General features: G+C 45.7%; 2 protein-coding genes and 2 non-coding genes across 6 annotated transcripts; all 4 read left to right on the forward strand.

The window, feature by feature from the left end:
• The first annotated feature begins 536 nt into the window (after window positions 1-536).
• Window positions 537-20,247, forward strand: LOC124526265 (caspase-14-like). 3 transcript variants are annotated; one of them, XR_006965639.1, is made up of 7 exons: window positions 537-1,326; window positions 2,869-2,921; window positions 4,125-4,274; window positions 7,058-7,283; window positions 7,758-7,874; window positions 16,444-16,626; window positions 18,202-18,291. XR_006965639.1 is itself a non-coding variant. In XM_047099135.1 (7 exons), the coding sequence occupies exons 1-7, from the start codon at window positions 972-974 to the stop codon at window positions 18,301-18,303; spliced, it is 1,113 nt and encodes a 370-aa protein (XP_046955091.1). In that variant the 5' UTR covers window positions 762-971; the 3' UTR covers window positions 18,304-20,247. The 3 variants fall into 3 exon arrangements, 2 of the variants coding, with proteins under 2 accessions (XP_046955092.1, XP_046955091.1); XM_047099135.1 differs by having other exon boundaries at window positions 762-1,326; window positions 16,517-16,626; window positions 18,202-20,247; XM_047099136.1 differs by lacking the exons at window positions 16,444-16,626; window positions 18,202-18,291 and adding an exon at window positions 11,729-13,571 and having other exon boundaries at window positions 538-1,326.
• Window positions 20,248-23,225: 2,978 nt separating this feature from the next.
• Window positions 23,226-29,201, forward strand: RPSA (ribosomal protein SA). Its single transcript, XM_047099668.1, has 7 exons — window positions 23,226-23,282; window positions 24,096-24,261; window positions 25,314-25,432; window positions 27,214-27,459; window positions 28,222-28,350; window positions 28,457-28,622; window positions 28,911-29,201. Exons 2-7 carry the CDS (start codon window positions 24,129-24,131, stop codon window positions 29,003-29,005), a joined length of 888 nt encoding a protein of 295 aa, XP_046955624.1. The 5' UTR covers window positions 23,226-23,282; window positions 24,096-24,128; the 3' UTR covers window positions 29,006-29,201.
• Window positions 25,096-25,246, forward strand: LOC124527412 (small nucleolar RNA SNORA62/SNORA6 family). Its single transcript, XR_006965863.1, has one exon. It is a non-coding gene; the product is annotated as a small nucleolar RNA SNORA62/SNORA6 family (small nucleolar RNA).
• LOC124527411 (small nucleolar RNA SNORA62/SNORA6 family) lies at window positions 27,522-27,670 on the forward strand. Its single transcript, XR_006965862.1, has one exon. It is a non-coding gene; the product is annotated as a small nucleolar RNA SNORA62/SNORA6 family (small nucleolar RNA).
• Window positions 29,202-70,443: the final 41,242 nt, after the last annotated feature.

Consider the following 70,443-nt stretch of genomic DNA (forward strand, 5'->3'; position numbering starts at 1 on the left):
GCAAATCACAATTAGAGTGAGCTCCTGAGGTCCCCAGCAAGTCAGGGAACTGAGCAGCAGTGACAGTAACGGGCCGTTGCCAAGCTGAGATCTGCTCCCCAAGGCAATGTCCCTTCCACGGCTCCCAGGCTGAGCAGTGTGCATTTCCAACTTCTTGCCGACTTCAAATTCTCAAGCCTCAACCTTTTTCACCTCTCCCTCTCCAATGAAAGCTGGCTCCAGGCAAATAGCCTCTAGGTGTTATTTCAGCGTCCAAGTGCAGCCAGTGGGTTCGGTAGCTGATAAACACTCCGGATCTAACTAGGCTGCACATTGGAATCACCGGAAGAGCTTTTAAATGTTTTTTAAATGTTTATTCATTTTTGAAAGACGGAGAGAGGCAGAGCATGAGCAGGGGAGGGGCAGAGAGAGAGGGAGACACAGGATCAGAAGCAGGCTCCAGGCTCCGAGTTGCCAGCACAGAGCCCGACGCGGGGCTGGAACTCACGGACCCCGAGATCAAGACCTGAGCCGAAGTCGGACGCTCAACCGACGGAGCCACCCAGGCGCCCCTCACCTGAAGAGCTTTCAGAACGGCTGATGCCTGGGTCTGCCACCCAGAAATTCGAATGTAATCAGCCGGGACTGTGGCCTGAGCTCGAGGAGTTAGTTAGCCAGGTGACCCTAACGCGCAGCCACGGCGGAGAACCACGGAGGGGCCCCCGCCACCAAGCTCTCCCTACCCGGGCTCCGAGGGTTAAGCGGGAACGGGCGGGTGGGGGCGGGGCTTCGAGGCAGGGGCGGGGCCGCAGAGGAAGCCCGGCGGGATCTCCAGGTCGCCGCCGCCAGCCCGCCCGGCCGTAGCTAAGACGAGCGGAAACGCCTCCGTTTTACAAAACAAAGGGAGAAGCGGGAGGCGTGCGCGGCCCGCGGGGCTGAGACCTCGGCGGGTGGCCCCTCCGGCCCGGGCGCTGCAGCATCTTTGGGTGGCCATGGCGACGAGCCTTGGGAGCGGCTGGCGCTGGGGGTCCGACGGCCGCCAGGCGCCTCCGAAGATCACGCCGACCGTGGAGGAGCTGCAGAGCCGCGTGCAAGAGACGCTGGACCTGCTGTCCCCGCGGGAGCTGAGCCACTTCCGCGTCCTCCTCAAGACCGTGGACGAGGGGCCGCGCGTGAGCCCCCTGCGGCTGGAGCTGGAGGGCGGCAGCAAGGCGGGGCTGGCCCGTCTCCTGGCCCAGCACTACTACCTGCCCGCCGTGTCGCGCGTTCTCATCAAGGTGCTGCAGCAGCTGCGCCGCGCCGACCTGCTGCCGCGCTGGCAGAGCGCGGAAGACGACGACCGCCGGGGTGAGCGGGGGCGCTGCCGCGAGCCGGGGCTGGGGGCTGGGCCCGGATCGGAGGCCGGGATGGGGGGCGGGGTGGTGGCGGCCGGGTTAGGGGGCGGGGCCCGGGTGCGCGGCTGGCGGCCCGGCGGAGGGGCGGAGCCTGGGTGAGAGTGGGGACAGCCGGGCTGGGGGGAGAGGTCCGGGGGATCTGGGGGCTGCCGGGGCTGGGGGCGGGTTCCCGGGCAGCCCGCGGGGCGGAGGCTAGCGGAGCCAGGGGCTGGCGGGTGCCCTAGGACCCAGGTGACGCGCGGTGGGAGGTGGGAACCTTGGGTGAAGCAGCCCGTAGAATCGCCATCCCCAGGCGCGGAATGCGAGTGATCCGTCGAAGAGCGGCCATCAGGGTTTACGAGCACATTTTGGGGGTCGGCTCAAAGAGCAGATCGACTCAGCAGCAGGCCTGAGATGCTTCGTTAACGACTACCTTCAAGAGATTATGATGTGGGAGGTTTCCAAATGATGCAGTGAGAAGCCCAGTGTTGGAAACCCCACTGTCACACCTCCAGGGGGTGTATTTACGGAAGGGGTGGCTCTTCTTGCACATCATGAGACCATTTGCCGTCAATCTGGGAAGATGTGGCTTATGATCAAGAAATGTAGTATGGAGCAGGTTGAGGGAGGTGGGGCTCCCCCCACCCCGGCCCGATTTGATAAACGGATGTGTACATAATACGTATGTGAGAGAGAGGAGAGAGAGGAAGCAGCACTTACATGGGAGCCACTTACATGGGAGCGACAGTAAAATGTACCGTCGGTGACCTCTGCCATCGGCATGCCTATGATCTGATTGAGCTTCTAGGTGTGTTACTGTTGCTGATTTTGTTTAGATTTGTAATGCATCACAACTGTAATGACCCACCACACATGGCCTACAGGCAGAATACTGGCCCTGTGGAGCCTTGACTCTCCCTGCTTTCACTGCACCTACAAAGCACTTGTGTCGTCCCTCCCAGGTTCGTTGGTCATGTATCACTTTTGCTATCACCTCTTTAGACTGTTGGCAAAGTGGGCTTTTTTTTCCAGACTCGTCCAACCTACACAATATTATGGCTCTACACTGTAGGCACCCACTAAATGTTGGAATTAAATGCTAAGAGATTATGCTATTTTTTTTTTTAATGCCTAGTTCCTTTACTTCAATTTTCCCTTTATCGATGTCTTAATCTCCTCTCCAGGAAGTACATGTGCAGTAATATGTCAGTTAGCCCTTGTCCCTTTTTATCTCTGGCCTGGCTCTTCCTGCCCTTGTATCCATCTGCGGCCTACGGGAAGCCTGTTTTAAGTTTCCAGCCTCATGAGTTTGCAGGAAGGTGTTCATAATCCAGGGAACCTGTTCTAAAGCGAGGTTGAAGCCTGCTGGACCCCCAAAACGTAAGAGGCAACAGAATTCCTTGGGAGGAGCTTCCTGTTAGTAGGGATGACAGTGGATCTTGATTAAAACTTAAAAAATGGGAAAATAATAATGTGTTTTTCCTGTTTTCTTCTCTTTTCATGAAAATTCATGCAGAGATTCCAAGAAAGATTCTAAAGAGAAGCTATGACTGTGTGGATGGCGAACTGGTAAATATTTTTGCTCTCACTCCAGCACCGCACACTGGTTAGGAAGGATGGTATTTATTTAGCCGCTTGAACTGCCATTTTAACATTTTTTTGTGTGCTGTTCTTGTTGGTTAAAGACAATCTGTATGGTTTTCTCAAGTGGTCATATCTCACTGCTTTTTGTTATGAGAGTGGAAGATAAACTTTAGCCAGTTACAACCACTGTGCGTGCATTAACCAAACAAGGTAGGAACTGCTGTTATTTCTGTTTGACAAGTCAAGAAAAGTGAGGCAACTTCAATGGAAGTTCAATGCCTGGCTGTATGGCCTTGGACGACTATGTACATTGCTGGTTCTAGCGTTTGGTTTTTTTAAGTTTTACTACGGAAATTTTGAACAAATAGTAAAGTGGGATAGAAAAACGAATCTCCCCAACTCCAGCCCAACGTACTTATGACCCTGCTTCGGCAAATTAGAAACATAGAGCCAATCTTGTTTTGTGTGCTCCTGCTCCCATTATTTTGAAGCAAATCCAGATAATCATGTCCCTTTCATCTACGGACCCTTTCGTGTGGATCTCTGAATCTTTAGCAGGAGAAAGAGGTTTTGCAAAACATAACCACAATACCATTATTCTACCTAAAAACAACTTTCTTAATGTTTGCGAAGAGGTGGTTAGCATTCAGATATCCTTGACTCGTTCCTATGTCTTTTGCAGGTGGGCGGTTTGAATCAGGATACAGATTCACACAGGGCCTACACAATTACAGTTGTTTGCTTTGTGCCTTCAGACTCTTAACTTAGGATGCTTCTTCTTTCTTTAGCCTTTTTTCTTGTTATTTATCTATTAAAGAAACCAAGTTGTCTGTAGAATGTCCCACATTCTGGATTTTGATGATTGCAGCCTTGTGTGGTCATTTACCGTTTCCTCTGTCCGCCATATTTCCTTAAACTGATACTCTAGCTATATGTAGGAATTTAAAACTGAGATTGGCCTATTAGTCCTAGTCTGAGGAAGATATTTGAAAGGATTATAAATCAAGTCATGACTCCCCCCACCCCCGTTCCATAACTAATAAGAGAGACAATCAGTGTTGCATCCCTGATCCAAACTGGGAAACCTCACCATCGATCCCTAGAGAAACTCATTATTTTGTATCTATGACACATTTAGATTTCTGAGTTTGGTTTGGTTTAATTATTGTTGGCTTTCCTGGAAAATAGGACTGTTATGACCTGAGTGGCAAGCGGAAGGCTTTCCTCATGTGTGTGGAGAAGAACAGACCCGGGGCTCACCGGGACGTCATGCTAATGACCGAATGGCTTGGCCAATGCCAGTTTGAGCATACTTCGTGCATCGATCCAAACAAAATGGTAAAAATAAAAAACAATGAGGAACCTAACTTGGATCTTCCAATTTTCCTTTCTTTTTTAAAAAATTGGGTTTTAACACCTGGTAAGAATCAGGACCTACCTGCTGCTCAATGACATGTGTGTCCTGATAAAACTCTTGATGCTTTTGTAATTTTACGTGTGCGATACCCTACCTCCCCTTCCAGTCAGGCAGGGACCTCTTGGGCTCCAGTCTTGGCTAGGGCCCTGCAGTTGAAGAGGGAAGGGAACCCCAGAAGGCATCCTTGGCAAGATGGGCAAGGGGGCCAAGGACAAGATGGAGTCTGGAGTAGGCAAGTTCCAGAGCATTTAGGAGCAGGAAAGACGAAGGAAACCCCTTTGAGAGGTCATCAGGAGGCAGGCCAGAGGGATTCCAGCAGCATGAGTCTTTGTGGGACTCACTTAGAACCCTGGGAGAAGCTTGGGGAGGGAGCCGACAGCACTGGGCAGAATTGCGTTGTGACTTAACTTGATTGTACTGAAAAAAATAAGGTGGAAGAGGATGGTGGGAACTCCATTTGATCTCTTTGACCTTAGCTGAGACATGACTCAGACCTGCCCTTATTTAGGGACAGTAACATAGGAAAGCCCTTCTTAGATCCCAGGAGTCACTGCTAATGAATGTCAAGGAACAGCATGGCATGGGGTTGTGGATGCCACACAGGCTGCCTCGGCTGGAATCCTGTCCCTTGCTAGTTGTTACCTTAAATCTGGTTCTCATCTGAGGGTGACTTGTCCCCCTCATTTGGCCATATCTGGAGCCATCTCTGGCTGTCACAACTGGAGGGTGCTACAATGCCCAGAACAGCCCCCACAGCAAAGAATTTTCTGGCCCCAAATGTCCTTTCCCCAAGGCTTGGACCAGAATCTCTTCATTTTGCATGGTTTTTAATCCTGTCCTTTTCATTCAAATGGCAGAAACTGCCAATGTTCTTTTAGTTTATGCTCCTCAGGGTCTTGAGTGGCTACTTTTCCTGCATCCTGGCAACGTTTATAAATATTTAGCAATGTCACTGGCAAAAGTATTTCATTGTTCGGAGTTTCGTTTTTCCGATTCTTAGTTTGGTTAAACATCCTTTGGCCATTTTTTTTCCTTCTGTAAATTATCTGTTCTGTCTTCCTTCGCCCTTTCTCCTACTGGGTGGTCTTTTTCTTGTTCTTATAGTTATTTTCCTGGATATTATTCATTTACAAAACATACTGCAAATATGTTTCTCTTACCCTGTGACTTGATTTTTTGTTGTCCTAAGTCATATGGAAGTCTTTTAATTTTTTTGTGAGTAAACTTGTCAGTCTTTCTTGTCAGCTTCTTGTTGTTTGTGTCTTGATTAAACCCCATGCCTTCCCAACTTAGAAAATGCTTAAATTATTTTTCTCTATAGCTTAAGGTTTTCCTTTCTACTCTGGAATCTTATTTTTGGAACAGTGTGAAGTAGGAAGCCTCACCTTATGTCCACATGGATAGTCTGTTGTCTCAACATTTATTGAATAATGTGTCCTTCCCCCACATACTTAAAACTCTGCCTTTATTGTGACATAAATTCCCATATATAATTCAATTGGTTTCTAGAATCTAAAATATTCCATTCATATATTTGTTTATACCTAAGCCAGTATCTCCCTGTTTCATTCACCATGATTTTTAAGGACATTTTGATGCCTGATAGGGCTATCCCTCCTCTCTCTCTGTCTCTCTCTCTCTCTCTCTCTCTGTCTTTTTTTTTTCTTATGAATATGCTTGGCTCTTCTTGAGAATTGTCTGTCCTCTGTGACCTGGAGAATAATCTGGTTAATTTCCACTGAAACCCGTTGGGATTTTGATTGCCATGACATTGAATTGAGATTCATTTGGAGTGAATCAGCAAATCAGTAGTATTAAGAGAAGCGTGGGCATGTCATGGTTTATTGTCGCCTCTTCCCTAAAGCTTTATCCTTTCTTCATTTAGGTTTATTCCTAGGTATTGTCCTAGTTTGGGTGTGACCGTGAATGGGACCCCCTTTTCTGTTATGGGGTTTAAAAGATTGTTGCCAGGTAACCGGAGTGGGGGGTGGGGGGAGAGGATCTTTGATCTTTGTGAGTTAATCTTGTATCCAGTCAGCTCACTGGCCTCTGGTTCCAGTAGTTACTTGGTTGATTATTTCGTATTTCTAGAAAGTCATGATATGTGTAAAAAATGAGTTTTGGCTCTTTGTTTACCGTATTTAGACTTCATTTCACTTTTACATGCTTTATTGAAGGGACTGGAATTTTGGCTACAAGGTTGACGGGAGCAGTGATGGCCGCCATTCCCGTCTTGCGTTTCTCTCTAGGGGACTGGATTCTGATGACGCCTCTCCATAGGTTCTGGCAGGTGTATATTATTGGCAGATCCCTCCATCCCCTTCCATTTCTAGCTTATTGAGGGCATTAATTTTAGAAAACAATAACTTTATATGTTAAAATAAGTTAATAATATAAAATTTACATACACTAACCCTTTGGGGAGCTATCATTATGTTGTTTTTTTTGCAGTAGAGAATCAGAAATGCCCTAATTCTGTTAAACAAGAACCAATGGCACAAACAGAAATTACGGGAATTCTGAGAGCAACCAAAAGGGAAGGGACAAGTTCAGGAACTGATATTTACCTCATACGAACCCTGCCTGAGATGTAGTTATTTTCGTACTTGTCATACCCTCGGATTGCCTACTGAAAAGAACCATCTCCGGCATTTCTGATTTTACTTCCCTCCAGTTATTTTGAATATGTGATCCTATCTTACAGGAGTTACTTGGGAAAATATCATCATTTCGGGATGGACTCAATGAAATTAAGGATGATGTTGGCTGTTGCCTTGTTACTCTTATGTCCCATGGGGAGAAAGGCTTTATTAAGATGAAAGATGGTGAGAGAGTCAGCCTGGAGGACATTTTTGAAATGTTTAATAATAAAAATTGTCCGGCGCTTCAAGAGAAACCAAAGATCTTTATAATCCAGGCCTGCAGAGGAGGTGAGTGGAGACTTCTTGGTCCAGTCCTGTGTCTAGGGCATTCTCATATGGATGACTGAGAAAAGAAAAAGAAGTTACAAATATTTATTTGTTCGTTTGTTTACGATCAGAGGCCCCTCGGCTGATGTGACTTTAGTTGTGTGGGGTACTAGAGACTTTGGGCTGGGAGGAAGGGACAGAAGGGACACTTACCTGGGATGGAATCATTAACTCTGGCTGAGGAATGGTCCCAGTCACTCACATCACGGGGTAGGCCAGGGAGCCTCAGATCTGAGAGAGATGTGTGCAGTTCCCAAGGGCCATCCCGCCGTCCATGTGATGCCAGGCGACCTGCGGGGCCGATATCCGACTTCCGTAGCTTCTGTGGCTATTCCTCCCTCTTCTGGAGGTGCAAGCTTGTTGGGACGTTGATTAAGGGTTCCTGGTGTCAATGGCGCATTACTGTAGTGTGTATTTTTGTTCTCCAAAAAATAGAGAAAAGAGATAATGGTGTTGAGACAGACGATGAACCCATGGAGTCTGATGACGTATCTGAGAAGAGGAGGCTGCCCACGTTCAGTGATTACTTCATCATCTATCCTACCCAGGCAGGTGAGACAGTGAGGGTAGATGCCAGTGACACACACTTTCTTCCAGAAGGTTTAAGTTATTCGTGATGATTCTCAGAATCTTTTTTTTTTTAATTAATTTTTTTTTTTTTTTTTTTTTTTTTAAGAGAGAGAGAGAGAGTGTGTGTGTGAGTTGGGGAGGGGCAGAGAGAGGAGACACAGAATCTGAAGCGGGCTCCAGGCTCCCAGCTGTCCGCACAGGGCCCGACGTGAGGCTCGAATTCACAGACCGTGAGATCATGACCTGAGCCGAAGTCGGGCGCTCAACCGACTGAGCCACCCAGGCCTCCCTTAAATTGTTTGTGCCTTACTAATTGACATCTAGAAGGAGAATCTTTTGTTAACCTCTCCAGCTCCGTTTGCAAATGTTCCCACTTTTAGAGATGGCAGGTTGGCATCTCTAAACAAAAGAAGCAGATCATTCTTCCAGGAACGCACAGGCCCCCGAGCAAAGTATTGCATGGTGAATGAGATGGTTGGCTCTTCTGTGAAAAAGATCTTGGCCCAAAAGCTAGTTCTGCTTTAGTATATTTGAGACCTTCAGTATTTTTTAATTGCTAGCTATGTTGGTTTCTTCATGTAAAACGGGAATGATAGAATTCACTTATGTCTTTGGGATGTTCTATAAATTGAATTCTATAAAGCAGGTGTGCTTATCATAATTAATGGCATAGTGAATACAAAAAAAAAGAAATTAGATACTATTATTACTAATATATTCTGCTAATAATATTATCATCATTGTTACTAATACTATTACTGATAATAAGTTAAAGTCCAAAAGAATCTGTGTATGCGAGGTTGGACTTGATTCACTTGTGAGGGGAAACAAAAATGTTGGAGAGATAGAATTAAGGGGTCCAGGACATTTCTTTAGGTTTTTTTTTTTTTTTTAGGCTCATTTTTATTTAAAAACAAAATGTTTGTTGGTTTATTTAGAGAGAGCGAGAGCACATGCGAGTAGGAGAGGGGCAGAGAGAGAGGGCGATGCAGAATCTGAAGCAGGCTCCAGGCCCTGAGCTGTCAGCACAGAGCCCGATAATGGGGCTCGAACTCATGAACTGCGAGATCATGACCCAAGCTGAAGTTGGACGCTTAACTGACTGAGCCACCCAGGCACTGCTTTATCTTGACTTGAAAAGAGGATTAAAGTAGCTTGCAAATATATATATATATATATATATATATATATATATATCCCATCTCTATGTGGAATTTGATATAAAATGTGAGTAAAGAAATGCAAGCAAAGGAAACTAAGGGCCACCACTTAAAATGAAACCATCCTTAGTGGTAAGATGCGAAAAACTTCCCCACTAGGGTTAGACGAAAGATCTCACTCCTTGGTTGTTTCTCCAAGAGAGATGAAAGCATGTGGCCTCACAGAGACTGGCACACAGAAGTTCATAGCAGCTTGATTTGAAATAGCCAAAGACTGAAAACAACCCAAGTGACCATCAACAGGTGAGCGAATAAACAAATCCCGGTGTGCCCCACGTGGACTACCGGTCAGCGATAAAAGGAGATGAGCTCCTGATATAAACTAACTGCAGAATTATTATGGAACAGTTCAGGGTCAAGGCGAGAAACCTCAAGCTCCAGTTTTATGGGACGAATGAGTTTTATGACTGCTGGACTGTATATACATTTAAGGGCTAGAGACTCAGTATTGAACAGAAGAACTAAAACTCTCTGCCTCCACGGAACTTCTGCACTAGTGGGGGAGACAGACGAGAAACACAGAAACTATATGTTGTGCTACTTTACGATCCCATTTATATAAAGCTCTGAAACAGGCAAAACTAATCTGTGGTGTTAGAAGTCAGGATACTATTTGCCCTCGGGGCTGCAGAGTGTTGGGGGTGGTAATGACCAGAGGGGGCAAGGAGGGGACTTCTGGAATGCCGGCATCATCTTGTTTCTAGATGTTTCTAGTTATGGGGTGTGTTCACTTTATGAAAGTTTATGGAGCTCTTCTGTACCCCTAAGGCTTTGCACACTTTGCTATGGGATGGTTCCCTTTCAGTGAAATGGTTACCAAAAATAAATAAAATAAAATAAAATAAAATAAAATAAAATAAAATAAAATAAAATATGTTAAATGCTGATAAGTGCTATGGAGAAAAATAATACAGGGATGAGGGTTATAGGGAGTATCGAGGGAGAGGAGTGGAGATGGCCGTTTTAAAAAAGAGATGTGTAGAGGTGTCCCCATGGAGCAGCTGATTGTTGTGTGGACATTTGAGGGACATGAGAGAGGGACCTATGCAGATGTTTGAGAGAACTTGTGACATAAGAATACTTAGGATATAGGGACGCCTGGGTGGCTCAGTCTGTTGAGCATCCGACTTCGGCTCAGGTCATGATCTCACAGTTTGTGAGTTCGAGCCCCGCATCGGGCTCTGTGCTGACAGCTCAGAGCCTGGAGCCTGCTTTGGATTCTGTGTCTCCCTCTCTGTCCCTTCCTGCTTGTTGTCTCTACGTCTCTGTCAAAAATAAATCAACAGTAAAAAAAAGAATACTTAGTATATAACAATAATAAAAATTCTATGTATACACAGACCACTAGAATAGAATAGAGAATGTACACGCAGAACCAGATATGCAGGACAACTAGGTATGTGACAAGCCATCACCAATTAGTGTTGAAAAAATGGGCTGTTCAATATGTACTGCTAGGAAAACTGGCTTCTCCGTGGGAGAAAAACAAAAAATTATTTCTTGGCATAGAGTTCGTTGTATCTTTAATCACGTGAAATGTCCAGTAAGTCTATAGGAATGCTCCTTTTATCTCTAATATTTGTGGCTTCCTTCTTTTGATCTTGATCAGTCTTGCCAGTGGTTTCATTAAGAACCTATTTTTAGGGGTGCCGGGCTTAGCATCTGGTTAAGCATCCGACTTCGGCTCAGGTCATGATCTCACGGTTTGTGAGTTCGACCCTGAGTTGGGCTCTGTGCTGACAGCTCGGAGCCTGGGTGGAATTCTCTCTTTCTCTCTCTCTCTCTGTCTCTCTCTTCTTCTCTCTCTGCCCCTCGTGGGATTTTCTCAATCTCACTCTCTCTCTGCCCCTTGCTCACTTGTGCCCTCTCTCTCTTTCTCTCAAAAAAAAAAAAAAAAAAAAAAAAAGAACCTATTTCTGGTTTTGTTCATTCTCTCTAGTATAGGTTTTTTATTTCGTTAATTTTGATTTCATAAATTTTCATTAAAATTTCCATTTTTCTTCATTTGGGGGTTTATTCTACTCTTCTTTTCCCGACTATTTTGGTTAGACACTTGGCTCATTATTTTCTCTCTTTTCAAAAAATAAGCATTAAAAAAAATTTTTTTTTAACATGTATTCATTTTTGAGAGACAGAGCACAAGTAGGGGAGGGGCAGAGAGAGAGGGAGACACAGATCTGAAGCAGGCTCCAGGCTCTGAGCAGTCAGCACAGAGGCCTACGCAGGGCTCGAACTCACAAACTGTGAGATCATGACCTGAGCCAAAGTCAGACACTTAACCTACTGAGCCACCCAGGCATCCCCAAAATATAAGCATTTTCAAATAATCTCCTCTGAGTACTGCTTTTACTGTATCCCTCACATTATAACATGTAACTTTTTAAAAAGTGTTTATTTATTTTGAGAGAGAGAGAGAAAGAAAGAGAGAGAGAGAGGGAGAGAGAGACCCTCCCTGATCTCAAGCACCAAACTGTGAGACCATGACCTGAGCCGAAATCAAAGGCGGTCACGTAACTGACCGAGCCACCCAGGTGCCCCAGCTATTAAGATATTAATACTGAGCTTGGAACTAACTACTTTAGTAAATGGATCTCTTAGGTATTTCTTTTGGCCTAGGAGTGCTGTGAAAAAATTACTGAGACTCTAAGGGCACCATGAACTGAGAAAGTTTGGGAGCTTCTGCACAGAGGAATCTTCTGCACATGTATATACATGGAAAGGCCGACCAACTGTCCCGGTTTGCCCGAGATGGAGGGGTCTCCTGGGATACTGGACTTTTCAGTGCTAATACCAGGAAAGTGGTGAATGGGGCTGAGTCGAGCACTCTACTCTGGGCACTCCTTTGAAGTTGCTTAGTGGGGCAAATGAAGGGGCAGGAATCTAAAAGCCACTGGGAGTGGTATATTCATACTGTCGGATACTGTGCCGCAGTTGAAAAGAATCATCATGGTGAAGTTTCAAATGCAACAGTTACTGAAAATAAGACAGCTGTGGGGCATCTGGGTGGCTCAGGTTGTGATCTCACAGATCGTGAGTTTGATTTCTTGGGCGTGGGATGAGGCGGGAGGGAGACTTTGATGGATTCCTCTTATAATTTGAATTGTGAACCATTTGTGTTTGAGTCCATTTTTTGTTGCTTTTTGGATTCCCCATACAAATGAAATTATATGGCAGGTCTTCCCTGTCTGGCTTATTTTACTTAGCAGCATACCCTCTAGTCCATCCATGTTGGCAAGATTTCTTTCTTTTTTATGGCTGAGTAATATTCTCTTGTGCCTATGGGTGTGTGTGCGCATGGGTGTCCATGTAAGATAAATATACATCTATATTTTTATCTACTCATCTACTGATAGATGAATTGTGAACCATTTGAATGTATTATCTATTCAAACAATGGATTGAATCACGGCTTGACTTTTGGCTAAGATCAAGGGCAAAAAAGGTGGATTTAAAACATTTTAAAGTTATCCTCTTTTAGAAAGTAGATTTCAACAAAATTCGGGCTTCCGACATCTAGTTCACCGTTGAAGTTTATAGCGGCTACCTGACCCCTGTGAGTTCTAGAGCCTGTCCCTCCTGGCCTGTGACCAAGCCATCTCACCTATGTATAAGAGAAGCTATAAAGTGTTCATGTGTTCATTGGCTACTTGTTTTCAGTCTTGTGAGTGATTGGAACTCTTGTTCTCTGGCCAGAGTCATCATCTAATGCAATGTTGGGGGAATCCCGGTCCTGATGACTTTTTAATTTGACCCTGTTTGGTAAATCTGTGGAAATTCACTAGCTTTCAGCCCGAGTCTAAAGTTCTCCATTTTTACTCATCGGACTCATTTTTTTGTGGCCTAGAGTCTGTCCTGAGGACTGAACCCGTGGCCATGGACGACAATAGCTGATTATTTTCAAAGTGACAAGAAATGTATAATCTTTCATTTAATAAGATGCTTGGCAGCTACACTGATTTTCGCTCTGCTGACTGGCACATCCTCCACGGGGTTGCAGACCATGTTAGGTTAGAGGCTTTCAAATGTTATTTGCCACAACCTACAGGAAGAAAGAGCTATTGTGTTGCATCAAATCTAATGCCTTGATTGTAAGGCATACCATTATTTTGTGTCCTCAGGGAGCTACCAATTAATTACTCTGTGACACGGAAGAGATTATATAACACATCCAGATTTCAGAGATGCCTAAGTGGGGGGGGGGGCAGAAAATTTCAATATTAGAATTGATAAAATCTACACTTCATTATAGTCTATCACATATATTTATGTAAAAGTATAAATACACATGTAACACACTAGTTTTATAAATTATAGCTACCCTTGCTGCATTGGTGTACTTTAATATTTTCTACTATATCCCATTTTATCCCATTTTCAAAAAAGGCAGTTTCATTTTTTTTAATTAATTAATTAATTAATTTTGAGAAAGAGAGAGAGAGAGAAAGTACAAGCGGGGAAGGGGCAGAGAGATGGAGAGACAGAATCCCAAGCATGGGATGAGCCATGGGGCTTGAACTCCCAACCATGAGATCATGACCTGAGCGGAGATCAAGGGTTGGATGCTTAACTGACTGAGCTGCCCAGGCGCCCCTAAAAAATACAGTTTCAGTGTGCTAAATTGATTTGTTGGCTGATAATTGGGCCGCAACCTGCAGTTTGAAGAACACTGGATGGATTGTCAAACATCGTGATGTGGTGTTTCTGACTCAGATTTACTCCAAGAGGGACAATACTGAAATTGCTGTATGGTTCCTATACTAAACAGATACGTTTTGTGGATTTGTTTACAACTTTATGGAGATATAGTTGAAGTATGAGCTGTACATATTCCACGTGTACCATTCGAACAGATGGAAGTATGTGTTCATGACACCATCACCATGATCAAGATAAGCAAATATTGCTGTCACCGCAAAAAGTTTTCTTCATGTTTGAATCTGTCCCTACCTCCATCCCCATCCCTGAGTCACCACGATTGTGTTTTCTGTTACCACTGATTAGATTATATTTTCTGGAATTTTATAGGACTAGAATTATATAGCATGTAGGTTTCCTCCCTCCCTCCCTCCCTTCTTGTCTTCCTCCACTCAGCATAATGGTTTCGGGTTGTACCCATGTCGTTTTGTATATCAGTGGTTCATTCCTTTTTATTTCTGAGTGGTATTTAGTTGTGTGAATATAACACAATGTTAACACAATGCGCTCAGCCATTCACTTGTTACTGAACATTTAAGTTGTTTCTAGGTTTTGCTTATTACAGATGAAGCCGCTGTGAACACACGTGTGTACATCTTTGGGCGTATGTTTTTGTTCTCCTTGGGTAAATACGAAGAAGTGGAATGGTTGGTTCACATAGTAGGTGTGTTTGACTTTTAAAGAAACTGCCAAGTTGAAAATTCTTTTTCAATGTGGTTGTATTGTTTACATTTCCGCCAGCAGCGTATGAGAGTTCCAGTTGCTTCACATCCTCATTATCAGTTGGTTTGATCTGTTTTTAAATTTTAGACAGTCTGATGGGTATAGAATAGTATCACCTTGTAGTTTTAATTTGCATTTCTTGGAGGCCTAGTGATTATCTTTTCCCGTACGTGTTGTCCTCTCACATATCTTCTTTGCTTAATGTCTGTTCGTGTGTGTTGTCCAATTTTTTGTTGGGTTGTTGGTTTTCTTATGAAGTTGTAAGAATTATTTTCTTTTTAATTTTTTTTAAGTTTATTGATTTTGAGAGACAGAGGAGGGGCAGAGAGAGAGGGAGAGAGAGAATCCCAGGCAGGCTCTGTGCTGTCAGCACAGAGCCCAAAGTGGGGCTCGAGCTCACAAACTGGGAGATCATGACCTGAGCCGAAACCAAGAGTTGGACGCTTAACCAACTGAGCCGCCCAGGCACCCCTGAGAATTATTTATATATTCTGGACACAAGTTCTTTGCCTGGTATGTATTGCAAATATTTCTCCCAAACTGTGGCTTGCTTTTCATTTTCTTAATAACGTGTTTCAAAAAACAAGTTTTTAATTTCGATGAAGTCCAAATTAGCATCTTTTTCTTTTGTGGCTTATGCTTTTTGTGTTCTAAGAAACCTTTGCCTATATTGAGATTGCAAAGGTGTATCCATGTTTTTTTTCTGTTCCAACCTAGATTTATTATCAGAGGGTACGATTTTGATATTCCCATCAAATTTCCACACTAAAAAAAGACAACGTTTCATGTTTTTTACTAACTACTAATAAAAACAATTCCACTAAATTTTTTTGAGGACCCCAAAATAAATTCTATACTGATGTATTTGGGGGGTACTTAGCTTAAGATCCTATAGCAAAAGTCAGAAATAAAAAAAAAAAAATAGACGGGGCACCTGGGTGGCTCAGTTGGCTGGTCATCTGACTCTTTTTTAAATTTTTTTTTTTTTTTTCCTTCAACGTTTATTTATTTTTGGGACAGAGAGAGACAGAGCGTGAACGGGGGAGGGGCAGAGAGAGAGGGAGACACAGAATCGGAAGCAGGCTCCAGGCTCCGAGCCATCAGCCCAGAGCCCGACGCGGGGCTCGAACTCGCGGACCGCGAGATCGTGACCTGGCTGAAGTCGGACGCTTAACCGACTGCGCCACCCAGGCGCCCCTGGTCATCTGACTCTTGATTTCAGCTCAGGTCATGAGCTCATAGTTGGTGAGTTTGAACCCCACATTGGGCTCTGCACTGATAGTGCAAGCCTGCTTAAGATTCTCTCTCTGTCTCTGTCTCTGTCTCTCTCACTTCCCCCGCCTTCAAAAATAAATAAACATTAAGAAATATAGAAAGAAGGGATAAATGAAGGAAATATGGCAAAATGATAACTGTTGAATCTGGGGGATGATTATATGGGAGTTTGTTAAACTTTGCTTTCTCCTTTTGTGAATATTTGAGAAGTTTTATTTTAAAAATTGATTGATAGGGGCGCCTGGGTGGCGCAGTCGGTTAAGCGTCCGACTTCAGCCAGGTCACGATCTCCCGGTCCGTGAGTTCGAGCCCCGCGTCGGGCTCTGGGCTGATGGCTCAGAGCCTGGAGCCTGTTTCCGATTCTGTGTCTCCCTCTCTCTCTGCCCCTCCCCTGTTCATGCTCTGTCTCTCTCTGTCCCAAAAATAAATAAACGTTGAAAAAAAAAATTTAAAAAAAAAAATAAAAATTGATTGATAGAAGAGAATTGCCCTCTTGAGGGTTTACGTGCTGTTGGTCACAGGAGTCCCCTGGGAGGCTCAGTGCTTCCTCTTTCTGTGTCTGTGTCTCTTATGGACCCAGGCCCACTCCTATTAATACAAGAATGCTTCCGTATTCTCAGTTCAAAACCATTTTACAGGTTTCACTATGGGTAAAAGAAAAGTTCGGTGCAACCAGAGGAGGAAAACACACGAAATATTTTCACTTTGTAGATCACGTTGCTTTACGGCACCCTCGCACGGGCTCGGTGATGATTGAAGCGATGGCTGAGGTCTTTAAACAGCATGGAAATAAGTGGCACATCGCTGACTTTTTCACCAAAGTAAGTAGATTCTAAGTGAACACGTGCTTCATTCATGTACTTGATCGGAGCATTTTCATGAGGTTGGCTTTACCCATGAAAATAGGAGAGATACTGAAAAGTTGCTTAGAAGTGGTGGGCCGATCATGACTTACAATGACCGTAGCATTCAGAAAACATGGTTGAGCCACCTGCCGAGGGAAACAGAATGACACCTTCCGTTCCTTGCTAATAGAAGGGCATTGGATATTAGGTGAGCTTTAAAGACCCTGCCTGCTGTGTAGCCCACCATGGCAGCCAGCTTTGGCCCGACTCAGCACCCCTAGAGAGGGCAGAGCCTTAGGACATCTCCAAGGACAGACTCCAGCTCACATTTGTCTCCCCAGCTTGTAGCCCATAGTAAACATTCACTGAATGAACACGTGCTCGATAATGGCGGTGGATTTGCACACGAAACCTAGTTTGGAGAATGGCCCAATTATTGTAGTTTATCGTATCAGGATTGAAGAGAAACTTTCTTCTCATTCTGAGAGGTTTACGCCCACAGAGAGCTAATGAGAAGAGATCAGAGAAGCGCCCAGTAACAGCGAGGCTAACATCGATTGCGTGGCTCACTCCACGCCGGTTACCATTCTCTGCGCTTCCCAGATACGAATCCAGTTAAGCTTTCCAACACCCCTCAGGGACCTCCTGGGATTCACATCCCCTGTGACAGATGGGGGCGAGTCGGTGGCCGAGCTGGCACCCCAGCCTGGGCAGAGTGCTTCTAGAGTTCATGCCCTAATCACGATTACATATGAATTAGTCCACACCTGCCCAAGGTATGGTAACTATTTTTGTTTCTTTAAAATAGAAAGATTTAATTTTAATAATTTACATATGATGCTTAACAGCCCTTCAAACTCCTTCTCACCTCATTTGAGGTCAGAGTTTGGTGGGGGTGGGACGTGAAAGGGAGGGACCACAGACAATTTTGACACTCATTCCAACCAAATGCCCGAGTATTTTCTATCGCTCCATTTCTCTGAGAAAACAGTTTCTTGTCAGCTTCTCAGCAATGTTATAATAAAGACAGATTTGGCCAACTGTAAATGGAAATCCATCGTAGCTAAGGCTAGCTGAAAAATTGTTTGGCTGACCGACGTTCATTAAGCCTTTACCGAACACCCTTTATTTTTAAAGTGCTTGCTGAGTAGACACTGGCAAAGAAAAAAAAAATCCATAAATGAGCATGATGGGGCCTTTGCATTAAAGGCCCTCACGGCCCAGTGACGTGGAAGGGTGGCTGATGTGCTCACAGCCAACCCTGGGATTATAGGGCCACGGGGTGCTTTGGACATAACATAACCCAACCCTTTCATTTTACGGCAGGTTCCCTTGCCTACTCATCCCCAGGGGCAAGTTGAGACCAAACCCAGGTCTGTGGACCCTGGAGTCCAGACAGCTGCGTTCCAGGCACTTGGGGGGCCATGCTCCTTCCACCGCCATTTGCATGTTGCTTTCCGAAATGCATAGAATTCTGCCATTTCACGCCGTAGGGTTGACTAAAAGGCTTTCTCTCAGGGCTCTTGAACAGTTTGTACTTTAATCTTCCAGGTGAATAACAGAGTGGTGCACACTGAGTTTCATCTACACGAGGAACCCATAAAAGTGTCACTTGTCATGGAATCGACTTTAACTAAATCTGTGTACTTTTGACGTCGGGAGGATGAAAAACTAAGGGCTGCTTTATAACCGACGGTGTAAAGAACAGAGAGCGTCTGTAGCGCGGTTCGAATGGTTATCATTTGGGGTTATTTCTGTCACCAGTTGTACTTCTCCAGTTTGTTTTGCATATATGTGTATTTTTCCAAGATTGGGCCACGTATAGTTGGCGCTTGTAAATAATCTGACTTCTTTGAAAAGATCACTGTTGTTGAAAATGGGCTTTCCTGAGCTGTTACCAAAACAGGGAAGCCCAGCTCGATTTGTGGACCATTTTTATAATGTGCTTCCCTTACTGATGACACTCCACCCTCTCCTACTTTGGTGCTGGCGTTCATCCTCGTTTTCTTGGCTTAGTCTTCAAGAGCTGTCTCTGTGTAGTCCTGTCCTGGCCCGCCCGATTTCCCCCATGTTGTTGTCTGCAGCCAGACTCGTCTCCTTTTTGACTCCATAAGCCATTCTCGAGTCTGACCCGGGTGTCTTCGTTTGTACTTTGTTGCCCTTGATGCCTCGTGTTTCCACCCGCCACCCATTCCCCAGCTTCTCCCTTGCTGCGCGGTACCTCTGAATGCTGTTTTCTCTGCCTGGGATGCTCTGTTCCACTCCAGTCCTTTCCGCCCCTCCGGGTTTGGGTCAAGCATCCTTCGCACGGGAAAGTTTTTCGCCAAGGCCTCGTGCTAGGTCAGCTCTTCCCGAGTGCTCACAGACCCGGTGCTTTTCTTCTGCAGCATTTAGCACCACTGTACTCAAAGGACCGTGCAGTGGCCACGAATCTCTCTCCAGTTCAGGCATAAGCTCCGAGAGGCAGGGGCTGTGTGTCTCATTCATTGCTGTATCCCAGCTTCCATCGGTGCCTTAAGACATACAGAAGCGATGTGATGAATGTTTGGTGAACGACTAGTCTCTGTCTTTTAATTGTTTTGTCCATTCGTCAGACCTCGCCTCATTACCTCTGTGCATCTGGCCGCCTTCCGGCCATCCCCACCTGGCTGGTTGTCCTGTGGCGTCTTTAACTCCCTAAGTTGGAAGTCAACCTACATTTCCCTTAAATCTCTTTACAAAACCCATCCCGTTGTGAATAATCCTCTGACTCCCCGCTGCCTGCGGAATATACTCAGATTGCCCTAGGAGAATATTCCAAGTCCTTCTCTGTCAGGCCTGTACTGCCCGTTTGTCCTGGGTCTTGACCACACGGGATGATTTGTCCTCCCCTCAGGCATCCCCTCTCACAGAATCAGGCTTGTGGGTTAATGAATGTTGAATGAATGCTCTTGGCTATGTTCATTGAACAATGAACTATGGTTCATTCTCTCCCTTCTGCCTGAAGCGTCCTTTGTTCCCACTGTGTGCTTTCTCTACACCACACATTCTTTAGGGTGCGGCTTGGGTCCCATCCCACCAGAAGGAAAACTGTATGTAGACTTGCGTTTACTTAGAGTTCACAAACTCCGGGCTGAAGATGAGCTTTCGTTGTGATTGCGTTCTCACTTTTCGTGTAACTTTGGACTATACTAAACCCTGGTTTCCACATCATAAAAGGAGATTTGGCTCGGCTGAGAACTCATCCAGTCACTGGACTTCCCTGAACTTCGGCCTCTTAATAAACTGTTCATGAATATGCGGCAGGTGTGGCTATTCCTGATCCTAGAGGTTCAAGCTGGCAGTTGTGTGAGACCGTTGGGCCTGGGTGAGGATGCAGGTGTTCGGTGAAAATGCTCTGAAGACTGAGGGTCACGATGACTGAAGCAACCCGGAATCTCCAGGCCTGTCTCCATTTCAGGGACAATTGTGTCCTTTTTAGTTAATGTGATTTTTCAAGTCTAAATACGTGTGATTTAATTTTGAAAACTTTTGAGTTTTGATGTTTGATATGTGACTTTGCTTTTTTTTTTTTTTTTATAGACCATTAAAACGTCACCTTGGTTCATAAAATATGAACATCAGGTGAGCCTTCTCTGTTCATTTTGCATCCTGTGCAATCCTGGGACTCCAGGCCCAGGGACTCATTTCAGGGGGACGGCAGCAGCTAACACAGGCAATAGCTCGTTTCCTGAGGCAGGTTAAGTGACTAGTTCAGAGTCCCAGTTAGCAATGCGGCAGTGCATGAAATACATTCCAGTGCATGAAAATACAAGACAAAAAGTGCCAAGTGAGAGAGAAAAGTTGTAAGACAGAATCCTTTCAACAAACAGGCCCATGCCAGTTAACTAAGGGAATGAATGAGCTTTGGGGCAAAGGAGGGAACAGTTATTTTGGAACATTGCTCAGGCCACGGCAGGTAAGATTCCTGGAGAGGACTGGAGCATGGCTGCATACCAGACAAACAGGTCAAGGAGGAGCAAGGAGGAAGTCAGGTTAGAGAGGGAGGTGGGAAGGTGCCCAAGATGAACTTGAAGCCTGGGGCCAACTTGGTGTCCTCCGTATTCTCTCGGCTGTAAACCAGAACAGGGTCTCCTCTAGCCATCCAATGCCACATGAAGTGTATCCCCCCAAAACTACAGTCCCTACCACAATTTTGCATTTGGAAAAAAAACTTAAGCCGAGTTTTTCTCTTTTTAAATATGAATGCCCAAGATCAAAAGTTTGCCAAAGGAAATTCCGAGAGTTTTATTTAAAAAGGGCACAGGGGGAGGGGAGGGGGCGCCTGAGTGGCTCAGTTGGTTAAGCATCCAACTTCGGCTCAGGTCATGATCTCATGGCTCTTGAGTTTGAGCCCCGCAAAGGGCTCTGTGCTAACAGCTCAGAGCCTGGAGCCTGCTCTGGATTCTGTGTCTACCTCCCCCACTCTCTCTCTCTCTCTCTCTCTCTCTGTCTCAAAAAAAAAAAAAAAAAAAAAAAAAAAAAAATAAATAAATAAATAAAATTAAAAAAAAAAACAGGCACGGATAAAAAATGTTGCAGAAACTTGTGCAGACGACTGGGGACCCTGGAAGGTGGGGAGGACACTTAGCTGCTTGCTACAGATTTTCTTTGACAAGTGCCTCTTGGGCCATGGGCTCCCCACCGTGGTTTACTATAGTACCTTCTTCATCTTTGGACTTTTGTCGATTCGTTTCCTCACCAAGGATTTTCCTTACGCGGATTGGTTCTCAAGAGCAAAGTTGTTTTGTGAGAAAAATACTATTTTGTGGACAAACACCCAAACATAATTACAGTACAATGTCTTTTTTTTTTAAACGTTTTATTTACTATTGAGAGACAGAGAGAGACGGAGCATGAGCATGGGAAGGGCAGAGAAAGGTGGAGACGCCAAATCTGAAGCAGGCTCCAGGCTCTGAGCTGTCAGCACAGAGCCTGACACGGGGCTCGAGCTCATGAACTGTGAGATCATGACCTGGGCCAAAGCTGGTCACCCAAATGACTAAGCCACCCAGGCGCCCCAGTACAATGTCCTTCTTGCAACAAAGGAAGTAGTCCTGGGACTCCAGCGTGCATATGGGAGGGAGCTGTTGAGGTGGCTGGGGAAGCCCCTCCAGAGAAGTCATGCAATACAGTGACAGAAAACTGCCCCTAAAAGCCACCTGTTCTATTTTCCACATAGCTATTTTTTCTTTGGGAGCCAAAATGTCTCCAGATATTTTCAGCAGTTTCTAAGGATGCTTAAAGCCATTCCTAAGTTTTCATTCCTTCTCTATCAGCTGCAATGGGGTTTTGTTTTTTTTAATTTTTTAACCTGTGTTCCTCAGAAAATTTCAAAAATGCTAAAAATGAGACGAAAAGAAACTCACCCAGTTTCTCTACTAGTATATTAGTGGTTCTTAGCCTGGCTACACATTAAAATTATCTAGGGAGGTACTTATAAGAATCAGATTTTTTTAAGTCCTGGGAATGTAATATAGTTAATAATACCATATTGTGTATTTCACTGTTGCTAAGAGGGTAAAAGTTCTCATCACAAGAAAAACACACTTTTTGTAACTGGATGGTGACAGATTTTAACTAGATTCATTGTGGTGATCATTTCACAATATATACAAATATGTTTTATGGCAATACTTCCATTTAAAAAATCAGATTTTTGGAGTGCCTGGGAAGCTTAGCCAGTTAAACCTCTGACATCAGTTCAGGTCACCGCTGATGAGTTCGAACCCCAGCTCAGGCCCTCTGCCTCTGCTTCTCCCCCTTTCCCCTCCTTCCCCCTCACCCGAGCATGCACTCTCTTTAAAAAAAAAAAAAAAAAAAAATATATATATATATATATATATATACACATATATATATATAATTTTTAAAATCTGGGTTGGGCACATGTTTAAAAGCTCTCCACGTGATTCGCAAGTGCAGCAAAGATGGAAACCCAATACATAAGTTAATAACTTGGCCGTCTCTTTACCATCATCTTTTAATGTTCAGGGCTTTAATTTTTTTTTTTATTGAAGTTTAGTTAATACTGGCTTCAATTTTTTAAAATAATCTCCCTCACCCTGCAGGTCTTTAGTGGCTGCATAGTACTATATGAACGGAATGAATTTTTAATTACTCATCTATCGATATTGATTCCTTTTCCTCTAGAAAAAGAAACCTGCCATCTGTAGTGTTTTCCTTTTAAGTTTTTCAGGAAAATTTCCTGTAAGCGAACTTTCAGAATCTGAATTACGTACTGATAAACTGCTCTCCAAGAAATGAAAATAACTTCTCCGGCTTTTGTTGAACGAATACTTTGTCACGCTGTGCTCAACATGGCTCCCTACGTAAAGACACTTCAACTTACGACAGGGACCAGAAAGCCGACTCGGGTTCCAGCGGCAGGTCCCTGATGAATTACAGCGGAGGTGGCCGCGCGCCGCGGAACTCGTTCGCGGCGCCGCAAAGCGCTAACGTCGCAAAAGGCCCCGCTGGATTAGGCGGCCCATTCACCCTTCCGCTTAGCTTTCGCTGTCATTGGCTGGCGGCGGAGTATATAAGGACGTCACTTCCGGCCGCCGGCCTTTTTCCGCGCTACCCAGGGAGGGATCCATACGGCGTTGTTTTGCGTGAGTCCCCTGTGGGGTTCCCGGCGTCCCCCAGATAGTTCCAAAGGCTATTAAAATAGCCTTCCGCTGGAGTGAGGGGTGCGAGGACTGGGGATGGAAGCCAGCAGGCAAAGCGGGTCTGTCTCTGGCTCTGCGCCCAGCCGCCCGCACGTGGCCGAACTCGGGCCCGCGGGTTCCCACAGTGTCCCCGGAGCGCGCGGAGGTCGTGCTGGAGCCAGGGCACCGGGTGAGGGTGCGGGCCGGGCTGCGGCTGGGCGGCCGTGGCGCAGCAAACAGGATCAGCGTACCGCGCTGCAGTTGCTTCGGACCCCGGCGTTCGGCCGGCCGTGAGCTCAGGCCCCGGTCCCGGTTTACGACAGCTATTTGGGCTGGTTGATGTATCCCGTTCGCGTTAAGATACCTGGCAAGGTTTTGTAGAAAATCAGTTGTGACCGTAGAGAGAAATAATTGTGAAGCGCCCTGCCTTCAATCCGCTTGAAAATAAACTTGTTCGCATCTGGTTATTTTTGCTCATCGGTAACTCGACTCCCGGTTGCCCCCTGGAATGTTAAGTGGCAAATCACCGTTTTCATTTTGCTTAATTGTTTGGGTGTTTTTCCCATCTCCACGCACTCAAGATGTGCCGCAATTGTGTAATGTGTGGGATTGGTCTGTTCTGTTGGGTCTTTTTCCATTACACTACTGTAAAAGGTGTGGTCCTTGGGCTGTGTTCAAATAGGTTGCTTGGCTCGCCAGGGTAGTTAGAATGCACCTGGTCCCATAACCCACTGAAATGAATTGAAAATAGCTGGATGGTTAACCGTTGTTTTCCAGGTTCCCGTCGTAACTTAAAGGGAAACTTTCACAATGTCCGGAGCCCTTGATGTCCTGCAAATGAAGGAGGAGGATGTCCTCAAATTTCTTGCCGCAGGAACCCACTTAGGTGGCACCAACCTTGACTTCCAGATGGAACAGTACATCTACAAAAGGAAAAGTGATGGTCAGTTGTTGCTTTGATTTGGGAGGGAGGGCGTTCCAACTAAGTAATAAATGAAACCAGATGTCTACATCGGAAGTAAGCTTTGAGACTTAAGTGAACGTAGGGCACCTGGTCAACTCAGCTGATACAGCATGCATCTCTTAATCTTAAAAAAAATTTTTTTTTAATTTTTTTTTTTTTTTACAAAACAAGAAACAAAAGTGTACTGGTGGTTTTTGGAAGGACCGCTTTCTGGGCTCCAGTGCAAGAGTATGTCAGTTGATAGGTTCTGGGACTTAGGTTGGGCCATGAAGGAGCTGTGAGATGTATAAATGATGAGGAAGCTCATTAGTTTATCTTCCATAGTGTCTTGTATTTCACAGGTACTGAAAGCAGGTTCATTTGAATTTTATTTTTTTTAAGATCTTTGTTTTTGAGTAATCTGTACTTAATGTGGGGCTCAAACTCCTGACCCCAGGATCGCATGTTCTAACTGAGCCGGTCAGGCGTTCCCTTCGTTCAACTGAATTCTGAGAGTAAAGTTGAGCAAGAGCTAAGACCTTAATGAGGAGGCTTGGAAGGTACTAGAAAAGGGAAGGTAGGTTGTGAAGACTTTGGAAGGTACGTTGGGCAAGGCAGTGCTTCAAGCTCAGATGGAGTCACTGAAGAACTTAAGCCTGGGGGTTGTGTGCTGTGAAGCAGTTTGGGGTGAAATCTGGCATTGAGACAGGTTGTAAGGAAAGTGGGGCTGGAGACCAGGAGGTGGGTGAGAACTTACCGGAATCTGGATGGGGCCTTGGTGGAGGCTTAGGGCAGGAAAGGACCAAGAAGATGCACTTTGTCTACCGAACTAAGGCTGCACACTATTAAAGCTCAGGGTGGAGGCCAGCCTTGGCCGATGAACTTCTGAGTGTCGGAAGTGTGCTAGATAAATTGCAGGATTTTCGCTAACACCAGTAGAGCCTGCCTCTGTGACTGGAGATTGATAGTACTCGCTGCCACATTCAGCCTTTTAGAACAAAGTCCACTTGAAAATTAAGTCTGGTACTACAGAGCTCTCTGCCATCACCTAGGTATCTACATCATCAATCTGAAGAGAACCTGGGAGAAGCTTCTGCTGGCAGCTCGGGCCATCGTTGCCATTGAAAACCCAGCTGATGTCAGTGTCATATCATCCCGGAATACTGGCCAGGTTTGGAAACAATATGCTTGGTTTTTAGAAATCTTGAATTGCCTGGATTCAGTGTTTTCAGTTTACACGCTACTCGGCATCTGGTAGAGTGTTGAGCTTTGTTTTTCCTGTGTGTTTTCTTGTGCCGCTAGGTCCTGACATAATCCTGTAAAAATGGCTTATCATATGTTTCTGTAGTCAAACTTTTCTCTTGAAAATGATGAAACACTGGGTCCAAGCTTTGGTGCCAACTGCAGAATTTTTCAGAAAGGTTTTCTAATAGGGTGCCAGTCCTCATCCAAGTCTCCAAGCAAGAGTAGAAATCTTTGCTAACGTAAATAACTTAGTTTTGTTTTTTTTTTTTATGTTTTTTTGTTTTATTTTTGAGACACAGAGAGACAGAGCATGAACGGGGGAGGGACAGAGAGAGAGGGAGACACAGAATCGGAAGCAGGCTCCAGGCTCTGAGCCATCAGCCCAGAGCCCGACGCGGGGCTCGAACTCACGGACCGCGAGATCGTGACCTGAGCTGAAGTCAGACGCTTAACCGACTGAGCCACCCAGGCGCCCCAATAACTTAGTTTTTTTAATAGCCAATGGGTAAAACTTGTATTGCCCCATTTCTGTTTTGACAATTCTTTGTTTTTCTGTGGAGAAAACCAGTGGATTCCTTAAAAACTGATTTATGGTTGAGCCTTGAACAGCACGGTGGATTAGGGGCACCAACCCCCAACGTGGTCAAAAATCTGTTTTAACTTCTGGCTCCCCCAAAACTCAGCTGTTAATAGCCTTCAATACCTTTGGAAGCCTTACCAATAACCTAAGTAGTCAATTAGCACGTTTTGTATGCTGTATGTATTACATACTGTATTTTAAAGAATAAGCCAGAAGGGAAAATACTGTAGAGTGCTGTTAAAAAAAATATCCACATATAAGTGGACCTGAAGAGTTTAAAACATGTGTTCGAGTCCACTACAGGAGGTTTAGCAAGGATTTCATTGACCCCGATTCTAATTTGAAAAAGATGTTTGACTTGGATTTTGACAGATGTTTAAATCGTGTAGTAAGACAGGTTCATTTGTATTGTTTAGGTTGACCATAAAATTGATTGCCACGAACCGAAGATGTGTTTTGCGCAGGGGGTTATTCTCCAGAGGCTGACTTGTATCAGGACCCCTAGTTTGGTGCATGGTAGAAGACTTAAGTATTGCTGTAGAATGGACCCAGTGACCACTCTCATGGCTTTCCTTAGCAAAAATTTACTGAGCATCTGTATTGGCCAGGCAGTGTTGCAGGGAGCTTGGGACATAGCAGAAAAGACGTAACTCTGACTTTTTTAGGGATGCAGGAAATAAGTTTTACGGGGTAAAAAGGAAGGGTATGTTGCTGTGGTGTATAGGGTAGCTGCAATGGAATTCGACCAGAGCAGAGAAGTGCTTATTGGTGTGTCGGGCACTGTTGTGTGCTGTGTTGACTCGTCATCGCGGCCCTGTGAACAATGTGGAAGCACACGAGTGACCTGCCCGGTTCTTGAAACCAGCCGGTGGGAGTGGGGAGAGCATTCCAGACAGGATCAGAGGGTGGGGCGTGCTTACTGTTTCTGGGCCCCAGTTCTGCAAGTAGTTGTCGGGGAACGCGGAGGACAAAGAATTACTGGGTGTCTGAAGTGCTTTGATGTTTTCACTGTTGGAAGGGAGCCGCTTCGGCGGTTACAGACCCGGGTGTCGGCACACGGACGCTTGGGGGAGTTCCTGCGATGCCATTTCTCGAGCGCTGGTAACTCTCGATGTTCGTTCTTCAAGCGAGCTGTGCTGAAGTTTGCTGCTGCGACCGGAGCCACTCCTATTGCTGGCCGCTTCACTCCCGGAACCTTCACCAACCAGATCCAGGCAGCCTTCCGGGAGCCCAGACTTCTGGTGGTCACCGATCCCAGGGCTGACCACCAGCCTCTCACCGAGGCGTCTTACGTTAACCTGCCTACCATCGCTCTGTGTAACACAGACTCTCCTCTGCGCTACGTGGACATCGCCATCCCTTGCAACAACAAGGTAATAACGCTGTGACGTTCACCAGAGCTCACGAGAGCGCTACGGAAACAGCTGGGCATTCCTCTGCACATTGTTAGAGCTTGGAGTTGAGGCTCTGGCCGATGAACTCACAAGTGTAGGTAGTGTGCTACACGAGGGGCAAGTCTTTCGCTAACACCACAAGGGTCTCTGGCCCAGTGAGTGGAGTTTGATAGTAATTCTTGCTACAAGTATGATTCGAGTGTGTCAGAACTTTAAGGAGAAATCATTTAAGTGGCGTGTGTGTTCGTCTGCTCTTCTCCGTATTTCTTAACTGCTTGGGCCTCTCGGGCATTACTAGGCCTTTCTGTTTTCAGAGCAACTGGATGAACTGCTATGAAATCCTAAAAAGGTGGGTTGCCTGTGATTCAAATCGGCCCGGTTTCCTGGGTCTCAAAACCCTGGTTCCGTGTAAGAATCCCCCAAAGAGATGTTTTAATAGCAGTATCAGTGCTATTGCACTCACAGTGCAACAGCAGTGAGTGTCCAGGCACTCACAGGTATTTCATTTCATGGGTGGAGTCTTGATAGTTGTGTTTTAATCCCCCTGGTTCCAGTGGCCATCAAGATTGAGACGAATTTCCGGAGTGCTCTGTTAGAAGTACACTCTCTGCAAACCAAGAGACGGGTCTCCTGTCTCTTGGTACCGAGGACCTGGATGATGGGACAGATGGGTGGATTGGGGAAGGACGTGCCGTTGGGGATTGACCAAGCGTCACTTGTTAACACCTGGCGCTCCCGCAGGGAGCTCACTCGGTGGGTCTGATGTGGTGGATGCTGGCCCGGGAAGTTCTGCGCATGCGTGGCACCATCTCCCGTGAACACCCCTGGGAGGTCATGCCTGACCTCTACTTCTATAGGGATCCTGAAGAGGTAAGTTTGCTCCCCAAAGGCTTGTGGACACGTAAGTCCATCAGACCTCTTGGTTTGTGCTCAAGAAGTAAAATTTACTGGTCCCTGTACGCTTTGTCTTCACCAGATCGAAAAGGAAGAGCAGGCTGCTGCCGAAAAGGCTGTGACCAAGGAGGAATTTCAGGGTGAATGGACTGCTCCAGCTCCTGAGTTCACTGCTACGCAGCCTGAGGTCGCAGACTGGTCCGAAGGCGTGCAGGTGCCCTCCGTGCCTATCCAGCAGTTCCCCACCGGTACGGGTCCTGACGCTTCAGGCTGGCGGCTTGCATCTTGGGGCGTTTTTAGTCTAGCTTGAAGGATCTCCCTGGCTGTGTAGCGTCTAGCTGAGGTTTGCATCCCAGTGTGCTAGAGCTGAGCTGCTGACTTGACAGATGGGAGTTGGGTGTTTTCGAAGTGGTTTGGCCTCGGGTGTTTGTCCTTTGAAATGTGTATCTGGTGGGATTCAGGGCACGGTGCTGGGTGGGGGTAGGGTGACGAGAACACTGAAGGGGCCTGACTGTTCTTTGGTGTTTCCTTAACAGAGGACTGGAGCGCTCAGCCCGCCACGGAAGACTGGTCTGCAGCCCCCACTGCTCAGGCCACCGAATGGGTGGGAACCACCACCGAGTGGTCTTGAGCTGCTCTTCTGCGGAGAAACAAAATGGAAATAAGGTTGACGGAAAATAAACCGTTTCTATAAGTTGGGTCCATGTCTGTCTGTTTTGCATCCCAAATCAAGATGCCTGGGATTACTTCAGGTCTTGATGTTCCTTTTACTTCTAAAGCCTACTCTTTTTTTCCATTTTTTTAAATAAAATTTTGTTTTTTGATCATTTATTGTCAAGTTAGCTAACATACAGTGTCTACAGGGTAGTCTTGGCTTTAGGAGTAGATTCCTGTGATTCACTACTGAACATACAGCACCCAGTACTCATCCCATGAAGTGCTCTCCTCAGTTCCTGTCTCCCCCCCCCAACCCCCCACTTCCATCAACCCTTGGTTCTCTGTATTTAAGAGTCTCTTAGGGCTTGCCTCCCTCTCTGTAACTTAGTTTTCCTTCCCTTCCCCTGTGGTCTTCTGTTAAGTACCTGTCTTTGACTTAACTTCACTTAGCATAATACCCTCCAGTTCTGTTCATGTTCCAAATGGCAAGATGTCATGCTTTTTCATCGCCAAGTAGTCCGTTGTATGTGTACACATCTTAAAGTCCACGTTAGTTAGAAGACAGTGCTGCTTTCTTAGGAGTTTCCCTGCGCTTCCCTTTTGCGTAGGGAACAGCTGTTGTGAAAGTAGATTTAAATAATTGTGAATAGGTGGTAACCCTGGAAATATTTTTCCCTAGGTCCGACCCAATATTCTTGTATTACCATCTGCATTGGTACATTGTGCCGAGTCAGTTCTGAAGGAAATTGATTCTCAGTCACCACCCTGCTGTTAATGCCAGTTACGCAGCCAAACCTTGGATAACATCTGGCATTTGAAAAACCTGCCTAGGGCCCAGGTGGGATGCCTTCTACTCTGGAGCCACTAGAGGGCCCCAGCCTGTCACCAGGTCAGCTTGCCTACAGGTTCTAGGAGGGTTGTATGGGTGTATGGAAAGGGCATTAGATGATGTTCTCCATATTTGCCATTTACTACACATTTTCAATTGTTTAAAATGTCTAGCAGCTTTCCTGATTTCACAATAACATTTGACCCATTAAAACAAGGGGAATGCCTGGGTGGCTCAGTCAGTTAAGCGTCAGGCTCTTGGTTTTGGCCCTTGTCATGATCTCAGCTTTGTGGGTTTGAGCCCCACATTGGGCTCTGCACCAGCAGTGCTGAGCGGAGCCTTCTTGGGATCATCTCCCTCCACCCTCCCCCACTCACGTGCCCACTCTAACTTAAAAAAAAAAATGAGAATGGAGAAATAGGGTGGGCCCAGGTTTTGAGGAGCCTGAATTTACATCGGTTCACTCCCCTCTTGGAAGAGCTGTGTGTGTTCACGTTCCCTTATTCCCAGGGCTCCTTCCCGGGTGGAGGGGCAATGAAGGGATCCCGTAGCCCAAGCATCAGTAGCTTCGTGGGGATTCTGCGCTGACTGTTCAGAGCAAGGACGCCTCTGCCGTTGGCCTGCAGAGCTCTGATGTGCTTAGACCTTGAGCCCGTGGCACTTTCAAGTGCTGCCAAATGGTCGACCCCACCAATTCCTGGATTCAGGATGGCTGGAGTGAGGGACAGGTGCGGGAGGAGGACGGGGAAGACCTTAGGTTCAGAGGAGGCGTGAATGGTGCTAAGAGCTCATTTATCAGATTCTGCGGTGGAGGAGGTGGAGGAGGCTGTTCCCGAAAGGACTAGGAAAACACTAGGTTTCCTGGCAATTTAGTCTGTTCCAGAAAATAGTCCTGACATCACATGCTGACTGGTAATTGCTGGCCCAGCTCCCATCCCTACCCTCAAGCCGTGTGTACTAGGGGCCCGTGCCTTCCAACCTGGGCACCTGTCTGCATTGCTTTTGCTCCTTGCCCTGGCCCTTGCCTCCTGGCTTCCCACAGCAGTTCCACAAACAGCCTTTTCCCCCTAGAATCTAAGTTCTTCAACTTGAACCCCAGACCGAAAAGACCAGAGACGGGATTCCCTTGGCCCAGTTGGTTGATGCCCGATGTGATGCAGCCAGATCCCAGATGGAATTTCTCACAGATCCTACTTGGGTTCAGCTTGCCCGGGGCCTCACACCCTCCTCGCTGCCTCCAGGAGAATTAGGTTCTGTTCCTCATGTCAACTGAGATTCTGCCCCAACCCAGGACCCAAGGTGGCCCAGACCTAAGTCACTCCACTCCGGGCCAATACGGCTGCAGGCCAGTGCCTCTGAGCCAGCCCGATGTGGAAAAGCATCTTAAACTAATTCAAACACCCGGTTTTCGGCTCAGTGGTGCCTACCCGATGGTCAGTGCCCGAGCACTGCTGAATCTAAGTGACTAATCTCCCCCTCCAAGTGTTCACCCTGCCACCTGCCACTGGGGCTTTCCCCCATGGGCGTTGGCAGCCTTGAGTCTTCAGGGACCAGTACTGGATCAAGGAGGAAGACCCCTCCCTCCCCGGTACTGCACTTGAGTTGGCCGAGTGGGCCTCCTCTAGTCACACAGGCACGGTCTTCCCAGACAGATCTCTTGTCCCGCCTGACCCTGGAAGCTGCTGTGAATAATACACGGCTTTTTTCTTTATTGTGGAAACAATGCTTAACCTGCGGCGATTAAGCCTCCGGCTTCAACGTCGAGGGTTTTGTCTTCTAAACTCATAGAAACAATTCCATACAGAGGTCTGTAGAGTTTCCCCTCTCCTCCCCCCGCTTTCCTAAATACCTTGGGGACTTCTCCTTCCGTAGGACACGTGTCTCGCATCCCAGTGCAAGGGCAAATCGGCATCCCCACTGGATTCAGCCGAATACCGAATCTGACACTTGGGAGACAGCACTAAGCACTCCCTGAACAGAGCAAGTGGTTAAGAATAAATGGTAGGGATTTACTGAGCGTTTAAGAAGGAGCTGGAGAGGCAAACTCCATTTGGCAAGCCTGAGGCTCCCACCAAGGCTTGAGGTGCCCACTCTCTGGCGCCTTGTCCGGTGGCACGTGGCTCAGCACAGGCAGCTGCGTCGCCTGCTTTGAACTTCACTAGGGTGTTAGTCGTTCCCCTCCGTCAGAGCCGCGGGCTCACGTGGCGTTTCAGGAACGGGCTGTACTCCCTGAGGTTGGCTTGGGTTGTGGTCTTCTGAGGAGTGGGCGGGTGAGACTGGGTCTGGTCTGGGTCATGGCCGAGCACGAAGGACACCCTCATATATCCCAGTGACCCGTGAAGGGACCCTGGCCATTGCATTACTCTTGACCTCATGTGCCGCTAGGTAGGATAGCAGAAGCGGGCTTTGGAATCAAACACGCCTGAGACGATGAAAGCCCTGCTCAGCCCCTTCCTCCTGTGTGGCTCTGGGCAAGAGACAATGTCATCAAGTGGCCCAAGTGACTCCGGCATGGGGATATTCATAGGGATGTGATTCGGGGATTGCTGTGCACAGCAATTACCCTGGGTCCGGGCACGTAGTAAACATTCTACGTGTCACATTGTCTTTTGTTAGTACAGAATTTAAAAATAATTTTTAATTGTCAAATGCACCATATATGCAGATGATGACAAAAGACATATTTGTATATCCTTGAATAAGAATCAAACGAAGGCCTCTGCAATCCTTATGGAGGTTTTGAAACAGAAAGGTGCCAGGACCTGAGAAGGTTGCCATGGGAACGTCCTGTTCCTTGTCCCGAGAAGTCACAGGGCTCCTCTCCTGCAATCCCTTGGTTCACTTGATTGTTTTAGCTAAGTGGGCCCTTTCAAGGATTGTTTCTAGTCTCCCTGTTTTTGAGCTTCCTGTAGATGGAAACATAGCATATCTTGTGTGATTTGCTTCTTGTCCTCAGTGTTATTTCTGTGCCTTTCATCCCCGTTGCCATGTTCCTACAGAGTCGTCCATGACATCAATATCCTGAATGACCATTTGGGTTATTTCCATGTTCTGGCCATTGTCAACACAGCTCCTTTGAACATTTTTTGATCCCGGTGCACCAAAATTTCCCCACAGTGGCCTTCAACTCCAGCTTCACCAGATAACGTCAGATGGTTTCACAACCGTATACAAAATCCTATAAAAACACAGCCACGAACCTCAGTAACTTCTATTGAAGACACCGTCCTTTCCTCAGTGGTCAGAACCCCTGCCTCTCAAAGTCCAGGGCCCATCCATGCAGGATCCCATGGCCTCCCTCTTCTACCCTCTGCTCTGTGAGTCAGTCCCTGGGCCAGTGCCCCACTGTCCTCCCTTTTTATTGGAATTTCATAATCTATTATGGCAACAGGTATGGCAATCCTCCTGCCTTCTTTTCTTCAAGAGGGTCTTGGCTATTACTGATCGGTTCCTTGTTATATACGTTTTTTAAAACAATTAGTACAGTTCTACTATAAACCCAGTTGGGATCGCATTGATTCTATAATTTAGGGCAGTGCCGACTGATTTACAGCATTGAGTTTTTTGATCCATGAACAACCTTTATCTCTTGCCAGTTTCTCATTTTATGTCCTTCCCTCAATGGAATTTTATAAGTTTTCCTGGAGAGGTTTTGCACATCTTCTGATAAATTTATTCCTAGGTACTCAAGATGTTTTAAGCCGTACCCCTTACGAAACTACTCTTAGGGATCTCGTAACAACTTTATCCATATTCTAAATAATGTAGATATCCGATGGTAAATGTCACCGTTGCCATGGGGCTTCTGACCCTGCCTGAGCAGTCCAGACCTTTTGTGCAAGGCAAGGATGGCATTACTAAATTCCATCCATGAAAAACCTGCGCCAAACCTCCAAGCCACACATTGTACTCCTTGAGTAGAGCAGAGCCTGTCATACTTCTGGTGCTAAGTGCAGCAGGCTTCACTTAGGAATAACCCAAGAATTAATCAGTTTTATCTCTGCCAAGAATCTCAAGTAAAATCAGAATTCAACATTCAACAAATATTTATTAAGGACTTACTCTAGACCAGACATTATGCTAAGCACTGGGGATAGAGTAGTGAATGAAATCAAAGCTTGGGACCTTGTGGCATATATTTTGATCGGGGAGGCGAGTCATTAGTTAACAAGGAAACCATTTTCTATGGGGACAGAAGTGATGGGAACACGGAGAAGGTTTGCCTAAAACAAGAATCCTAGGCATTAGGCTATAGAAAAGAGAAACAAATGGAGAGAATCGTGGGGGAGAATAAAAAAAGAACACGAAGAAACCCCTCTGGAAGGAGTCTCCACGCAGCTTCACCAAGTGGAGCTGAGAGAGGTTTACTCTCATGGGGGGCTGGGGGCCTTTACCAGAGGCCATCGAGTCTCTTGGAGCCCTTGCTATGTGAAAGGTGTAGATCTCCTGTCTGCCCCCTGGAAAATTCACCTACATTTTTTCTCCCTTCTCCTTTAGATATGTCTGGAAATGAGTTGGGGACCAAGAAAAAATCTCCAACTGCATAGACATGTACCCCAGTTCCGTCCCCCGCCGTACCCTTAATGAAAGACAATGGCCCAAGGAGCACTTTCCCCTCTCCATGGTGGCTGGCTCAGCTCACACTGGCACAAGGCACACCCCACATTGCCAAGAAGTGCCCATGATCATGTCCCCACCAAAAGGCCCTCCACCACCTACTCAGCCATTGACCTCTGTTTTCCCTTCTACCCAATGCCCTATCCTAACCCAAAGGTATCTTCAATTTATGCTTTGCAAGAGAAAGGCACAGCCTTGAGCCTGGGAAAGTAGTTCTCCAGACCATCATGGCCATACATAGGACCGTGCCCGGGGCCTCACAGGCTTGTAAGCCTGAAGGAATGAAGGGCTGGTTTGACATTTATTTCAAAATCCCTGATAGAGGACTTTTTGTTTTTGTATTAGTGTATATCATTTCATATGGATATGATTCTGTTAAGTAATTGGTTTTCAAAACAATGTCTATGGCTACTCTGCATTTGCAACTTAGAAATGAAGAAATATGATCACAGTTTAAAAGAAACAGAGCAGATTTAACAATAAGACACTGTTGGAGAAAAGTCTGGTGAACTAGAAAAACATAGGAAGAAATTACAAGGAGAACAGAGGGACAGAAAATCAGAAAGAGAAGATACACAGAAGGTAAAATGAAAACGTCAAACATCTAGTTGGGAATTGCAGCAGGAGAGGAGAGAGAGAATGAGGAAAGTCGGTGTCAAAAAGAAAAGGCTGAGAACTTTCTGAAATTCTCATGCATCCACAAATTCAGGAATCCCACTGTGTACCAAGTAGGATCAATTTTTAAAAACATATCCTTTACGTTGTTGAGGAATCAAGGAAACACCAAAAATGAAAGTGTTCTTGAAAGCAGCCAAGGAGACAAGAATACCTGAGTGTTCCCATCAATGGTGACAGGAGACGGTCGAATGAGAAAAATGAATGGTCCACCCAGCTCTGTTATCCAAGAACTGGGATAATCTAAAGACTTTTCCAGAAAACAAAAAAGTTAATAAGGGGGGCAAAAGTGATGCCAGAAGGAGGCTGTGGCCAAGAGTGCTCGTGGTCCACCAATGTCCATCCTTCCTTCTTCCATAGTAACAGGTCCCCTGATTTTTGTAGCTGGGCGTAGACTGGGAAACTGGTACCTCAGATTACCTGGTGGTAGAATGTTTGGTCAGGTTTTATTACCTGCATTATTTTGGAGGGTGGACTACAATTTGATCAATTATGTAGCATTAGGGAAATGGTAGGAAAGATCCAGAATGATGGCCTATGTTGACCATTTTTTGACTGCTTTGAGCAAAGTCATGCGAGAGACAGGAACTCCAGCTAATTCTAGCCAGCCACTAAAGCAGAAATGGAAGGATCCAGAGTTTTGCTAATATAGGCACATTCTACCTCAGGTCTCCATATACTCGGCCAGATATTTCTGTATAACCAAGTCAAACAGTTACGAGCTATGCATCTGAAGGGGCAGACTTTAAAGGAGATAACATTCTCACTCTTTGGAAAGATGGCATGAAGGAAGGCGAGAGTAAAGTAGGATCCACGTGTTCTTTTCCATTACAAACCTACCATCAACAAGAAAGAAATCTGGTAAAATCAGATTGTGGTAACAGGGCTTGGAACAGGAGCTCTCACACTCCCTGGTGGGCGTATAAATTGGTACAGTTTGGCATTATTTAGTAACATCCTTAGAGATGCATTCCTTGGTGGTAAACATTATTGAAATGAAGAAAGCATCCAATTTCTGGGGTAAAAACCAAAAAGAGGAAAAAAAAGCATTCAATAAAATATATACAAAGAGCAGGGGGGTGCATTTCGAAGATCAAGCGTTTCAATGTCTTTGTTAATAAGAGAGGTTAAAATGTCAACTTTAGAAGAATGTCGGGGCACCTGGGTGGCTCAGTCTGTCAAGCGTCTGACTTCAGCTCAAGTCAGGATCTCACAGCTGGTGAGTTCGAGCCCCACATTGGGCTCTGTGCTGACAGCTCAGAGCCTGAAGCCTGCTTCGGATTCTGTGTCTCCTTATCTCTTTCTCTGCACACCCCCCTCATACTCTGTCTCTCTCTCTCTCAATAAGAAACACTAAAAACAATTTAGAATAGAAGAATGTCTCTCATCCCCACTCATTATATAATGCAACCTTGCCACTATCTCATGGGTGGAATCCGTGTCCTCCTTCAACCTGGGTGGCACTTTGCGACTCCCTCCACTAATAAGCAACAGTGGAAATGATGCTGGGTGGTTTCCAAGGATAGAGCATAAGAGTGCCCACCCCCTTCGGCCTGGGTCTCTTGGGACACTTGTTCTGGGAACACAGCCATCATCCAGGGCAGAAGCCCACTTGGAGAAGAAGCAAGTCCCCCTGCTCCCAGACCCGCGACCCGCCGCTGCTAGCCCACAGCCTGCATTCGCTTTCCAGTCGTGGGGGTGATCCGGACTGGAAGTGGATGGTCCGGTCTCAGCTTGAGCCATCTCCGCGGATGCCGTGTGGAGCCAAGGGGAAGTCATTCCTGTCAAGCTCTGTCGACACTTGAGTGTTTGTGAGCAGAAGAAATGAAAAAGCAGCTTCACTTTGGGAAAGTTGGTCATTCCACAATAGACAGCTGCTGCGATGGAAAATCCTAGAGGCATTTTCACCACGGTCAGAAAGAAACGGATGCCCGCTATCGCCGCTCCTTTGTATCATAGCAATGAACTTCTCAGGCGATGCAGTTAGGCAATTATGCACCACAAGAGCCAGCTGACTTTCCTACAGAATTGACGGTAAGCACTTCTCCGTGATATTTTAGCGTTCGTACCTATTGCATAGGTTAGTTATGTAATGAACTGTTACGTGGCCACCACGTAGTTTGTGTGTTTGTTTTCCTATTTTTCACATTTTACAAAATTTCTCCTTTTACAAACACAGCTATCGTGAAAATCCTTGCGGCTCGGGGACCACATGACAGGGACATTTTCTGAACTCGCAGGGTTAGTAGCGACAAAAGAGAGTTCGGGGTTCAGAGTATCATCGCCCACCATACAAAGCACTGACTTTTGTTAATCTGATTCATGGTTGTTTCTTTGCCTTTCACCTTTGGTAGAGAGCAATTGCTGACCTGTTTTGATTTCGATATCCAGGGAGAGGCGGCAAGGCTCACTGCTTTGAGCATTTCGCCATGCCACGAGAAATGGGTCTTGGTAGGGGCGCCTGGGTGGCTCAGTCGGTTAAGCGTCCGACTTCGGCTCGGGTCATGATCTCGCAGTTTGTGGGTTCGAGCCCCGCGTCAGGCTCCGTGCTGACAGCTCAGAACCTGGAGCCTGCTTCAGATTCTGTGTCTCCCCCTCTCTCCGCCCCTTCCCTGCTCATGCTCTGTGTCTCTCTGTCTCTCAATAATAAATAAATGTTAAAAAAATGTATTTTTTAAAGGAAATGGGTCTTGGTAGCATACGATCCCCTCTACCGGCAATAATCTGTGCCTAAGGTGATCAAATAAAAAAGCCACTGCCTGCCAGTGCTGCAAAAACAAAGAGAAAAATACTGTAAACTCTTACACCTTGTAATTTTGCTACTCAACGATATTTGCTGAAAACAATGTGCTCTTCCTTGAGCTAGGAACATGGGATCTGACAAAGAGCTAGTAACATTCCCTACCCTCCAGGAATTTACCCTGCAATTTGGAAAGAAGACAAATAGAAAGGCATTTATCATGTGAAGGCACTAAAAAGCAGAGAGAGAGAGAGAGAGAGAGAGAGATCTATACCACTTCTTTTTTTCCTGTAAAATGGTTGGTTTATGAATTAAAGATACAGTACTTGAGAAAAACCTCCCATTTGCTTTTTCAAAGAATTTGTATCTTTCACCTTACCCATGCCTGTAATAGAGACTACCATCTAAATTGGGAAAGTGGAGGAATTATGGCTTTAGTTCATCTAAATCCACAAACCTAAGCAGGGCACCTGACAGGTCACTATCAGTCATCCTGTTAACCACAGGAGGGCAGAGGAACGCTGCATGTGACGTTTCCTCGCTAGTATTTTCCAAACCCTGGTGAGGATCTGTGCCTTTCCCACCATCTGAGATCTGGTGCTCAGGACCAGAACGTGACACCCGGTGCTTAAAACGTGGCTTCTCACCTGTCACTCGGGCTCTCACCTTCACAAGGGATCCACCAAGAGACAGGTCAAAGGCCGGGGGGAAAGCGTCCCTTTTGTGACAGATTCACAAGGAATTGCTTGGAACCCCTCGTATCTTGCCAGTGATGGGCAATCCGGGGGGCTCAGTATCACCAGAGGACTTCCTCCAACTCAGATGAGCGGGACATTCACAATGAGAAGGCGTGGTTGGGAACGGGCGTCTTTCTCACCACACCTTCTTGAGGCTGAGAAGGACATGCTGTCCCATCCCGGTTGCCATCCCAGTCTGAGCAGGCCCAGAATGACCCTATCTTGGGTTGCTTTTTCTTGTCTTTTGTCTTAGACGATTTCATTTCGTTCGAACCTTCCAGGACCCACGCTAGTACATTACTTGCCAAAGCACAGACCCCAACCACTTGTTAAAATGCCATCTACCATTGTTCAGGAGACCAGCACCTTAAATATGAGACTGAAAATTTTCAGTAAAGAATATCCAGTTTAACTCTGCACAAAGAACCTGGTGCATATTATACACATCCCAGATTGAGGTGTGCTTTTGTGGAACAACCCAGATAAATCTAATTGAGTTCTTGTTCTTACCTTCTAAAGAATCCCCTTGGGCAGCAGCTTAGCCACTCCACTTGGGAGGTGACAGCTTATTACCACCCTGGAACTCCTCTGGGGTGCCCCCCTCTCAAAGTCCTTAGCTCAAGGGGCTTTGAAATATTTTCCAAGGTGAGAAATCCTTATAAGAGAATGAACTAAATTTCTCATAAAAACTGAAAGAAGTTTGGAATCAATGAGGCAAATAAAAGGGCAGTTAAACTGCATATTACCACTTGGGATGGAAAACAGAAATTGGCTCTTATGAACGAGACCAGGTTCTATGACTTCTAATCTGGTTCCAAAGCTATTTCCAGTGAGAGTCCTAAACATGTTTTGCGTTTTTTTTTTTTAATCACTTATTTGTTTTTTTAAATGTTCATTTATTTTTGAGAGAGAGATAAAGCCTGAGCGGGGAAGGGTCAGAGAAAGAGAGAGGGAGACACAGATTCCAAAGCAGGCTCCAGGCTCTGAGCCATCAGCACAGAGCCCGACGCGGGGCTCAAACCCACAAACTGTGAGATCATGACCTGAGCAGAAGTCGGACGCTTAACTGACTGAGCCCCCCAGGCACCCCCCTAAACGTGGCACCTAAAGGGCAACCTTCCTGTGCAAGTGCCATCTGTAGTTTAAGGGTCAGTCATGAAACTCGACCCGTATTTCACAGAACTTTGCTAACACACTGGACCCGCTTTTGGAATGGCCAAGCTGCTTCTATCAGACGATCTCGCACGGATAACTATTAAAATCTCTGTGGGGGAAATGTCAAAAACTGTTGCTGTAAGATACTAAAAAAAAAAAAAAAAAAAGTAAGTGGAAAGTGGATCCTGGAAGGGAGTTGACCCCTACAAGAATGAAGCCACTGGATGAGTTTTCCATTTTTTGTAGCCGTTATCTGTTGTTAACCTCAGTCCATCGGAGGACAGCTAAAGCAGGAATCGAATCCGGTGGTCTTCCAGCAGGAGTCATGAGAACTAGTTGGAGGCAATTTAGTTAAAGTACCTGTAACCCCACTGGCACCTACTGGCCGTCATCTCCTGCAAAGAAAGGAATGCATTTTCTGTCCATGTTCTCACACATGCAAGGATGGCAATGTGTACCCGAGGCCGTTCAAGGACAAAGGACATCTTTGTGAAATGACCAGCCACAGGAGGTACAGCACGTGGCAGGCATCCAGCGACTGTTTCCTTCCTTCTCAAGAAAGAGTAATAACATTCTTAGAGTTCAGATGTCACCTCCCCAAATTCCTCTTTGGGTCCCTTCTCTGGGCTTGGTTATTGTCTAAAAAAAGAAGGGTGTCTGTCTACGGATGCTGGATCTCAAGTGTAAGTCCCAAGTCCAAGTGACTGCTGGGGAAAAAGAACAGCAAGAAGGAGGTTGGTGGGAAAAGTAGCTTTGGGGGGACACTTAATATTTGAAGGAAAAAGGACCCAGTGACCGACAAACAGCTAAGGCTTCTTCTTTCGTCCAGAAACAGGCAGTGGTAGGATAAAGGCACCGAACCTTGGGCCACCTATGGAGGATTTAAGGGTCGTCCCTGTCCCGGCTACTGTCACAACCGGGCCTTCATAACTCTATCATCTGTGTTGACGTTCATGCATTTGTCTGTTTCCACGGCATGGGCTTAGGAAACTCACCTGTCCCGCCTCCGTGGTGGCTAAATCCACTGGTGAAGGGCTAAATCCAACCTCGTCTGTCAAGGTCTTTGTCAGACAAGCTCTTGGTAGAAGCGGCCAAGTCTGGTCTAAGCCTGGACGTGGGGAACCCTTTGCTCAGGAGCTGCGTGTTGGGGATCAGGACACCTCAGGGTTTTCACGGCTCACACGATCCCTTTGTTCTAAGTCACTGAGGTCAGCCCTCGGTCTTCAGTGTTCCAGCCACAAGCGGGTAGCCCGTGAGCGAGCACTTGGCTGGGCAGCCGGCGAGACCTTCTGAGCACTCGCCCTCAGCCAGTCCGGGAAGAGCCCGCAGGAGGGAAAAGACGTGGTGGTGGGCCTGGGCCAAGCGCCCTCCTAGGGACTCACCTTCTGGAGGAGTGAGATGGTAAAGCAGAGGGTGGAGAGAAGGTTGACTCTCTTCTCTTTAGGGCCCGGATCCGGGGCCCCTTTTCTTAGAAGAGCAAGCTCAGGAGCACCGCAGAGAGAGACTTATTGTAAAACTGACGTCCTCAGTGAACTCCTGAACGCGAAGTCAATCGAATGGGAGGACCGTTTTCCGAGACCTCGCCCTGATTCCTCCTCCCGCTTCATTTTCAGTCTTCAGAAGTGCCTGGGCTGAGAGATCAGCCTGAGAGAAGGCTGGCCCGGTGAGTCAGCCCTGCGAGTGGCCGGAGCAGAGCACGGAGCCACGGAGAGGAGAAGGGGAAGCTGGGCGCCCCCAGCTCTCAGGGTCGCACACTGTACTGCTGACGTCTTCCAGACTCTCCAGGGTTATCTTCTGAGGTCAACATCTGGATGGGGCAATCGGACCCCCGCAGCGACTGTGGATGAGGAAGGGGACCTGTCCAAACATGTCTCGTGAGGGGCGCCTGGGTGGCTCAGTCCATTAAACGTCTGACTCTTGATTCTGGCTCAGGTCACGATCTCCCAGTTTGCGAGTTCAAACCCAGCACCGTCAGCACAGAGCCTGCCTGGGATTTCTCTCCCCCACCCCCTCTGCCCCTCTCTGGCTTGCGCTCTCTCAATAGTAAGTAAATATTTAAAAAAATTTTTAACATGTCTTATGATAAACTTTTTTAAAAACTAAAACAAAAATTAAAAAAACCAACCCTGTCTTAAGGCACAGAGGAACTTGTCAACTTGAAGATTCTCATCCTGCACTCCCAGAGATTCCTGGCAATTCCCGGGACTCCATATTTCCAAGAGGTTCTCCAGGCCATTCTGACACAGGGGGCTCCATGTAAAAAAATAATAATAATTGGGGAAATGCTTTTTTAGAAACTCTCATGTGGAGGTGCTGTGACAGGGTCCGGACAGAAAGGTGGAAGAGGGAAGAGTGGGGAGAACAAAGAGTTTGAATAGTATACAAGCCGTCTGTTGCCACAGGGCACTGTACCTCAACTCAGTAACACTTGAAGTCGAGATTCCGCCGGGTGCTTCCTCTGGTCCGGGCCAGGCTCAGCAGACCTGGGCTGGGCTTCCTCACATGTCTGGGGTCAGGTGGCAGGAGGGCTGGGAGCTGGATCATTCCTGGATCATTCTCTCTCAGCCGGGTCTTTATGGGCACCATGCCATGTATCAGAAGAGTCAGGGTTTGCTCGAATGGAGGGAGGCAGGTTTTCAGGAGGAGCAGGCAAGTTCTGAGTTTCCTTTTGCATCACCTTTGCTATTGTCTTATTGGCCAAAGCAAGTCCCCTGTCCAAGCCCAGTCTCAAGATGTGAAGGTTCCCCAAGTCTGGGTACAGAAAGGCATGAGCACATGCAGGGGCCGCGGTGACCCCGTGGAGGGATGAGAGGAGACAAAAGGCAACTAACCGTAAGACAAAAAATTAGGGAAGTTCCTGAGATTGGGCGTCACAGGTGATCCGGGCCCTGACCTCAGGAAGCAAGCAGGGTGACAAAGGCCACCGGGACGCAGCTGCCCTGGGGGGAGGGTTTCAGAAAGCAGAGCTGTCAGAAGCTGAGGCCAGAGAAGTTCCCTGCCCCAGTCCCCCACAGCCTCTAACACTGGAGCCTGTGCTCAAACAGGTCGGGAAGGGCGCACAGGAATATGGGGAACCGAGTGCAGTCCCCTATCCCTCGCGGCACCGCGAGGCATCTCGGGGCTCCCGGCAGGGGCGGCCCTGGACTTACAGCGACCGGACATCCCCCCTCCTCCATTCCCTCCCCCCTCCCCCCCTCCCCAGGACATGCCAGGGGGCTCAGCCTCTCCGCCCCCCCACCTGCTCCTTGCCCCGGGGGCGCCCTCGCCCTGCAGACCACAGGGGCTCCTCATCTGCCGGGGCCTCGGCGACTGGGGGCTCCCGTCGGATTCCTCCTCACTCCAGGTCCAGGGCACTAGCGGCCCCCCTGGCGCCTACCCTTTGGACTCCACCTTCCAGCCCTGTTTGTCTCGGGCCGCCCGCACTGAGCGCAGGCCTCCCTCCCTCAGTGCTCTCAGCAACTGTCTACAATAGCCGCCAATCCCCAAAGGCCCCCACTCAGTTCACAAGGGCACCCAGCCAATCCCCAACGACACCCAGTCAGCCCCCAAGTAAAGCCAGCCCATCCCCAAGGGTTCTGGGTCAGCCTCCAAAGGCCCCCAGTCAGCCCTTAAAGGCCTCCAGCCAGTCTCCAATGGCACCCAGTCAGCCCCCAAGTGAATCCGGTCAATCCCCAAGGGTCCCCAGTCAGCCTCCAAGGGTCCTCCAAAAGTCTCCAGCCGGCACTCAGAGGCCTCCAGCCAATCCCCAACGACACTCAGCCAATCCCCAACGGTCCCCTGCCAGCCTCCAAAGGCCTCCAACAGATCTCCAACGGTCCCCAGCCAACCCAGATCAGCCTCCAATAGCCCTCAATGACCCAGCACTCAGAATTTAATCTCCATCACTGGTGGGGTGGGGCTGGCGCTGGTGCTGGGAGGGCCCTAGGGGACGCTCTATTTAAGTGGGGGCAGGAAGGCTGAGGAGTTGCCCACGAGGAAGGTCTGCAGGGTGTTGCAGGCTGAGGGGAGGAAGGTGCCTGGAGAAGTCATAACTTGGGGGAGCCTCTCTGGTTAGCTAGTGTGCAGCTTAGAGCTGGGGGAGACGGGAGTGGACAGCGCTGGGTAGGAGAGTGGAAGCGGGTCAGGAGGCTTCTATGCTCGAATGGAGAGGGTTGAGTGGTGCAGTCAGATGTGTGGTGTGGAAGGAAGCTCTGGGGACGGTGGGGGGGGGGTGGGCAATGGATGAAGTTCCTAGGCAAGTCCAGGGTGGGAAGCTGGCCAGGAGATTGTGTGGCTGAGCGACCAAGGAGAGGAGGTGGCCTGGGTTAGAAGACGGTCCTTTCGGTTGGAGAATTGTGGACCTGTTTTTAAAACTAGAAGTAAGAGGAACATACACCACAGACCAGTCGGGACAGTGGGGACAGGGCTTTGAAGACAGTGGGCCAAGGGTGAAGGTGGCTGAGTTGCCCCTGGCCCTACCTGAGATGGGGAAGCGGCAGTAAAAGAAGGTAGGGCTGTGGTGGGGAGAGGGTTGGGGATGCCAAGTTCAACTTGGGAACGTTTTGTTTGTAAGCAGAGATACCCTGAGCCCATCCAGGATTCCCAGGGAGAGGGGTCCAGGCTGTGGACATGGGGGTCTGATGTGGGCCGGATTGACCAACATGTACTGGAGCCACCGGATGAAATCAGAGAGCTGGGCTCAGCCCCGTCCCAGGGCCAGGGGGAGGGAGAGAAAGTTCCCAGGAGGCTGAGAGGGCCAGGCGAGAGAAGAAAATCCGAAGTAAAGGTGTCTTAAAGGCTGATGGAAAACAATCCGCTCTGGAATGGAGTTTGGAGCAGATATTCGGCCGCACTCGTGAAAATCGAAATGTCATTCTACCAGGAAGAAATGTCATTCCTGCCGGGAAGACAGAGGGAGGGAGCAGTCTATCCCCGCGGGCAATAATAAGGGGTGTGTTGGGCAGAATTTAAAAGGAGCTATCGGACCAAAAGCGTGTCTGCTTCTAATTATCATTATTCAATAGGAGTTCTGACCAAAGGCCTTGGTAGAGTCCTCCCCACTCCAGCCCCCCGCTGCCTTAAGCCCCTCCGGCTGGGCACGGGGCTAGTGCTAACCTTACCGCTGCGTTGTTTATAACAGGAACTCTGGGAACATCCTACATGTCCATCCACAGGGGAAAGGCAAAACCAGAGATGGTCCGTGCATGTGATAAAAACAGGACGTACGCCGGTTAACCAGGAATCCACATACCTATGTATCTGAACGGATTCTAAAAACACTGCTGAACAAGCAAAAGTATACGAATATAGTCACGTGGACATTTTTTTTTTTTTTAAATGAAAAAATACCTCCTGGGGAGCCTGGGTGGTTCAGTCAGTTAAGCAGTTAGGCCTCCGACTCTTGGTTTCGGCTCAGGTCATGATCTTAGGTTCGTGAGATCGAGCCCCGCTTGGGATTCTCTCTCTCCCCACTCTCCCTGCTTGCGCTTTCTCTCTCTCTCTCAGATAAACTTAAAACAAAGACAATAAAACTCCTATGTATTAAGGGGTATATGTATATGAATATAAAGCGTAAGGATGGGCCTGGAGAGAGACACCCCAGAAGCGGTTATACTGAGCAGGACTTGAGGGCACAGGGGTTTACAGCGATACCAAAGAGTATTTGAACTTCGATTTCCAACAAAGAAAATAGGCAGATGCAAAGTTACTGGTATAATTAAAAATGACACAACTGGAAGTAAACAAGTATTTTTTTAGTTTTTGAAAAATGTTCTATTTATTTCTGAGAGAGAGGGAGAGCACAAGCAGGGGAGGGTGGAGAGAGAGGGGAACAGAGGATCTGAAGCAGGCTCTTTGCAGACAGCAGACAGCCAGATGCGGGGCTCGAACTCACACATGGTGAGATGATGACCTCACACACGGTGAGATGATGACCTCAGCAGAAGTCAGGAGCTTAACTGACTGAGCCACCCAGGTGCCCAAACAAGTATTTTTTAAAAAAGTACCTATGATGATGGGGCATCTGGGTGGCTCAGTCGGTTGAGCATCCGATTTTGGCTCAGGTCATGATCTCACGGTTGGTGGGTTCGAGCCCCGCATCGGGCCCTGTGCTGACAGCTCGGAGCCTGGAGCCTGCTTCGGATTCTGTGTCTCCTTCTCTCTCTGCCCGCCCCCCGCCCCCACTCTCTGTCTCTGTCAAAAATAAACATTAAAAAAAAATAAAAATAAAAGTACCTATCATGGAAAAAGGCATAAGCCTCTTTACTCCCAGATTGGCAGGCTTTCAAGCAGGCCGAGGCAGGGTTCCCAGGGAGGTGGGAGCTTTGGGGCCCGTCTGCGTCTCCTTGATGACCGTTCCTCTGTCTACACTGGCGCCCCCACCGACCTCTGCAAAAGGCCGAGAACCTTTGTAGCCTATGCCCAAGAAAGGAAAAGATAAGAGGGGGGCGTCTTCTTGATTATGAGCTGACTTGGAGCCCCCCTCCTGCCCTCCCCCAGCCTGGCCGGCATCCCCGCTCATTCTGTCCTTTGCCCAGTTCTCCAGCTGCACGCAAGATCAAGGCAGCTGAAAGCCCAGCCTCGGGACAGGATGCCTCCACTCTGGAAGAGGCGTCTTCTGTCCTCTGGCGGCCACCTGCTCATCTACAGGCCTTGGAGGGACAGTGCGTGTCTGTGTGGGTGTCTTAAGTGTGTGGCTGTGTGTTTGTTGGCGTGGCCGTCCTGGAGAAGCCGGTGTGTTTAGCGGAAGGAAGGGGAGAGGTCCTCAATTTAGCTGAGGGGACTGAGTATCCCAGATGTGGGGGCACGGGGGGACCCCAGGTGGAGACCTCTGAAGGGAGTGGAGGAGAAAGAGATGCTTTCGCCTTCCCTCGGACCAAGCTCACGGGGCTGCCCAGAGGGCTCCGGGAGAGGGCACAGTGGCCGACAGGCCCCAGGATGCTTACTGAGGCCTCAGAAACGTTTTCCCAGGGAAGAGAGCCCTTTCCTACCACCCGCCGTGCTGCGCCCGGGTAGTTTTTTAAAAGTGCCTTTGGAGGGGAGCTGAAGCCCTGAGTCTTCGTAGGGAGAGGGTCAATTTGAAGCCTTTCCAACTCAACTGTGTGCCCAGGAATGGGAGGGTCACTCTTGGGGTGATCACAGCAGGCCAGGGGCTTGTGGTCCCCCCCCCTTCCTGTATCTGCCATGTGGTCCCCTGTGAGCCCTCCCCCCTCACTTCTTTAAGCCCCTCCCCCCAGCCCTTGTTTCCCCTGTGACATCCTAGCTTCTTCCCATCCCAACTAAGGACGCCCCCTTCTGGCCTTGGCTGGGAAGTAAACCTGTATGCTTTTGCCCCAGATGTCAGAACGTTTGTTGCGAAGGACAATTCTACCAGGGCAGCGCGTAAAGTAAAGGAAGTTCTGGAAAACGTGAAAGGTCATAACCATCCCCTCGAAGCATTCTTCTAAGAACATATTGAACCATGCAGAGAGGCCAGCGGGTGGCTGTGAGAGGCAGGTGGGAAACCCAAGGGTCGGAGGGGAGAGGCAGGTGCCCGCGCAGAGGGACCCGAAGGACGCTGTCATTTTTAGGAAGGGTGTTAATTTCAACATGGTGAGAGGAAAGCCGGGTGTAGAGGCCGGAGGCTGAGGAGCTGGCCCAATGGCACTGAGTAGTTAGTGGTGGCGGGGGATTCTGAGAACAACGCGGGGCTCGGCTCCAGCTCTGGCCAGGCCCCCTGTCTGTGTGGAAGGGAGGGGACAGTGCCCGCCGGTGCAGGTGCGTGACCGGTGTGCAGATTCCCCGGGGCGAGGGGCTGGCCGTATTCCCACTGGGCTCTGGGCCTGCTCCTGCTCTGATTCACAGCAGAAGGAAGCGGGAGGGCGAGCAGGTGGCTTTATCTTCCCAGGAGGGCTGGAGTGATTTCTTTAACTATTTTTTTTCTTGCTTTCCTCTCACTACATATATAGAGATGCTTTCCTCAAAACATACCGTGTGAATTGTTTTCTGATCTTTCCTTTCTCCCATGGTCCCAGAGCTCCTACTCTGGGGATAGCTTGGTTGACTTGACTTTGTTTTACCCCTAAACATGCCCCTTTGATTCATACGTTGTTCAGTTTTCCTGTGTGTGTGTGTGTGTTTAAACCAACGTTATTAAGATATAATTCACGTACGATACAATGTAGCTATTAAGAGGGTGCGATTTCTGTGTTTTTTTTTTTAATATACTCAAGCGGTTATGCAACCTTCTTCCTACTCAATTTTAGAACCTTTTCCTTATCCCGAAAAGAAACCATGCCCATTAGCAGTTATCCCCTATTTCCCTTTCCCACCTCCCTTCTCTTTCTCCAACCCTAGGCAACTGCTAATGTGCTGACTGTCTCTATAGATACCTTCTGTTCTGGACGTTTCATATAAATGGAATCATACAACATATGGTCCTTAGCCCTTTGTGACTGGTTTCTTACTTGAGCATAATGTTCTCAAGATTCATCCATATTGTAGCATGTGGCAGGACTTTTTTCTTTAAGTTTATTTATTTTGGGAGATAAAGTGCCCTCAAACAAGAGCAGGGGAGGGATAGAGAGAGAGGGAGAGACGGAGAATCCCAAGCAGGCTCTACACCGTCAGGGGCTCGAATTTGTGAACCATGAGATCATGACGTGAGCCCAAATCATGAGTCGTCTGACTCGTGACTTAACCAACTGAGCCACCCAGGCACCCCAGTGCGTTATTTCTTTTTCTTGCGGAATAACCTACCATCGTATGGATATGCCACACTGAAAAAATCTGTTTCCCAGTTGGTGGACATTTGGGTTGTTTCCACTTTTGAGCTGTTATAAATAATGCTATTACGAACGTTTGTGTACAAGTGTTTGTGTGGGTATATGGTTTCATTTCTTTTGCTCATGTCCCTAGGAGTGGAATTGCTGGATTATACCTTAAGAAACTACTAGACGGTTTTCCAAGGTGGCTGGGCCATTTTACCTTCCCATCGGCAGTGGGTGATGATTTCTCTTTATGTCCCCACCAGTACTGGTATTATCTGCCTTTTACGTTGCGGTGTTGATGTGCATCTCCCTGATGACTACCTGCCTATTGGCCATCTGTTTTCCTTCTTTTAGAGAGCTATCTATTCGGATCCTTTGCCCGCTTTCGAATTGGGTCCGTTTGTTTTTGAGTTTCCTGTAATGGAAGCATAGCACGTTTACCATGCTTTGTGTGATCTGTTTCCTTTCCTCGATGTTATTTTTGTGCTTCCGTCAACAGTCGCCATGCTCCTGTCGAGTCATTCACGACACGTCCTGCTGTAACAAAACACCACGGACTGGGTAGTTTATGGTCAACAGAAATGTATTGCTCACAGCTCTGGAGACTGGAAGTTTCAGATAAGGATGGCAGCATGGTCAAATGAGGGTCCTCTTCTGGGTCAGGGTAGAAGGGCTAGGGAGCTCTGTGACATCTATCTGTTAAGAGCACTGATTCCATTTCTGAGGGCTCCACCCCATGGCCTAATCACCTCCCAAGGCCCCATGTCCTAATACCATCACATTTAAGGGTAGGATTTCAACATACAAATTTTGGAGGGCACAAACATTCAGACCATAGCAACTGCAATGGTCATTTGAATTATTTCTAGGTTCTGGCCATTACCAATAAGGGTGTTTGAACATTTTGGATAGGGCCTGGTGTGCTAGAATTTCTCCACTGTGGGTCTTAAACTCTAACTTATGTCAAATGGTTTCATAACCGTATATAAAATCCTATGAATAGCCACAACCCTCAGCACATTCTGTTGAAAACCCCATCCTTTCTTCGTTGCGTAGAACTGTTACCTCTCAGAAATCCAGGGTCCATCCATGCAAGGTCTGATCGTGGTTTCTCTGTTCTTCCCCCAGCTAGCTCTATGAGTCTGTCCCTAGGCCAATGCTACATTCTCCTAATTACTAAAGCTCTATGCTTTATCATGACATAAGGTAGGGCAGATTTTTTTTACCTCTGGATTTTGGTAAGAGGAAGATCATATTTTGCATGGTGGGGGTCAGGGTGTATACCAAAGGCATGGATCAGAATAAATGGGGAGATCCATTGTCGCCAGGTTAAGCGACAGCTGTGATTGGAAAGAACACTTAATACAGGATTGGCCAGAGGGCTCGTGGTACAGAACAAAAGGAGTAAAGTCTTGGGGTGAAAACAGGACTCTCCATGATCCTTTGTTTTTCCTTCTTGTGGTCTTTCCCCCTAAAGGGAGGTCACAAGATTGTTCCGAATACTTTCCACTGTTCCTTGATCTCAGTCCTGTCTTCTGTATCCCCGCGTCAGAGCTCTGAAAGATTACTTACATCTTGGAAAATAATCATTAAAAGAGAAGGAGGATGTCTGGGTGGCTCAGTCAGTTAAGCATCTGACTTTGACTCGGGTCATGATTTCCTAGTTCGTGAGTTTGAGCCCCGCTTCAGGAGAACACAAGCCCCTCTTCTCTCTCTCTCTGTCTCTCTCTCTCTCTCTGCCTCTTGCTCACTTGCACCCTCTCTCTCTCAAAAGAAAAAAAAATAGGAAAATGTTTTCAGATTTCACCAAGGAGGATTATCACTTTGTACATCACAGAGAAAAGGAACTTAAAAACTCAGAGCAAAGTTCCCTGATTCTGATTATAGAAACAGCTATGGATTTCTCCACTTTCCTATGAATATAAGAAAGTGCTGTCCAAACCACACAGAATAAACTCTTAATCCTTCTTCAAATGAAATAGTCCACCTAGCATCTTTATAAAGAAAGGGAATAGCATTATGAGCGAGGTAATAAAATAGAAAACACCAGAAAATCACTCCTAATGTGATTGAGCAGGGTTTGGTGAAATTGCGTTTCAGTTATTCATAGCATGAGTGAACAAATTCAAGATGCCAAATGCATTCTTAATGTAGCTCTTGTCAAAGATAGATTGTTAAATACAGAATTCTGACAACAGATCTAGGTATCAGCTTGAGCTGGAGAAACTTCTGAACGGTCTGTGTAGAATTCTGTCCCCGGGGAGCCCTGGGCGGATGCTTTGGCCCTTGGAACCCACTGTGAGTAAGAGGTATGTCTCCACTGTGGGGTCTTACTTTGGCTTTCTCTTCTTTCCATTAGATAGAAAGTCAATAGAAGTCGTATTAGATAGGTCTAGAAGTGGGCCAGGAAGAGGTATCTACCTACTTTTATGCAGATAAATGAGTTTAACAGAATTTTCCTACCCTTCTTGTTTGGTCTAATAAAATATAGATATGTATATATTTGGTCTTTGTCCCCAGTTCCTGGCACAGAGCTCCTAAAATCCTTGGCAATTCCTGAGGGAGAAGAAGAGTGCCCTGTATGCTAAGATGACTCAAAGTGGGGTCCCCTAGATCACTTCAGGATGGCAGCTGCTCACCCAGAAAGCAGCCAGGTGATCAGAAGGCCAGAACTTTCAGCACAGCCCTAACCCTGTGACCTCCAGGGAGGCAAGAGGGACCAGAGATTGTGTTCAATCAGCAACGATGGACAATTTAATCAATCGTGCTTAAGTGATGAAACCTTGATTTAAATAAAGAGAAAAAGAGGGGCACCGGGGTGGCTCCGTCGGTTAAGCGTCCCACTCTTGGTTTCAGCTCAGGTCATGATCGCACAGTTTTGTGAGTTCGAGCTCGCATCAGGCTCTGTGCAGAGCCTGCTTGGGATTCTCTCTCTCCCTCGCTCTCTGCCCCTCCCCCGCTCACACTGTCTCTGTCTCTCTCAAAATAAAGAAATAAATTTAAGAAAAAAAGAAAAAGAAAAAAAAAGATAAAAGGAAAATAAAGTATCCTTTAAAGAGCTTCTGGGTGGGGGTGCCTGGCTGGCTCAGTTGGGAGAGCATGTGACTCAATCTTGGGTCTCAAGTTGGAGTCCACATTGGGCATAGAGATTACTTAAAAATACAAATACAAATACAAATACAATAAAAACGTAGAGTGCTTCTGGGTTGAAGGACTCATCGGAATGTGGCTGTCTCAGAGAGGACACATGACATCTGTACAGACCACCCTCCACCCCCTGCACTGAAATATCTCTTCCCCGTTTTTCTTCCATTTGACGATTCCTGAGTTAGGTTTTTTGTTTTTTGTTTTTTCCCTTAAAGTTTATTTATTTGAAGAGAGAGTGAGAGAGAGAGAGAGTGGGGGAGGGGCAGGGAGAGAGAGGGAGAGAGAGAATCCCAAGCAGGCTCTGCACTGTCAGCACAGAGCCTGACGCTGGGCTCAATCCCACCAACTGTGACGTTAAGACCTGAGCCGAAATCGAGAGTCAGACGCTCAACCCACCGAGCCACCCAGGTGCCCCCTGAGTTGGTAGGTCCTTTATAATAAACTAGCAATATAAGTAAAGCTAGGGGGCCATTTATTTTTATGTATAATAATTTATCGAGTGAGTCACTCCCGCATGTCACATAAGGAGATTCCTCTCAGAATTAGAAAAGCCCTCCACAGAAGACAAATTCCAATCCCACACTTATTGTCAAAAAAAAAGGCAATTTTAGGGGCGCCTGGGTGGCTCAGTGAGTTAAGCGTGGGACTTCGGCTCAGCTCACGATCTCACGGTTCGTGGGTTGGAGCCCTACGTTGGGCTCTGTGCTGACAGCTTGGAGCCTGGAGCCTGCTTTAAATTCTGTCTCCCCTGCCCCTCCCACTCTGTCTCTCCTTCCAAAATAAATAAACATTAAAAAAAATTTTTTTAAGGCAATTTTAGAAAGCTTGCTTTGTCCTGCCTTCCAGTGATCAAAGTTCCAGAAATACAAAAATCACCTTCCTGTTACTGGACAGGGGGTCTTGGGACCTCGCAATGGTACCATACACTATTTGTCTTTTTTGTGACTGGCTTATTACAGCAGCGTGTTTTCCTCACAATTATTATTACTCTTATCCGAAAATGAAAAACGAAAACACAAAACCTTGACATAGAGTCACGATCTAGCCTCTTGAGAGCCATTTGATTAATGTGAGACTGAGGATTTTTTGTTTGTTTTCAGTGTATCTCCGGCCCCCTTATTCTTCTGTCGCTCTTTTCTGGCCTTCTCTTGGGCTCCTCGTAACATTTGCAGAATTCCACCCTGATTTATATTGTGCTTTAGTATACCGTTTTGTCAAAATTTGTTTGGTAGCTGCTCTAGATGTGACAATATACATACATAACTTCTCAATCAGCCAAGTGCAGAAACCTTACTTCCATTTACGACCCTTTGCTTCCCACTTTTAAAATGTAATTGTCTTAAGTATTCCCACTATAGACATTGAGAACACCAAATGGTGTTATTTTTGCTTCCAACCATCGTGTCTGATGTGAGAAACACATAAGTAGGATAGTCTATTTTATAATATCCCTATTTTTACCCAATTTTTACCTCCCCCCAACCTTAAAAAAAATTTTTAGTGTCTAATTTTGAGAGAGAGAGAGAGTAAATAAATAAAATTTTAAAAAAAAGATTAGAGGGGTGCCCGGTTGTCTCAGAAAAGCATGTGACTCTTGATCTGCTGTGTGAATTTGAGCCTCACGATGCGTGTGGAGGTTATTGAAAAAAAAATAAACTTAAAAAGAAAAACTTAAAAAAGATAGGAGAAACTTTGTTTTTATGTGCTCTCTCTGTAACCATATCTTTTTTGTGTGTTTGTTTATTTTGAGAGAGACGGAGACAGCATGAGGGAGGGAGGGGCAGAGTGAGAGGGAGAGACAGAGAATCCCAAGCAGGCTCCCCACTGTTAGCACAGTCTGACCTGGGGCTCGATCTCACGGACCATGAGCTCATGATCTGAGCGGAAGCCAAGAGTCGGCCGCTTAACCGACTGAGCCACCCAGGTGCCCCTAGAATTTGACTTAAAAAAAAAATTTTTTTTTTTTAACGTTTATTATTGAGAGACAGAGCATGAGCATGGGAGGGGCAGAGAGAGGAGGAGACAGAATTCGAAGCAGGCTCCAGGCTGAGCTGTCAGCACAGAGCCTGATTCAGGGCTCGAACTCACAAACCGCGAGATCATGACCTGAGGACGCTTAACAGACTGAGCCACTTGGTGACCCTAGAATTTGATGTTTAAACTTCTGATCCTTTCCCTCTTTCCCCACCAAAATAGTGTGTGTGGGTCTGGGGGGGGGAGTGAAAATGGGGGGTAAATGAAACAAGAAAGGAAAATACTATTACTGGAAGTAGGTAAAAACAAATACAGAATTCTCCCTGAACTTTGTGTATATTTAAAAAAATTCTTCATAATAAAAACAAGTTACCAAGTTATCATGCCAAACACTGTGATTCACTGAAATCTACTGAGAGAAAAACCAAACAATATTAAATATTTAAATGAATAAATGAAAACACTGACCGTAAAATACCATCTCCTCAGCATGTTTCCTGAAATAAAGATCGTGTTCAACCAACGTTTTCATGGAATCTTGGTTTGGGGCCTTGTTGTTTTTCTTTTCTTCTAAACCAGTCGCTGCAAGTAAGTCATATTCAAAATGTTAATTATTTGCAGAGAGATTAGAATCTCATGTTATAAAATAACTCTGATTGTGACCCACTATGGTCAAATCTGTACAAAGACTGAGGGCATTTGTCCTTAGAGTGTAAAATCACACTTTGTGCGACTAACAAAGACACTGCAGATGTTGAGAGACACTACACGTTCCTTATTTGCATGCCTGGGTGCCCTGCCCTTCAGTATTTATTTCTTCCAGTCACTGGTTCCACGAGACCAAGTCTATAGCCTCACGAGTGTGGACTTCACGGCTTTGCTACGAATCACTACGGTTGGATATGTGTCTATCTGCAATGCCCGAATGTTCAAGCATAAAGTGGTTTTCCTTTAGTAACCAGTGTTGCGCATTTATAGAATTTAACATATACTATATCCATAATCGGTTCATATTATTTTATTTTTAGGAAAAGGTTTTTTAAGGTTTATTTACTTTGAGAGAGTAAGCGAGCAGGGGAGGGGCAGAGAGAGAGAGGGAGTGAGAGAATCCCAAGCAGGCTCCACACTGTCATTGCAGAGCCCAACGCAAGACTCAATCCCACAAACCACGAGATCATGGCCTGAGCCGAAATCAAGAGTCAGATGCTTAACTGACTGAGCCACCCAGGTGCCCCGTGTTCGTATTATTTTAAAAAAGAGTATATCTAGAAGCTAATAACAATCTAAAACTGAGTGATGGGTAGCACCTTCATATGGAGAGGCCCCAGTCTCAGAAGCTGCTAATGCACCTGTTGGAGCAGGAACTGGTTGTAGGACCAAGGACTGTCGTGGCATCTGCCTTAGCAGCAAACAGAAGCAAACACTTGGCTGAATCGTGCCAAAAGTTTAGGATGACCTAGGGCTCAGTTGGTCCAGGTGGGGAACGCCTTCCCTTACGAGGCAGATACACCTTCCAGGTTTGATGAGGCTCCATATTTTATGAAGGAATAAAGGGCAAGGCTCATGGGAAGACCATCCTGTGGTCTGTACTTAGGTTGGGATCCCCCTGAAGTAGACCCGGGGACAAGGAATCTAGTACAAGTAATTTACTGAGGTGGGGGGCCATCTCAGGAAGCCTGGACACTTAGCAGAGTGGGGAAGGGAAACTGGGGACATCACTGGGCAGGCAAGTGCTGTGGCCAAGTGGGCGATCCATCCACTGGGGACTCTGGAGGCAGGTCTCAACAGAGAGGTGCTGGGCAGGGTGGGAACTGATTACCAAGTTCCTCAGGTTTAATGATAATTGTGATCTGCTAAAGCTTCAAACACTGAAGTCGTTTGGTGCTCCATTCATCGACTATTGAGCAGAGTTATGATGGATTTTGAACAAAAACACAACCCAAATTTAAAATAATTCATTTACAGGAGGGGCCTGGGTGGCTCAGTCGGTTAAGAGCCAACTCTGGCTCCTGTCATGATCTCAGGGTTCTTGTGCCCCATGAGAGGGCGCAGCGCGGGCTCCGTGGAACCCGCTGTAGATTTTCCTCCAATGAGGCTGCACTTGCCCAGAAGCCAAACTTAGAGTCAAGAGAAGAGGAGGAGGGTCACTTGGAACTTTAGATGCAAACTGCAGTAAAGACTGTGTTAAAGATCGTCTGTTCTCAGTCACGTGTGTGCTGTCTACACTTAATGTAGACTTTAGATTTACAGGATCAGAAGCCAGATTTTTAGTGTGTCAAGGGGCAATAAGTTAGAGAAGCCAGAGGTATTATTGTATAATAATACAGTGTGGGCAGTGTGATAGGCACTTTTATTTTTGAAGCAGATTACATGGCAACTGTGATTTTCTCAAGGCACTTTCTCAACAAACTACCAGGTAACAAAATGGTACATTCTTGGCTGTTTGGCAAGCCTAAAATTAAAAACAAAGACAGTTCTTTTTTTAATAAGACTATTCCCATTAACGTCGGGTCGCATCTCACTGTGTGTATTTCCTGTCTCTAGATAACTGACGTCACTAACTAGAATCAGGGGTCCCTCACTGCAGCATGCTGACATGTGACAGACACCCTTCTTGACCAACCTCAGTCAGGCTCCTTTGGTGCCTCTTTCCAATTAGGCCTCGACCTTGGGACTTCCAAGTCTGTCTTTGCCCTGACCAACTTGAACAAGAATCTGGCTAAGTCAGTTTATCGAGAATCCCCCAGCCCATCTCTGACCAAATTCCTCACCCCCACCACCTCCAGGTGGATGCCTGATCTCCCTGGCTCACCTGCAGCAAGGACCCTGTCAAGCTGCTTCAGCCAGAAGTACCCCATCTCTGGGTACCCATCTCTGCGACTGTGAGATCGTGATCTGAGCCAAAATCAAGAGTTGGATGCTTAAACAACTGAGACATCGGGGCGTCCCTTTCTTCTTTCTTTCTTTCTTTCTTTCTTTCTTTCTTTCTTTCGCCTCTTGGTAATTTTCTACCCACCAGTTCCTCCAACCTGCTCCTTGGCTATAAATCCCCACCGTCCCTATTGTATTTGGAATTAAACCCAGGTTTATATCAAAGTCTCTTTCCCCCTATTGCAATAGTTCCTGAATAAAATCTATCCTTAACCCTACTGATAGGGTCCGGTTTTCTTTAACGCATCACACCGACACAATCATATTCTGAGTCTCTCCTTTTGCTAGAAGCCTTGCATCTTGCTACCCTGTGTCCACCTTTTCCCGCTCTAGCGGTAATATTACAAGGACTAAATCCACGCACAGGGCCCAGGAAGCTGAGTAGCAAAGGCATGTCTGCCGCAGACCGGGTTTTAACACAGCAACTTGGACAAAACCAGACCCTCAATTAGGGAACACAATGTACATGATTGCAGGTCCCCACTGGCCAGAACACAATTGTGACTGGCCCCTGGCATAGTGCAGAGGGAGAGAGGGATTGGGTGTGGAGCCTGGGAACACACAGAGGCTTTGTCTGAGCGGCTGGCGGCTCAGTTGGTATCATAATCCTCTGTTTACCATCGAAAGTTGGGCTCTGTGTAGTCCAAGATCTACAAGACCAAGGTCAAAGTCTTGGAGGAGACAGGTTTGCTCTGAAAGCGAGGATTGAAGGGCAGACTGGAAACCATTGACTTTTGTTTCTCTCAGATGTAATCAACGAATTGTCTTGTAATAATTAAATGGTCTTACAGTTATTTATAAAACTCCACCCCCCCCCATATTCTACAGGAAAAAAATAGCATTCTTGTTAGGAATCTGAAAATCTCTCGCTTGTCTTTTATCCTTTTAATCAAAAAGCAACTTTTACAACACATATTTTGATACATAATTTGATAGGGAGAAGGGCTTATCTAACGGCGGATACGACTTTATGTACATTTCGTACATTTCAGTTTTTAGGTGAAACATGGGGATGTCTTTATCTCACCGATGACTTTCCTAGGGTAATTTTCTCCTATAGATGAGTCACTCATTTTATACTCATTGTCAGTAATCCCTCTAACAAAATATTTGCCATACTCTCTAACCTATTGAACGCTTGACTCTCTATGTGCTGATATAAAATAGTATTATGTCTGAGTGCTAATAAGTTGGGGTTTGTTTTTAGAGTGATGACAATTTTATAGAATTAGGTAGTGGTGATGCCTCCACACCCTTGTGGATATACTAAAAATCTCTGAATTTTACATCACAGAATTGTGAATTCCGTGGTATGTAAATTATATCTCAATTAAACCAATTACTGCATTTGTTGCTTAAAAGTGGCAGGTTAGGGGCGCCTGGCTGGCTCAGTTGGTGGAGCATGAAGCTCTTGATCTTGGGATTGCGGGTTCGAGCCCCACACTGGGTGTAGAGATTGCTTAAAAATAAAATTAAAAAAAAATGTATTGTAGAAAAGTGCCAGGTTAACTCCACATGCTTATTTTATTTCCTCTCTCTTCCAAAAACTTATTAAAATTATAGTAGTAAAAAGTATCCTTTTAAAAAGTAAAGAATTAAAAAAATATTTTATTCCAGAGGGGCAGTAGAGAATTTTTTAAAAGTTTTAGCCCCCCAAGAAAGGGAGACACCAAAAGGGGAGCGATTAGAACCCATTTTGGGGACATACAGACTTGGTGGAGGAAGTAACTGACCTGGCAGAGTGGAAGAGATTCCAATTTAAGTGCTTTCAAAGGGTGTCTGGGTGGTTCAGTTGGTTGGGCGTCCGACTCTTGATTTCAGCTCAGGTCCACAATCTCACGGTTCAGGGGATCGAGCCCCACATGGGACTGTGTGCTGACAGCACGGAGCCTGCTTGGGATTCTCTCTCTCCCTCTCTCTCTGCCCCTCCCCCATTTGCATGCACAGGAGCACTCCCTCTCTCAAAATAAATCAATAAGCTTAACAACATCCTGAATGGATTTCCAGGTTCACTGCACCAACTTGCTCCGGTCACTGGAAGTTGATTATGGAGAAATTTCCAGACTCAGGATCTGTGGAGAGCAGAGGTGATGGGCAGGGCTTGCAAAGGGGACACATCCGCAGAGTCGTGCGGTCCCTGGCCTCTCCCGATCACAGAATCAGTAGCAAGATATTCAAATTCCCCTAACATCCCTACTCCTTCCAGGCTGGAGAACGCATTGCTCCTCCCTGAATAACCTGAATGACCCTAGGGGAAAATCTTCCAGCTACTTAGGTTTTCAAATCTGCCCACATAAAGGCCAGAGTGGCTGCCCATTGGACCACTCGTCAACAAGCCCTGTGCTGGTACTTGGAGCATCCAGTCACCCCCTGAATGCCCAACGGACAGAAAGAGACAGTGAAGGTCAGCAGACAAAGGAGAGAGCTTTCAACAGGAAGAGGAGAGATGAAAACAAAAGAAGGATGAAGGAATCTGGAATAAGCTCGCTAATTCAATTTAAGGAACAAAGCCAACAAAGAAGCAAACAAAACAAAAGTAATGAACAAATCCCACATAGTATAGTTACTATCTCCCTGGGGCTTAGAGAAAAGACTATGTGCTTTGAAAAAGGGAACGTCAGCAAACAAGAAAGAATTGAAAAATCTGATCACCGAAAGAAAATATACAATGGTATACAATGAATAAAATAAGAAAACTTCACGAAAGGTGGAACCAAAAGTCAAAGAACTGTAAGCTAGGAAAGAGACGAATGAGGAACAATTTGGAGGATCCATTTAGTTTTCTATCATTACTTTTCAAGAGCCAACCAATAAAAGTTTTCAGGCAGAAGAAAAAAAGTGGACAGGGATAATGAATAAAAACTACATAAAAATTAAAGAATAGAGTGTTACAAATTTCCAGGGGAAAATGACCTACCAAGTGGGGGTGAGAAAACACTCACGTTGAAGGAATGCGGGGGGGGGGTTCAGGACAATTAGGTTGAAAATAAGACCTTGAACATTTCCAGACATTTTTTAAAAATCACAAAGGAGGGGCGCCTGGGTGGCTCAGTCAGTTAAGTCTTCGACTTCGGCTCAGGTCATGATCTCACGGTTCGTGGGTTTGAGCGCCGCATCAGGCTTGCTGCTGACAGCTCAGAGCCCGGAGCCTGCTTCGGATTCTGTGTCTCCGCCTCTCTCTTCCCTTCCCCTGCTCGTACTCTCTCTCTCTCAAAAATAAATAAAATATTTTTTTTTCAACGTTTATTTATTTTTGAGACAGAGAGAGACAGAGCATGAACGGGGGAGGGGCAGAGAGAGAGGGAGACACAGAATCGGAAACAGGCTCCAGGCTCTGAGCCATCAGCCCAGAGCCCGACGCGGGGCTCGAACTCACGGACCGCGAGATCGTGACCTGGCTGAAGTCGGACGCTTAACCGACTGCGCCACCCAGGCGCCCCGAAATAAAATATTTTTTAAAAAAATCACAAAAAGAATGGGAATCTGAAAGGCCTAGAACTTCTCAACAATAAGTTGCCCTGTAGGAAAAAAACACAGAAAAACAATACAGTCACAATTCTGAGGAACTCTAGTTTTCTGTTTTTTAATTTTAATTTTTTTTTTTTTTACTGCTTATTTATTTTTGAAAGACAGAGAGAGACAGAGAAGGAGCAGGGAGGGGCAGAGAGAGAGAGACACACAGAATCCAAAGCAGGCTCCGGGCTCCGAGCTGTCAGTGCTTGAACCCACAAACCATGAGATCATAACCTGAGCTGAAGTCAGACCTTTAATCAACTGGTGCCCCTTTAATTTAAAATTAAAAAGAATTTTTTTATTTGATTTTAGAGAGAGAGAGTGAGAGCATGGGAGGGGCAGAGGGAGAGAGAGAGAGAATCTTAACCAGGCTCCAGGCTCAGTACGGAGCCTGATGCAGGGCTCAATCCCATGATTCTTGTATCATGACTGCCAAAATCAAGAGTCAGATATTCGAATGACTGACCCACCCAGGTGCCCCAGAACTCTAATTTTCAACACAGAATTCTATACCCAGACAAACAAGCAACCAAGTGTGAGAATAGAATAAAGCAGTTTTCAGGTATTCGAGCACTCGAAAAGATTCATTTTACATATGTGGTAAAACCTTGGATTGCGAGTAACTTGTTCTGTGAGTTTTCCACAAGATGAGCAAACATTTCTAATAAATTTTAACTTGATAAATGAGCGATGTCTTGCAATACAAGTAGTAGGTGACACCGAATGTCACGTGATCACAACTGAGCCAATGGTTCCTGAAATGCACTTTGATATACAAGTGCTTTGGATTATAAGCATATTTCCAGAATGGATTTTGCTTGCAAACCATGGTTTTATTGTATATACATATATATCCTTTCTAAGGAAGATACTAGAGGTTGTGCTTCAGGAAAATGAGGGGCAAAGCAAAAATGAGAATGACATGGGATCCGGGGCACTGGTGATCTATTACAGGAAAGCAATGAAAGGGAGTCCCCGCCCTGCACTGGCTTTGAGAGCATCCAGTCTAAAAACAGAACAATTAGAGAATAGACAATCACAGAAGACAATAGATGGAAATGATTATTTGACGGATAGGAATGCTTGAGAAAATTATTGATAGATATTTGAGAGACCTGCTGGAATATTTGGAAAGAAATGAATGATACATAAATAAAAAACTAAGCAAATTAAAATAAATAAATGAAAGCAAAAACGGGATAATTATTAACTCCAAAAAAAAAATGAAGTTGTAAAGAGGAAGGAAATAATAGAGTTGATTACAAGTTCTGTAGGAAATAATATCTATCTATCTATCTATCTACCTATTTATTTTTAAATATTTATTTATTTTTGAGAGAGAGAGAGAGAGAGAGAGAGAGAGAGCACAAGCAGGGGAGGGGCAGAAAGAGGGAGACACAGAATCCAAAGCAGGCTCCAGGCTCCAAGTGGTCATCACAGAGCCTGACGGAGCTTAAACTCAAGAACCGTGAGATCACGACCTGAGCCGAAGTCAGACGCTTAACCCACTGAGCCACCCAGACACCCTCGTAGGAAATAATGTTTATAGGAATAGATATACTGACTGACAAGACTACATTCAGTGGGTGAAGGAGAAGAGAGAGCAAAGAGTAGAGAGTAAGAAAATGAAACCCTCATTAAGAAGTCAAAAGCCTACAATAAATAATAAGTATATAAATGGCTGTTTGTGGAATTATTTAGCAATGTGCAAATAAATCTAGAAAAAATAGCTAAAAAAAAAAGTTAAATGTGGCAATGTGGTTGCCTCTGGTAAGTGGGATTATGGAGCGGAGTGAGGTGGCGTATTATTTTGATAAATATGAAAATTAATTAAAATAGTACTTACGGGGACTGTGGCATATTAGTTTGCTAGGGTTGCTGTAACAAAGTACCACAAACCAAGTGGCATAAGTAACAAATGTATTGCCTCGCTGTCCTCAGGCTTGAAGTCTGAGGTCAAGGTGTCAGCAGGGTTGGTTTCTTCTGAGGCCTGTGAGAGAAGATCTGTTCCAGATCCCTCTCTGTGACTTGTAGTTGACTATCTTCTCCCCATGTCTTCTCATGTTCTCCTCTATGCATGTCTCTGGTTCCAAATCACACACCAAAGGGTGTGTGGTTTGGAGCTGATGTTTGGTTTGGTTGGACCTGGCATGTGGTTTGATGTGCCGTGGAGTTGGTATGGAGTGAGCCTTGGTGAGGGCTTTGACATGGAGTGTTGATTATGTGGGATGAAGAAGGTGGGGGACTGAAATATTCGAGTGTATGTGGAGATATAGTGTGGATGTGGGGTGTGCATATGTGTGGGTTTGTGTGTGTGTATAGTATGGCTGTAGCTCAGCTTAGCTTTTGTTTAGATTTTCCTTTGCCCTTTGTTTTTGTCTTTGTTTTCGTCTTTGTTTGGCCTTTGTTTTGTCTTTGTTTCACTCTTTGTTTAAACTTTCTTTGGCTTTTGTTTGGTCTTTCTTTAGCCTTTTGTTTAAACTTTGTGTGGCCTTTTTGTAGTCTTTGTGTGGCTTTTGTTTTTAAGTGGATCTTGGCTGAGAACCCATCAAAAATACCTTGTGTAATGAAAAACCCGGATATATAATCTCTCCCTATATATTCTGCATGCATTGAGGTAACCTCAACCCCCCCAGGGACCCGATCCGGTGGAGCCTCTTTCACACAACTGCTACTCGAAGGTAAGGGAATTCCATAGGTTTTCATCTTCAGGTTGTACTTCATCTTCAAGTGGCAAGTGCACATTTTGGTATGGGCCATTTCATTATATTCCAGGGGCAGTTTGGCGTAATAGCAGTCAAGATCGGGAGAACATAAGATGGTGGAGAAAACAAGAGCAGAGGACAGCAAGGTTATTCTAATGTGAGCAGAGGGCCCTCCTGGAATGGGAATTGTCTGAGCCTGGGGAAGAGGTTCCAAACCCTAACTCAGATTCTTTCAGGTTTAAAGATTGATGTTCCCGGAACTAGATTAATGGAGCCATTAGCTTCTTTTTCTATGTATGCGTTTATTATTTGTCACGATTTGAAAATGAGTTGTTTTCTTCTTATCTAGGAAAAAGTCTTCCTTCATGCAGCTGGGTTTACGTATGGGGGATACTTATGGAACAAGAAAGCCAAAATCTTGTTAGAATTTTGCTCCCTGTAGACTAACAACCTTAAATGGAAAGATGTTAAAGCTCAATCTTGTGCAGAATCTCTTAGAAACCAGAGTTTTCCAGTGTGTGGGGGGTAGAACAAGGAAAGAAAAGATTATGTGTCATGGGAATAAAACAATTAACTTGGCTAGAGTACTAGGTGAAAAATAGGGAAAATAATTTTTTCTGCTTTGTGAAATCAAACAGGAAGGAAAAAAACAGATCACTGTTATATGTATAGCTATGCTATTTTATGTTTATTTGGATTAGCAGGAGAATGCCTTCGTGAGTGGATTTTAAAAATTGTTTCGGGGGCGCCTGGGTGGCTCAGTTGGTAGAGCGTGCAACTCTTGATCTTGGGGTTGTGAGTTCGAGCCCCAGGTTGAGTGTTGAGTCTGCTTTAAGAAATTGTTTCAGATTTGCAGAAAAACTGCAAACCGTACAAAAATTCCAGATGTACTCAGATCACCCAAATGTTGACATTTTACCACATTTTCTTTGTCAGTCTCTCTCCTTTTTCTCTATATACACTATATGTATTTTTTTCTAAGCCATTTGAGATGAATTTCCAGACAGGATCAAAACTGAAAACCAACATTGAGAAAATACTGTTATCTAATCCACAGACACGTAGATTTTGTCAATTGTCCCAGGTTTCGGTTCCAGATCATGCATCACTTTACTTGCCATGTGTCTATAGTGTCCTTTAGTCTGGAAGAGCACCTGAGACAGTCATTCTCGTTCATGACCTTGAGAAATTTAGAAATTTAAAGAGTATAGAGAAATTTAAAGAGTATAGGCCTTTTCTTTGGTTAAATGTCCCTCAGTATAGGTTTGATCTGATGTCTTCACATGATTAGGTCCAGATTAGGCAGTTTTGTAAGGAATATGCTTGCATTTCAGACTGTATGTCTCCAAATTTATCCTTGAATCTGATTGTACAGACTTCTAACTCGGGGTCTGGGTTTGCTAATGGTAACTAGAATTTTAAATGAGTTCTTAGGGGCGCCTAGGTGGCTCAGTCGGTTAAGTGTCTGACTTTGGCTCAGGTCATTATCTCACAGTTCATGAGTTCAAGCCTCGCTTTGGGCTCTGTGCTGACAGCTCATAGTCTCGAACCTGCTTCGGATTCTGTGTCTCCCTCTCTCTCAGCCCCTCCCCTGCTCACCTCTGTCTTTCTCTCTCTCAAAAATAAATAAACATTAAAAAACATTTAAAGGAGTACCTAAAATCTTACAAGAAAACACACACACACACAAAATCTAAAATCCAGAGCTTTTACAGATAATTCTCAAGTATTCACCAAAAGGGTGTAAGTGCTGCCCTTTTGTTAAAAATAACAATTGCAACAATATGTACATGAACTTGGTAGGTATATAGTGAAGTTTTTAATGTAGATTCTTTGCATGTGCTAGATTCATGTCTACTGCTTTATGAGTGTTCATTTCGTGAATGTGATTGTTCCTTTCTAAGCATCCACTGAAAACATACAGTTCACAAAGAGTGGTCTTGGATAGCCACTCCAGGCCTGCTGGTGACCTTTAGCACATTGGCAGAGTGCTGGAAAAGAAAGAAATTTCATTTTATTTGTGAGAAAACTTCTGTTGGGAGGTGACTGACAGTTTTATCATTCTGAAGGTGGAGACTAACTTCTTAACAGACTTCCTCTCTTTTGGGAAAGTTATTTAAATAGATTCTTAAGATTTCCAAATAGAAAGCATCCATTTTTTCCCCCTAGAGAAAATGCTGAAGTCATCATAACATAAATGTAAAGCAGTTGTTAACTTCTTATATGATCTTTGTAGTCAAGTAAATGTATTATGGCTTTAACAGGACTGTTCCCTGGATGAGGTAGATAGATATTTTCTTTCCTAAATATGGAATTAGATTAGAAATTTAGAGTTCTGGACATACAACTATTTACTATGGAGGAACTCAGCTTTTGGGAATATGTAGCATTAGCTGTTTCGATTGTCTTATCTGGAAGTCACCCTGGAGTTGAAGAAATGATTTTTACTTAGAGGATTACGTGTTCCCATAATGAGCCATCCTGGGTTGAAAAATGAGGTCCTCCTTCTCTCACTTAGCCAAAAGAATTGGGGGCCAGTACTTGGAAGCCTTGGAAGGCCAGAAGAGTCTTATGGATGGGAATTGAGTTTCTTTCCACAATATAGAAGTCTGCTGGGCTGGGCTGGGCTGGGACCCTAGGATTAGGTTCCATTGTGTAGGCTCCAAAAGTGACCTCTTTTTGGCTGTGCAGGCCTCTCTGATTTCTGTAACCCTGTTACCCCTAATGTACAGGTAAAAACTTGGAGGTATTAGCTGTGCTCTGGGTGAGTAAAAGACCAGTCTGTTTAAAAGTGTACTCAGGATTTTGTTTTTATTTAGGCTTAAGGAGGGCAGCAGATCAGAAGATGATTGCCATTGATAAGGTTGTTACTCACAGTTACCAAGAGGAAGGCATATGTCTGACCACGCAGGGCCACATGAGGAAGCACCAGGGTGATCAGAAGCCAGAGGGAATGAGGGGAAAATATGGGCAAGAGCTTTATTGTGTGTTTTGGAGGGAGGACTGGGTAAGGCAGTGTAAACAGGCTAGGTAAATTCAGGATGAGCTGGTTTGAATAATTTCAGTGGGTTCTGGGGAAGGCCTGTTGAGAAGGGCTCTTCTGATTTGTCTGGTTCCTGGCCTTGGGGTGTTTAGGATAGGAATGCTGGCGTAATCTGAGGGACCTTGATAAAGAGGGTAATTGACAAGGGTAGGCTCTCGATTGGTTGGTTTGTGTATGAAAGACATACTCATAGAGAAGTCCTGTGCGTCCCCAGGTATTCTAATGATGATTTTCTATTTCCCTCATTGCTTCTACCCTTTACTCATTTGAAATATTCTTTAAGGGAGAGTATCTCTTCATTTGTTTTGATTTTTTAGATTCCACATTTAGATGTAAAATCATCTAGTATTTGTCTTCCTCTGTCTGACTCATTTCACTCAGCATAATACCCTCTAGGTCCATCCATGTTGTCACAAATGACAAGATCTCATTCTTTTTTATAGCTGAGTCATATTCCATTGCATGGATATGTACGTACCACATCCTTATTCATTCATCTATCGAGGGACGCTGGGGTTACTTCCATATGTTGGCTATTATAAATAATGCTGCAATAAATGTGGGGTGCATATACCTTTTCAAATTAGTGTTTTCATTTGCTTTGGGCAAATAACCCCTAGTGGAATTACTGGGTCGTATGGTACTTCTATTTTTAACTTTTTGAGGAAACTCCGTACTGTTTTCCATGGTGGTTGCACCAATTTGCAGTCCCAAAACAGTGCAGGAAGGTTCCCTTTTCTCCACAAGCTCACCAACACCTGTTCTTGTCTTTTTGATACTCGCCATTCTGACAGGTGTGAGGTGGTATCTCATTGCAATTTTGATTTGCATTTCCCTGGTGAGTAGAGATGTTGAGCATCTTTTCATGCGTCTTGTTGGCCACCTGTATGTTTTCTTTGGGAAAATGCTTATTCAGGTCCTCTACCCATTTTTAAATTGGATTATTCCTCTTTTTTTTGGGAGGGGGTGTTGAGTTGCATAAGTTCTCTTTGTATTTAAGATATTAACCCCTCATGGGTGTTGACCAAATAAGAATTCACTGAAAATTTAAGAGGCACGTATCTGAGCAAGTAGAATTGTAATAAGGGAAACACAGATTCAGATAGAAACCTGAATTATGTTCAGAGAAAGACTAAGAGGGGACAGGGCTATAAAGGCAAAAGGTTACAAGTGCAATTCTCAATCAGGTCTGTTATGCAAAACAGGGATTGGAGCGAGGTGAACTGGGATTGGTTGGGTTAATATGCAAATGAGGGATTGAGACGTGTCAAATCTCACTGGCTCCTTTGGGAGTTGAAGAATGGTGAAGATTCTGGTGTCTTGGTGAGGAAGGAGTCCAGCCCTAGGGCTTGTAGCTGGTGAAGAGTTCACAGTTCCTTCAGGAGAACGTGCATAAATTCCTTCTCCCTTATGGCCTCCTGGCCCTATTTTATTTCATTTTAAAGGTTTATATTTTTAAGTACCTTGTCATCTGTATCTACAGCCAACTTGGGGTTCAAATTTATAACTCCAAGATCAATAGTTGAATGATCTACCAACTGAGCTAGGTAGGTACCTGCATCCCTGCCCTATTTTTTTTTTTTTTAAAGAGATCCTTTATCTCAGCTTGCTTGCTGTATCTTGAAATCTCATTTTCATTAGGTATGTTATTTGCAAATATCTTCTCCCTTTCGGTATGTTGGCTTTTCATTTGTTGATGGTTTCCTGCCCTGTGCAAAAGCTTTTTATTTTAGTGTAGTCTCAATAGTTTATTTTTGCAATGTACTTTAAAAATTTTTTTAATGTTTATTTACTTTTAAGAGAGAGAGAGAGAGGGAGTGCAAGCATGGGAGGGACTGAGAGAGAGACACAGAGAATCCGAAGCAGGCTCCAGGCTCCCAGCCATCAGCACAGAGCCCAACTCGGGGCTTGAACTCATGAGCCATGAGATCATGACCTGAGCCAAAGCCAGACGCTCAACCGACTGAGCCACCCAGGCGCCCCTTTGCAATGTACTTTTTAAAACTTAATTTAAATTGGGGCGCCTGGGTGGCTCAGTCGGTTGAGCGTCCGACTTCAGCTCAGGTATGATCTCACGGTTTGTGAGTTGGATCCCTGAGTGGGGCTGTCCGGGCCCTGTGCCGACAGCTCAGAGCCTGGAGCCTGCTTTGGATTCTGCGTCTCCTTCTGTCTCTGCCCATCCCCCACTTGTTCTCTGTCTCTCAAAAATAAATAAATAAATGTAAAAATAACAAATTTTTTTAACTTAATTTAAATTTAAAAGGAACATGATCATCTGATTTGACGGAGCAATCTTACGATAATTTTTACAGTTAGTGACACAGAATTGTCAATTCCATCATTATTACAATGATTAGCTGTCAACTAAGACAAATTATCAACCAAGACAACTGTGATATTGTGATTTACAAGAAATATACATTTGGTCATTCAAATGGCCAAAATAAATTTTTGTTGTGTATTTGGTTTTTATCTACAGTTTCTGACTCCCAGCTCCTAAAACGTTTGGAATTTCCTAGGATAAGGGCAATAAAGGTGTCTTTTGTTATGTTAATGAGGTGAGTTGGGAAAGCCCTTAGGTACCCTAAGGACGGGCCTGGTTGCCATGAGAACCAACCAGGTGTTTAGAGGAATGGAACTCTCAGTCCTACTCCCTGACCTTGGGGAGAGAGCTGCTAAAGGGAGTTGACCAATGGCCAGTGACTTAGTCAACCATGACTGTATAACGAAACCTCTCTAAAACCCCAAAGGCTGGGAGAGCTTCCCAGTTGGTGAATGCTTGGAGATGTGGGGCAGCAAAGTGCCTGGAGAGGGCAGGGAAGCTCCACCCCTTTCCCCCCAAACCTTGTCCTCTGTATCTCTTCACTTGGCTGTTGAAATGTAATAACTGTTTCCCTGGGTTCTGTGAGTCACTCTAGCAAATTAATGGAACTTACCAAAGAGGTTGTTAAAACCTCCAAGCTGTAGCCACTTTGTAGAAGCACAGGTAACATCCTGGGGTTTGCCACGGGTCTGGAGTCTGAAATGGGGGGGTGAGAGACAGTCTTGTGGAACAGAACTCTTAACCTGTGGAATCTGATGCTGTTTCCGAGTAGCGTCAGAACTGACTTGAATTCCCCGACACCCTGCTGATGTCCAAGAATTGCTTGGTGTTGTGTGTGTGGTGGGAGGACACCCCTCCCCCCACAACATTGGGATTGGGTCCAGGAACCTTAAAAGAACAACTAATGGGAATTACAGGTTTCTTTTGCAGGTTATTTTTTGGAACTATAAGACCCCTTTGTTCAAACGACACTTCCAGGATTTGATATATATTAAGAAATAAGGGCACAGATGGTTATGGATGGTCACAAATCTCCATATTGCATGGGAAAACAAAACTGATATTCTGAAATTCTCAATTTAATGTCATATCAAATTGGATTCCTTCATTGAGTTTTTAACGTCTCTCCTCAGGAGCTGTACTGGAGGAGGACAGTCTAACTCTCTTCCTGAGATGCTTAATTGCTATGGCTTGCATTTTTAAAGCCAGACTCCAACATTTCATGTATTTTAGGAATTTCATTCATTAGTGTTATAAGCAAAACACCAGATTTGTCGTAAAGCTCCAGATTTACTAGGAGAAGTGACTGAAGAGTTTTTCCTTAATGACAGTGAATTAACTGGACATATAGCACTTTTCCTCTATAATGATAGGATGGTCTTTAAAAAGTTTGCCTGCCATTTTGTAATGCTGTCCTCTCCCTAGCCCCCAACTGACAGTTCACATCTAAATTGAACATCATAATCCTTCTTAGGGCGGTGAGAATGAAGCTCTGTGTATAGCACATTTGGATTTATGACAACTTCAATAACCAAAACACCAAATTAACCAGAACACATTCTATTGCTTCACTTTCAGGGGAAAAAAGGAGCAAATGATACCAAGACAAGCTCATAACAGAGATCTAATCGCCAGATGTGTACGGATGAAAACACAGGTACAAAATGAATTTCTTACACTCTTTTCGGTCTGCATCTAAATTATTGTATAATGATTCCTAGTATTCAAAACGTCAAAGCAGAATCAGCAAAAGACTGAGCAATCAAACTTTCCATAAGAGTTGAACGCTTAAAAAAAAAAAAAAAAAGAAACTATTGCAGGTGTTTCACGGTATCCTGGATTTGGGGACATACAAATATGAAAAAAAAAAGAACAAAAACACTTCTCTACAGCAAAGGGACCATGACCCCGGCCACCATTTCACCATTTGTCCACTTTTGGCAAACTCATGTCCTATGCATGGGGGAGGAGCCATTCTGTGAAAAAGAGACTTCCTTCCCCTGTCTTTAAACCCTACTTGGGGGATTCCTTCTATTTGTCTTAACTGAACCGGGACAGTCCTCTGATAACAAGGCTTCATCTGTCAGCCGGTCAAATGGGGGACATGTACGCTCCAAGTGGCTCCAGGGTTGGGTGAGCCGGTGTCCTCCTCATTGCCACTTTCAGACCACTACTCCTTCACTCCCTAGCTGGTCTTTCCCCCCTGGAAGCTCGTGCTCCCTTCCCTGTGCCCGTCTTCACTTGGCCTCCAGTCACGCCTCCTCCACCGATGTTTCTGTGGTCAGCCTCCCCATCCC

Source organism: Lynx rufus, unplaced genomic scaffold (genome assembly GCF_022079265.1).
Source record: "Lynx rufus isolate CCGP_SWC_20201006 ecotype Redwood Valley unplaced genomic scaffold, mLynRuf1.p SCAF_5, whole genome shotgun sequence".
Taxonomy (NCBI): Eukaryota; Metazoa; Chordata; class Mammalia; order Carnivora; family Felidae; genus Lynx; species Lynx rufus.

Bases quoted from the DNA above. Each gene is read 5' to 3' on its own strand.
- LOC124526265 (XM_047099135.1), top strand. From the start codon at position 972: ATGGCGACGAGCCTTGGGAGCGGCTGGCGCTGGGGGTCCGACGGCCGC. The intron at 2,922-4,124 runs GTAAATATTTTT...CCTGGAAAATAG, and splicing joins ACTGTGTGGATGGCGAACTG to GACTGTTATGACCTGAGTGG. The intron at 4,275-7,057 runs GTAAAAATAAAA...CCTATCTTACAG, and splicing joins GCATCGATCCAAACAAAATG to GAGTTACTTGGGAAAATATC.
- RPSA (XM_047099668.1), top strand. From the start codon at position 24,129: ATGTCCGGAGCCCTTGATGTCCTGCAAATGAAGGAGGAGGATGTCCTC. The intron at 25,433-27,213 runs GTTTGGAAACAA...TCGTTCTTCAAG, and splicing joins CATCCCGGAATACTGGCCAG to CGAGCTGTGCTGAAGTTTGC. The intron at 27,460-28,221 runs GTAATAACGCTG...GCGCTCCCGCAG, and splicing joins CCATCCCTTGCAACAACAAG to GGAGCTCACTCGGTGGGTCT.